The sequence below is a fragment of the Macrosteles quadrilineatus genome, unplaced genomic scaffold (genome assembly GCF_028750875.1).
Source record: "Macrosteles quadrilineatus isolate MER2022 unplaced genomic scaffold, UCM_ALF_1.0 Scaffold_2__2_contigs__length_208266976, whole genome shotgun sequence".
In the NCBI taxonomy this organism is placed as follows: domain Eukaryota; kingdom Metazoa; phylum Arthropoda; class Insecta; order Hemiptera; family Cicadellidae; genus Macrosteles; species Macrosteles quadrilineatus.
The window spans coordinates 123,727,072-123,777,697 of NW_026542595.1; the positions used below are offsets into that span (position 1 = coordinate 123,727,072).

General features: G+C 32.1%; 7 protein-coding genes across 16 annotated transcripts; 6 read left to right on the plus strand and 1 right to left on the minus strand.

The window, feature by feature from the left end:
- The first annotated feature begins 952 nt into the window (after window positions 1-952).
- LOC128987894 (peptidoglycan-recognition protein LF-like) lies at window positions 953-4,335 on the plus strand. 2 transcript variants are annotated; one of them, XM_054408977.1, is made up of 4 exons: window positions 953-1,035; window positions 1,647-1,990; window positions 2,755-2,879; window positions 4,181-4,335. In XM_054408977.1, exons 2-4 carry the CDS (start codon window positions 1,650-1,652, stop codon window positions 4,294-4,296), a joined length of 582 nt encoding a protein of 193 aa, XP_054264952.1. In that variant the 5' UTR covers window positions 953-1,035; window positions 1,647-1,649; the 3' UTR covers window positions 4,297-4,335. The 2 variants fall into 2 exon arrangements, with proteins under 2 accessions (XP_054264952.1, XP_054264951.1); XM_054408976.1 differs by having other exon boundaries at window positions 965-1,075.
- Window positions 4,336-5,679: 1,344 nt separating this feature from the next.
- Window positions 5,680-7,378, plus strand: LOC128985262 (peptidoglycan-recognition protein LF-like). The gene is made up of 3 exons (XM_054404653.1): window positions 5,680-5,982; window positions 6,769-6,893; window positions 7,191-7,378. Exons 1-3 carry the CDS (start codon window positions 5,741-5,743, stop codon window positions 7,376-7,378), a joined length of 555 nt encoding a protein of 184 aa, XP_054260628.1. The 5' UTR covers window positions 5,680-5,740.
- Window positions 7,379-9,247: 1,869 nt separating this feature from the next.
- LOC128984264 (peptidoglycan-recognition protein SB2-like) lies at window positions 9,248-12,479 on the plus strand. The gene is made up of 4 exons (XM_054403567.1): window positions 9,248-9,376; window positions 10,164-10,432; window positions 11,349-11,473; window positions 12,254-12,479. Exons 1-4 carry the CDS (start codon window positions 9,365-9,367, stop codon window positions 12,367-12,369), a joined length of 522 nt encoding a protein of 173 aa, XP_054259542.1. The 5' UTR covers window positions 9,248-9,364; the 3' UTR covers window positions 12,370-12,479.
- A 3,569-nt stretch (window positions 12,480-16,048) lies between these two features.
- Window positions 16,049-16,789, minus strand: LOC128984842 (ADP-ribose glycohydrolase OARD1-like). Its single transcript, XM_054404209.1, has one exon. It carries the CDS (start codon window positions 16,787-16,789, stop codon window positions 16,049-16,051), a length of 741 nt encoding a protein of 246 aa, XP_054260184.1.
- A 3,486-nt stretch (window positions 16,790-20,275) lies between these two features.
- Window positions 20,276-24,320, plus strand: LOC128983901 (peptidoglycan-recognition protein LF-like). The gene is made up of 3 exons (XM_054403161.1): window positions 20,276-20,867; window positions 23,222-23,346; window positions 24,097-24,320. The coding sequence occupies exons 1-3, from the start codon at window positions 20,539-20,541 to the stop codon at window positions 24,207-24,209; spliced, it is 567 nt and encodes a 188-aa protein (XP_054259136.1). The 5' UTR covers window positions 20,276-20,538; the 3' UTR covers window positions 24,210-24,320.
- A 1,027-nt stretch (window positions 24,321-25,347) lies between these two features.
- LOC128986872 (peptidoglycan recognition protein 1-like) lies at window positions 25,348-41,447 on the plus strand. 9 transcript variants are annotated; one of them, XR_008490165.1, is made up of 5 exons: window positions 25,387-25,497; window positions 25,885-26,110; window positions 27,196-27,320; window positions 28,460-28,600; window positions 29,425-29,768. XR_008490165.1 is itself a non-coding variant. In XM_054407451.1 (5 exons), exons 2-4 carry the CDS (start codon window positions 32,344-32,346, stop codon window positions 40,034-40,036), a joined length of 645 nt encoding a protein of 214 aa, XP_054263426.1. In that variant the 5' UTR covers window positions 30,811-30,903; window positions 32,336-32,343; the 3' UTR covers window positions 40,037-40,052; window positions 40,958-41,447. The 9 variants fall into 9 exon arrangements, 8 of the variants coding, with proteins under 8 accessions (XP_054263431.1, XP_054263430.1, XP_054263426.1 ...); XM_054407451.1 differs by lacking the exons at window positions 25,387-25,497; window positions 25,885-26,110; window positions 27,196-27,320; window positions 28,460-28,600; window positions 29,425-29,768 and adding exons at window positions 30,811-30,903; window positions 32,336-32,561; window positions 34,549-34,673; window positions 39,735-40,052; window positions 40,958-41,447; XM_054407454.1 differs by lacking the exons at window positions 25,387-25,497; window positions 25,885-26,110; window positions 27,196-27,320; window positions 28,460-28,600; window positions 29,425-29,768 and adding exons at window positions 30,811-30,903; window positions 32,336-32,561; window positions 34,549-34,673; window positions 39,735-40,052; window positions 40,199-40,554.
- Window positions 41,448-41,566: 119 nt separating this feature from the next.
- LOC128984843 (peptidoglycan-recognition protein 2-like) lies at window positions 41,567-49,943 on the plus strand. Its single transcript, XM_054404210.1, has 4 exons — window positions 41,567-41,642; window positions 43,765-43,983; window positions 45,693-45,817; window positions 49,834-49,943. Coding segments are annotated over exons 1-4 (456 nt in total). The 5' UTR covers window positions 41,567-41,640.
- The last annotated feature ends 683 nt before the right edge of the window (window positions 49,944-50,626 follow it).

Sequence of the window (50,626 nt, forward strand, 5' to 3'; positions counted from 1 at the left end):
CTATGCAGAGAACTCCTTATTTAGTTAGATAGAGCGGGTGAAGTATTCGGTAAGTTAATACGAATTCAAGCCATAGTTTAAGCATGTTTTATCTATGGTTTAAGTTTCCTCTATCCTTTACATTTACATCATGTAGAATCTATTACGAAAGATTCTTTTTACGTAACGTACAAAATAAAATAAAAATATGACATTTCATTAACCATTTTTATAAGTCCCTTGGTTTTATTACTGTATTTCTTATTTTTATTTAATCAAGTCTCGTTGTCCGATCAACTCAACCACGATACTAGTGACAGTGCGTATGCAATTATATATATATATATATATATATATATATATATATGTATATGTATATATTTTTAATGTAGGCTTTAAAATGAGAGATAACAAGCATACTAAGAAGATCTCTGATGATTCCACACAGGCTGGTGAAATGCATACGGGGACACAAATATCTTACTACCTAAGAAGAACAAAGAGAACTTTAACAAAGATAATTTAACACTAAAAGTAGTTTTTTACAATCCACAATTTTTGTATAGTTACTGTTAGCACTTGAAGGGGAGCTCCCCAGTTATTTTACAAATTAATTGATCCAACTGATCAATATTTTAAGTAAAAACATTACCTGGAAGCGTAAATTAGGATCTGTGTTAATCAGAAAATTACCCTATAGGCCTAACTATAATATGAGATTGTAAATCCTAACACATTATGTTAAATATTCGATGAATCTAAACCTTATCCTAGCGTATTAATGTAATTAAAAACCTTTTAAACAACAGTTTAGGTGAAAATTTAATAAAAACCATTGGTTTAATATTCTCAACAAGTTTAAAGTTAACATTGCATTCAGGCGGTTATTTTCTTAGTAATATTCTTATCAGCATAGTTGTAAGATATTTGACCTCTAATTCCGATTAACACTTTTTATTAATGAATTGTGAGAATGCAAGTTTATCAAAATACCATCCGGCATTAGTAAAAATGTGAAACAATTTTCTAATTGACATAGTTTTGTTTGTTCAAAATGTAAGCACCTTTTGGAAGTGATTTTGAAAGCAAGAATTTGGTGAGTAAGGTTAATACAACAGTAATAGTTAATGTAGTTTGTTTTAAAACTGATACATGTATGAAAATAACAGATGAAAGTATAGGTTGTAAATTGTTGTACGTAATCTTTGTAGTAGTGTGGATATTGTGGTATAGATGGATGATACAATATTTTTGAATACACTTTTTTAAATACATTTTAATACAGAAAATAAGAAAAGGTGCAATTTTACCTTTCGCACTTAAGATTGAAGCTTTGGTTCCCAAAGTCCGCCAAATCTTGTCAATCTCCACCTAATTTTATCCATGTGATAATCCATTGGGGAGGACGATATCCGTCATGCTATCCAAATCAAAAGCCTGTAGATCTTAGTATACCTCTTCTAGAAAAAAATAATAGTTAGTTCTCGGTATGCTCCTTTCAAAACAAAATTCTTACACAATTCTCAAAACAATTTACAAAAAGGGCCCAAAGAACAACCTGAAGTAAGAAAATACTTTATACCTCAGCACTTCTCTTCTAAATAAAAACCTTTAGTAAGTTCTTGATAAATCCCTGACATAATATCAATTTTTACACAATTTTCTAGAAAATGAACAAAAAAGGCCTCAGGGAGGACCACTTCATCCCGTCGGAAGTGGAAGAGGGAGACCACTTCAGAGGCGGAAGTGGACCATTTCTCGAGGCTGACCCTTCGAGGTTCAATCCAGATACGCCAACCCCTTACACGTTCAACTGGCGAAAGAGGAATGAATGGGGGTCTCCGCCGGAGTTCGAGGAGGACGAGGGTATCATGGCGAAACACCCCTTGGAGGGAGTCATCATGACGTTTATTGGAAGTAAAGATACCTTCTACGAAGTAGACTGCAAATACTATTTGCTAAATCTGAGGGACGATCTCAAGAAGAAGGGGATGTATGAGATTCCATGGAAGTGAGTAACGGGGTTGTATAATGCAAGGCAAGAAAGTTAAATTTAAAGTGATAGTATATATTTTTTGATGCTGTACAGGAAAAACGTAGGATGGATTTTAATTTGTACTAAATGTCAGAATAGTACTAGCAATAAGTAGAAACGAGAAAACACAATTAATGTAGTCCGAAGTCACCACAATATTTAGGGACGGTAAGATATATTTAATACACAATATTATTGATTATTATGACAGATTTAATTTTACTGGAATAAATAAACTATAAATTTTAATATAAACATTAAACAGACGTTCCAACACTATTCAGAAAAAATATTTGCTTTTGTAGGCCTAGTCTAATATGTTGAGAGTAACTACCTGCCTAAATATTTCCTTACGTATATAATCATCAAAGTATTAAAATAATACACAAGGAGTCTTGAAAATTATTGAAAAAAAAACATAAATATTATTATAAATTATAAACAATAATTTATATATTTTTTACTATTATAAACATACCTAGTAAATTTAATGAGATGCAATAAGTATACTTTTACTTCATTGAGAATGACACTTCTTTAAAAAGGTAATATACCTACTAATCAATTTAACTTTCCTAATGGATTTTCATACTACCAATAAAATACTACATACTGAATTTATACAACGCTTAAAATGTTTGAATTCTTAATTTTTAGAAATATCTTTCCTATGACAAATTGATTTTAGAACACAAATAATGAATATTGTTTCTATAAGTAGTTTTATTATAATTTTTTAGTTTCGTAGTTGGTGGGGATGGTACGGTATACACGGCTAGAGGGTGGGACAGACTGCCCGAGCCTCACCCTGAGGAACCGGAAATGAATGGGAAGAGCATTGAAATCGGACATTTTGGCACCAGAGGTAAGATCTAAAATCCATAGTACTTTCTATACTTACATACTTTAATACTTAAACACTTTTCATTGAAATGGCAACCATACAAAGTAGGTATTTAAGCAAAGTATGAATGGAGATGAGTGTAGGATCAGAGTTACGATCTTGTAGTCTTGTAGGTGACTAAGGCCGACATATTTCTTGGTCACAGCTGTTAATTAATAGCCCATACAGCCAATGACAACTAAGTGACCAAAGTTTATAGTGAAATCCAAACAAAACTTTTGCCTCGGTAACCAACTATAATATAATTAGACTGTATTACCATAAATTTCTCTTATTATCAGGATAGTACTGTGGATAGTCGTAGTACTCACTAGTTTGGACGTTAATCCAAACCAGGGAGTATCGTATCCACAGATCATGCCTGTAAGTATCCACAATTCGTGACCTCCTAGTAGTTGGATTACAGGACGACGCTGCCATCTCAGTCATATTTAATACTGTTTGTTTACTATGTTAGACTAATTTTATTGTGACACATTTTGCTTTCATTAAAATTATAAATTAAAAGAATTAAAGCCGTTTTGCGTATACTAGTGTAGGTCTACGTAGGGCTCGCCGCTTACTGACATCGCTAGTGAACTGAGTTTACCCATTTGCAGCTCAGTAGCTGACGCTTATGTTTTGCTGTATGTTAAAAACATTTTAAATTATTGAATCCCTTACTGCATGAAAGATAAGGCCAGTGATACGTTTTTGACCTTAAGATACATGTTTGATGCTGACATTCAGTGCTAGATGACTGAAGTTTATGACCCTAATGCAATGAGAGAGGGTAAATTGCTGAAATGGGTGAGGGAGTGTAAAATGACCCGTAGCCTTACAGATGAGTAATGTGCTAGTCTTAAATGATTAAATTTGCATTACATTTCTAAATCACTTAACAGTATTTCACTAAAAAGTAAAACATATGATTTTCCTTCAGCACTTCATACTCCATTGCAATAACAAAAAATATTAATAATTAGTTAGTATGAGCTGTATCTTCGTAAGATTTAATTTAAAATTTTTCTGCTTTAATTTGTGTCAATTGTTAATTCATTTCAGCATTTGTTAACTTGCGTTTTATACCATATGTCAAAGAGATCAGACCAACAATTTCAATGCATCTTACCACTTAATCAGGGGCCATTTAAGTGGATCCTTAATTGTCACCGCAGTTTGAAACAGTTGGAAAATGCGGACACATTTTCTTTATTTGATTTAATTTATCGTTTAACTTATAATATTTTTACCTATAAATACAATTATGTATTTGTTGAAAGGTACACTTCCACCCAACGAAGCACAGATTGCCTCAGCTTGGGAAGTGGTCGAATATGGAATAAAAGAAAAGTATCTCATACCCGAACCAGAAAGAAGTTCATTCTTCTACGCATAAAAGTTACAGCAAAATAAATAAATTCTGTCAAATGTGTAATGAAGTGTTCAAATTATGTAATTTGTATAAATATTTTCTGTACAGTATTTACCTGTGTTATATTAGTATATAGACGTTGCATGAAAATTGTATTGAATTTATTTTTCAAATAATTTAATTTGTTAATAGGATATAAAGCTAGCTATTCTAATTCAATGTGAAGCCAGGGAATATTGCATAGCCTATGCACATGACCTACATGTCTATTGTGAAAATGAATAGAGCAACTCCTAGGAAACTACAAATTGACTAACAGAAAAAAAATGTATGGATGAAATCACTACTTCAGAACTGAAGGGAATTAATGAACTACTACTCGAGTTGTTTACTGATTCATGTTTCTATCTATTAATTCTTTTGTTGTGTATATTTATTACTGCAGATCATTCCTACGACTAAAATGAAATACTTTGATAAAAGATAGAGATAGAGATAAAGATATAGATTCATAGCCTGATTCCTAGAACTCATATAAGCAAATAAAGAGTCCCGACGTTAATTTCTGGTTTTATGTAGTTTTAATCTAAATTATGAAGCAAAATGATCTACTGTTTTAGGTGGAAAGTGACATAAATCAAGATTTTTTTGGATGCTTGCCCAACATAAGAAAAATATTTAGACTTTTTTGTTTAGCTTTATACAATGTTTTGTCAATAATATCCCCTACAAAAGTGACGCAACCTCTCCTAGAAGTACATGCTTAGAAGGAAATACTGAAAACAATATTTGCATAACAATGCCTTGCAGACAAAGTTTTGAAACAATTCACAGAGTTGACAAATTCCTGATGCTATCATGGTACCAAATGATGTGGTACGAATAATTATGTATGCTTCTGTGGAAATTTTGACTAGATTACTACCATTCTACTTATATTCTAAATATAAAACATGAGAAGCATGATATTGTTTTACAATTTTAGAATTTCACGTATTTTTTAAGCAAACGTTACTTCTAACTAAACATTTTTGAATGTAAGCTCTGTTCACATGTAAACATCAATATTTTTATGTACCTTAAGTAGTATAAATATTTGTTCTAGCAACTGCATGATGTATGATCCAAACACCATTATTTATATTCAAACAATTCTCTTTAACTTATTTCTTGTATATGGTGAACATTTTTGAGCACTTTTACGAAAACTACGTATCAAATAATATCTCATGGCATAGGAATATGTTACCCTACTACATGCCCGGACTTTATGCCCGGACTTTGTATCCAATATTTTCAACACTTGACAAGACTGTTAATGGTGATAAAAATCTTTCTACATGGTCATTTGAAAACAGATAACGCATTATAACACACTTTCATTATGTAATAAGTGATAGAATCGTTTCAACCTTATGGTGTTTTTACGGACTTGTTAGGAACTCCATAAACTCCTTTAGCCTGTTATATGGTACCAATTCCTACCGCTGTTGCGGACGATAACGAACAAGTTCTAGTGACAAGGAAAGAATGGAGTTCAGCTCCTCCAATCTCAGAAAAAGAAGGAATCCCTCTAAAGTATCCGATACCTGCTGTAATCTTCACTTACACAGAAACTGACGTGTGTAATGAAAGGAAAGATTGTAAGATAGCGTTGAATGAGTTGCAAAGGAAATACAAGAAAGATGGCCTCTATGATCTACCATGGAAGTAAGTCTAAAATTTAAAAATATATTTTTTCGGTAAATGTAGGCCTAATGACTGTAATTTTACTGAATTGTTTATGTTTCAGTATTTTTGTATTGTTAGTTAATAAACTTGCTGTTTGTAAGAAATGGGTATGTATACAAATATTTTAATTATTTTTTGTGTGTGTTCTGAAAAAGTCTCTAAATGAGGATAATATATTTTTGTATATACAGGGTGTTTCCAAATTGTCTGGACATATTTTGTTGACTTGTTCCTTGGGCTAAGACAAACATAAAAAGCCGTATAAGTATGGGTCTTAAATGCCCAGATTTCTGTTTGTCGGTCTGTTAGTGATTTTAAGGAATTATTTTATATCTTGAGCATTTTTCGAGATAGAAATGTCAAAATTGGTATAAATGTGTACTTTATTAGGTAAAAAAGCTTACAAAGTGTCGTTTCAATATGGCGGTCATTTTTAATAAAGCCAAATTCCATGAAAACCGTAAATATTAAAAAAATACGTATTTTAATGCTTAGTTTTAATAACCTTTTAATACTTGTTTAAATCTCTAAAGAAGCTGTGATCACAATAATCTAATTTGCAAAAAAAAATTGTTTGTGAATTAAAAAGCTTTTCTATGCAAAACGCAGTCAAAATAGAAAACAAAGGTACCTTGTTTGAATCAAATGCACACAATTTACTTTGGTCGTCTACTCTTTTTGCTTAAAATTTATGTGTTGTTCTACATAGATTAATACTCTTTAGTTATTTAAATAGTTATCATATACTTTAACATACTTTGGCAGTTTCGTAGTTGGAGGGGACGGTACGGTATATGAGGCTCGAGGTTGGAAGAGACAGCCTGAACCTCATCCTGAATTTCCAGAGTGGGCCGGAAAAAGTTTGGAAATTGCTCATTTTGGATCCACAGGTAAATGAAAGCTTTCAAACTATCCTAAATGAAATATCCTTTCGGATTTGCAGAGCAAAATATTATAAGATTTAACCCTAATCTTTCAACAACGATGAAATTATGTAGTAAAACATCACTTACATTATGTACAACTATTGCATTAGTTTTTATTTTTTCTCTCGTAATTTCAGGTGTTACACCAGAGTTGTCATGTGTTTTAACATAAATCTTTCAAATTTTAGGAAAACGTGGAGTAAAACAAAGGTACTTACAACTTTTACAACAACTTTCTATTCTAACTAATTCCAACCTTAGTTTCAGGTGTTCCACCTAACGATGAACAAATGGTCGCTTCTTGGTACATTGTCAACGATGGAACAAACAAAGATTATATAAAACCTCTTCCGATCAGAAGAACGCTCTTTTACACATTTCCCATGAAAATAACAGTGCTCAAGAGACCGATTGTGCGTCATGATGAAGGTCACCGTTTTGTTGTGTAGGGTTGCGTTTTTTATTTGTTTATGTATTTATTAAGTTTATTATGTATAATAAAACATATTTTATACCATTGTTATAAACTTTTAGAACTCAATTGTTTAAATAGTGCTTAAGCAAGGATAGTATTGTCACGTTTGGTAGTATAACATTATAAGTAGTAAAATGGTAAAACATTTTTAAAGTATTAAAGTTGAGTTGTAATTCAAGAACATAATTCATGCTTAATGGGACAATTGTGCCTAATATTCTATGCAAACTACAAAAAATCTTATTTTAGCGAATTTCCCATATGGGAAATAAGTCAATACTGTAGGCCCCTACGTCTAATTGTAAAACCTGTACTCGGGACTGATTTACTCTTTTGCTTTTATGTCCCCAGAGGTGAAAAAACTCCAATATTTATTTTTGTGTCAACAAGGACAATAAAATGAGCAAAATCTTCCTATTTTGATGATATTTGCAAATAATTTTCGAACGGGTTCACGAAACAGCATGATCGGAATAAGATAACGGGATTTTCATAGGTTGTTGCATAGGGGAAAAATTAGTTTTTTCACTTCTACCCTGAAAAAATTAAATTCCATCCACTTTGGTGAAGGTTTAAAAAGACAATACTTCAATGATACGTTTAACGATACGTTGTTGTTTGCTTAATGGTAACGAAGAAAATGCCAACAACTTTAGGTTTACCGAGTGAGTAAAAACCTTATCCATGATTAAATCATGAATATGTGTTTAGTAAAAACTCTAATTCAAATACAAAAGGGTTTTATATTGTCAATACTCCGCTATGAAAAATCATGTGGTGGTTTAACATTTTTTTGGAGAAGCGTTGTATTCATCAACTAGAGGTTTCCGATTTAAATCGTGAATGCCCTATTAAATGTTTGACGTTTTTACGCTTAAAGAATCTCAAATTTGACTTTAGTCAATTTACAGGCGTCGAGTGAGATTTATAGGTGAAAAAAATTATCACAGAGTTTATGGGGATTTGGCACACGTCGAGGTAACTGAAATGGGATTTGTTCTTCCACAATAGTTCAATTATGAACTTATGTCGCTGAAAAACTTTAAGTAGTCGATGCAATCACAAAAATGAAAGAAGGCTATAATTTCCAAATAATGTTTTTCATATAGGTACATAATGTAATACGGGTTTTCGTTCTCCTATAATGCCAGACAATGCTGGTAAGGTTCTACAATATTTTAGTTGTTCGTACTTCCACTTACTTCTCCTTTGGTCTTACAAGCCCTAGTCGTACCTTAGTTTAATTGGCTTTTGTTTCTTTAAAACAGTTATAAAACACATTTCTAGTACTTTTACAATATCATATACTGCGGGTTAAATTAAAATGTGTATATGCTAGTAGGGTGTTTCTAAAGAAAAAGAAAAGGCCTTCTAGAGAAAAAAAAACTTTGCTAGTGCTTACAATAACCATCACACAAAATAACATCCAATTAAGTAACACATTGTAAAAATACTTAATGTACAAAAAGTTGTTGTAGTTAGTGACAAAAACTACTTTGTCTAAACCTAAACACAACATTTATGTAAAAGTTCGCAAATTTTCTATATTTGTGTGTTGCACATTAAGGACGAAAGTTATATTTTATATGAATTAACTACGTCCCATCATTCATACAGCCTATTTGCTCATTGACTAAAACAAGATTTTTTGCTATGAGAAAAAAAAGTTGTTGTCAAACCCAGATGTGGCAGAGACAACAGGGGAATATTATACGTTTTAGGGAGTTCGTAGGTTCTAAAGATAAGTTTATCTTGAAAACCATAAACGATGCTACTAAACATTGCGTAGCTGGCTTGAATGCAAACGATGTTTTGTCTCGTTTACATAATTAGTCAGTGTGATTGTAACTGTTTGCGAGTGTGTATAAAATGAGAAATTGGCGACTAATTTTAAAGTCTAAGGAAAAGTTTTTCATAAATATTTAGTGTTTTACATGTTTCTTTGGACATATCTGCAATTATGACAGATCCTGTAAGTAATATAAGCTTCACGTAGCGTTAATATTATCATAACATAACACAAAAAAGCTTAATTACTTTTTTCAACCAAGGTTGTAGATATCGAGTAGGGTTTTCCTGTTTATGTAACAAAATTATTTTTACGTACAACTCCTAAAAAACATATTATTTTCAAGCCCACTACTTATTTCCCCTTTATTTCAATTGATAAACAGTTTTGATATTTACTCACGAAATCAATAGTGAGTTTATATTAAATACCAAAGGACTGAAGGCTTTCCTCACATAAATTTAACAAACTATGAAAATACTTTTTATTTTTAAAACCCCCTGATGTAATAAATACGAAGTATTCATGGCAAATTAACTTCAAAGCTAAATTTGTTTCATATAGATACAGTGAACATAATGTATACTATGGTAAAGCAGTTAATTGTTTATTAGTTTTAGTACTTGACATACATAATACATTTTTGATATTTTATACGTCTCTTTAAGATAAGTAACCTGTAATGAGTGCAAGATATGCACTTTAAAGACCTTTCCATGATTGACCTATCCATACTGTTTGGGTGACCTAATGGTTATAGTCCACGCCTTAAATCTGAAGGTCAATAGTACGATTCTAAGCTAGATATAGACCCAGATGTCATTTATCATTAGGCTAACAATTAAAGAACCTGACACGTTGGATCAAGATCAAGGTTAATTTAACATACTAAACACGAATGTCACTGACTTAGATAGACACAGAAAAAAGCTCTCTCAAAATTTGGAATCAAACATTACTGTCATTTTAGGGTCTGACCACCTCTACGGCCCGCACATTTCGCTGGGAGAGGGAGCGAAGACACACAGAGCTGGTGATAGTCCCTAGGGACGAGTGGGGAGGGCCTCCACTCCTGGAGTGTGAATACTTCGAGAAACCGTTCCTCTCGAACCCCGTGCCTCACATCATCTTGTCCTACACGGAGACAGATGTCCTCTTCAGTCCAGAGGAATGTAAGGAGAAGCTGTACCAGATGCATCTGGACGCTGTAGAAAGAGGACTGTGGACTGTTCCTTTCAAGTAAGTTTCGCTAAGAAGTTCACCAGTGGGGATTCAAATGGCTATGTATCCTTGACAATTCTTTTAAAAAGGGGTTTCACTATTCGACCTAATTTACGTCAATTTACCAAACTTACGTTGATGTTCCAGGTTGTAATTCTAAATTTGTAAAAAAAATATATTACCATGTTTTTAATGCCCCTTGGAATTTGTTGTTTCATAATGCAAAGCTAATGAAATCAAACTAAAATAACGACTACATCCTTGGTATTTTATAAACATCCCTTTTAAATAAAATCAAATTATTACAAAATTTCATTAGGATCCAACCGAAGCGTTAGGATTTAACTAAAGAATAAGATAGCTTAACTAAAGAGTACTAAATCATTGTATTTTATATTTTTACGGACAAATTTTAATTAGTTTTATCCGTAAAACATTGACACATTTTCCAAGATATTAATTAGTTTTGATCTTACTCGATTACATTGTTTTGAAATAACCAATGGACCAACATATATGTAATAACATTTGTTATTTTTTTAGCTTACACAAACCAATTTGAATTGAAAATGTGTTTAACACCTGACACGAAAATACAGTGGTGTTGTCTGTTTGTAATACATATACGATTCCTAACAAAATATATTTTGATACATGTTTGGTTTAGTTGAGTACTCTATGTGATTAATACAAATGTTACACATTCTATCGATCTTTCCTAGTTATTGGGAGGTAACGTAAATCTAATTAATCAAAGCTGAAAAGAAAATTAAATGTAATTAATTAACATTTAGGCCTTGTGGTTGCAATTTGGTTAAAATAAATCTGGTTCCACTAATCTTGTTACCATTTATTATGGTTTAAATGAAAAACGATTCCCTTCAATAATGAAAAATAACGACCTACTTTCTTAGCAAATTCTATCATCTTTCAGCTTTGTAGTCGGTGGTGATGGCACCGTGTACGAATGCAGGGGCTGGAAAAGAAAGCCTGAACGAAGCAGAGTTTTCCCAGCTTTGTGGGGAGAAAGTATGGAAATAGCTCACTTTGGGAGAAAGGGTAAGATAAGCCAATCTTTAAACTTGTTGACAAGCTTAGATTATATGACTTCATACCGATATACGTTTACAATGAAGTTATTACATATTTTCGTCGTACTGTAGCAAACTGATGTTTTCATTACGTTCCTGCCGGGGCATAGGATGTTATATTTTCCTGCCGGGGCATAGGATGTTATATTTTCCTGCCGGGGCATAGGATGTTATATTTTCCTGCCGGGCCATAGGATGTTATTGTCAACCTATGGTTAAGTGGACATCACCTATACCTCAATCACATTTCCAACAGGAAAGTATTCCCGATGAAAAAGTAAACTATTAAATAATTCTTTAAATTTATTTATGTTTACCACTGTAAAGAATATTTGACTCTGAATTATTGATATTTAAATTTATTGAAATTTTAAAGTTTTTCAGTAGCACATTTTTCAATTTCTTATTTAATTGGTAGCGTAATATCTTATGCATCTAACAATTTTAAATGGATTCAAATATTTTAAAATTTTTTATACGTATGGATCAGTTGCTTGTTTATGTAGTGAAAAAAGAATGAATAAATTGTATTAATGTTATACAGAGAAACAACAAATAACATTTTATATTCATAAATAGTCACACGAACTTATAGAATAGTACATAATGACAATATAGTTTCTCAAAGGCAAAAGGTGTCTTTTCAACCCTGGTTTTTTATATGTGTAGTAAAAACGTTTTAATTCATTCCTATTTTTTTATTATAAAAATTCATGGGCATTTTTTAATGAATTTTTGTCTGTTCTAGGTAAACCACCATCGATAAATCAAATCAACGGTTCCTGGCTTTTAACTTTGTTTGGAATGTCAAAGAAATATATCACACACAAGTCTATGCCCGACCGACATCCTTTATTTGTATAGTGTATTGCTAGAAAATGTGTGTCAAGTCGTGTAATTATACCCTAAGCTTTATGTATATAATGTTAAACTTGTGTTATTGTAATAAACATTTGAAACTGTTTGCTTTACTATTTAAAGTTGTATTTTATTTATGTATTCTGTACTTAAATACATAGTGAGATGGGAAATTAGTTAATAGTGTTTTAATTTGATTACACAAGACATTAAAATATTTGAAATTCGTGATAGATGAACAGTGGGATTTTTATATTACAGAAAATGTTTTTACCCATACATAAAGCGTAAATTTTTAAATATTCCATTTCATACAACTGTATAACTATGCGTGTTATAATAGTAAATGAACAAAACAAAACTTTCAGAAAAATGAGTAACATAGTTGATCTTAATTTATAATCAGACGATTTTGTTGTATTCTCGATTGAAACGGGCTATTTGTAAGCTTATTGTATCCATTTTTATTGTAAAAAGGCAAATAATTATATATTATAATCAAATCAAATCAAATCAAATTATCCTTTATTCATTTAGTATACAATATACATAAATAGCGTCAATACAATAATCGTGATAAAACAAATATCTTAAAACTAATGTACAAGAGTCAGTGGAAAAAATCTTTTACCTTATAACAGCATTTACTACATAAAAACTTAAATAACTGTTTCTTAAACGACTTAAGGGAAGCTACAGATTTAATCGAATCAGGCAGGTTATTGTAAAACTTAACACCAGAGTAGTGGGGAGAAGATTCTAAAGTTGAGGATTTATGTTTAGGGTATAAAAGGCAGCTTTTGTGTCGGGTATTATAATTATGATTGTCCGAATTAACAGAAAATTTAGAAATATTTTGTTTCATAAAAATTAATAAATTGTAGATATACAGACTGGGAAAAGTAAGGATATTATTGTTTTTAAATGTATTTTTACAAGAACCCCTAGCTTTGATAGAATAAATTGTTCTAATTATTCTTTTTTGCAATTTAAAAACTTTTTTATTTTTGTCGGAATTTCCCCAAAAAATAATTCCGTAATTGAGAATAGGATAAACATAGCCATAGTATACCATCATAAGAGTAGAAATATCAACTGATCTAGAAAGAATGAGAGTTACAAAATATGCTTTATTTAACTTTTTGATGACGTCTGTTATGTGAGTTTTCCAGGTTAATTTATGATCTACTGTTATTCCTAAAAATTTGGTGGAGTTGGCAAGGTTGCAAGATAGAGTGGTGTTTTCGTGAGAAAAATTGTTATTAAAATAATTTGTTTTTAAAGTTCATTAAAAGAGACTTGGATTGATTTAGTAAAAGTCCATTAGCTTGAAACCAACTTTCCAGCTTTTGGAATTCTTGTTTGATAAGCTGTGGAAACATTGATTTATCTGGATGGGTGAAGATAGCAGAAGTATCGTCAGCAAACATAACCAATTTAGAATTTAAGGTCATGGGCAAGTCATTGACATAAACCAGGAAGAGTAAGGGTCCAAGAATGGACCCTTGAGGTACACCATCTGTGATTAATCTATAATCAGATTTAATTCCCAGTGACTGCAAATTTATACACTGTTTTCTGTTGGATAGAAATGAAACCAACCATTTACTGGTCCTGCCCGATATACCATAAAACTGCAACTTCCGAATCAGTATATTATGGTTTACACAGTCGAACGCTCTTGACAGGTCACAGAAGAGACCAGATACATTCTGCGACCTGTCAAGAGCATCCGCAACCTCAGATACAAAACTAAATATGGCATCTACAGTGCTTTTACCCCTTCTAAACCCATACTGATTCATGTTTAAGAGTTGACATTTATCAAGGTAATCATACAGCCTATTAAAAACTATCTTTTCAAAAATTTTTGAGAATGTCGGCAGTAATGAAATGGGCCTATAATTAGTTAGTTCTTTTGGATTGCCTTTTTTTATAACTGGTATCACGTTTGAGAGCTTTAATACATCCGGAAAGACACCTGTATAGAGTGAAGTGTTGATTAAATGAGCAAGTGGGATTGAAATAAAAGATGAACATTGTTTTATGATGAAGGGTGATATTTCATCCCATCCACACGATTTTGAAGGTTTTAATTCGTTAATTATTTGCTGAATTTCTTGAGGATCTGTAGTTTTGAAAGATATTAACATAGAATTAGGTCGGACCCCTTGTTGTAAAAAATTTATTGAGCTTTCAGGATCAGAATTAACATTTAGAAGTTTGCAAGTTTCTGTAAAGAATTTGTTAACATAATTTAACTGATTTTTGATGTTTACGGATTCGGATAAAAATGGAAATTTGTCTATTTTACTGGCGGAAGTATTCGTTTCTGTTTTTACAATTTGCCAAGCAGTTTTAGTCTTGTTGAACGATTGTTTAATTTTATTTTTATTATGTAATATTTTAGCAGTTCTTATACATTTACTGAGCACTTTGCTGTACTTTTTAACATAATTTTTAAAATGCAGATTTGTGGATCGTTTGCTGAGCTCAAAAAGTTCCCGTTTATGTTTACTAGATCTTTTTATCCCACTTGTAAGCCAACCTTTATCTTTATTCCGGTTAAGACTATTTTTAGCCTTAACTAATGGAAAAGACGCATTAAAATGTAGTTTAAAAATATGTAAAAAACACTTATAAATAGTATTTGCATCAGATGTTACATTTAATTTCTGAAAGAAGTAAGACCAATCCTCTGATTTTAAAGAATTGACAAAATTGGAGATATTAACCTTAGAAAAATGTCTTACGTATATTGTTTTTTTATTAACCACAGTTTCTGTATGTTTCTTGGTAAAATATTCACAATTCACTTGAAGATATTGAGTTAAGTGATCAGATAAACCATTTTGTACCACAGAAGGCAAACATAAATTAGGTTTAAAATTTGTTATAATATTATCAATACATGTACTAGAAACATTTGAAACCCGAGTGGGTACCTTTATAGTTGTAAAAAGATTGAATGAATTTAATATTGAAAGAAACTCTTCATATTGAGAACTATTTTTCAAAATATCAATGTTAAAATCTCCTGTAAGTATAAAAAAGGATTTAGGATTCTTAAGAATAGAATATTGTAAAAGTGAACGCAAGCTAGAAAAAAAATATCATATGCAATTTTGGTATACACGGTAGGTCTGTAGACACAAAGCACAATTAAATCAAGAGGGTCCGTGATCTGAGCACCACAACACTCAAAATAAGAGTCAACCGTAAAGTTTCCAAGATCCGCTCTTAATTTAATACTGTAATTATTATTCACCAATACACAAACCCCACCTCTTTTTTGTTTCTCTCTGCAATATGAACCGGCTAATTGATACCCATCGAATTGAAAAAGTGGAATTTGGCATGTAGATGGAACCCAGTGTTCAGAGAAACAAACAATATCAGGTTTTGTTCTAAAAGAATCTATGTAAAGATTTATTTCATCGATTTTATTGCCCTGGGTTATCCCTTGAATATTGCAATGTAAAATGTTTAGTAATTTAAGTGCTTGTGTGTCAGCAGTGCCCACATAAGAGGAATTGGTCTTAGATTGTAGTCTTATGCTTTCTTTTGCATGACCTTTCTGTTCCTTAAAAAATATTTCATGTTAGTCTGCCTAGTATTTACATCAGTAAAACTGTTATCAACTATAATTTCTTCACTTTCTACAGAAATCAAACTCTTGGGTATTTCAGGTTCTTTTTTCATTTGTTGTGTTGAGGTCATTGTGGAGTGAGATGTCAGGAGTTGTAGGTTGTGTGTCTTGACCAGGTGCACTGGACGTCGGAGAAGCAACATCCCGAGTCCCGATCACATCAGTTGGTAGATCTGCCTCTTTGGCCTGTCTAGGTTGTCTCTCGATGGGATCATCCTTTGAATGTTTGTTAACTCGAGTCTTCTGATGATTCACCTGGGTTTGACTCTTGGTTATTGTAGATGGAACTGTCGGTAACTTTGAGGTCTGGAAGTTAGGTTTACCCATCTCCCACTCAGTCAAACCTTCCTCATTGAATTCATAAATGCCGATCCTTATGTCTAGGTTATTAAACGTTTTGGTTACCATCTCCTTAACTCTTCCCCAATGAAGTCCATCCAGCCCACAACCGATACGAGGCATAGCTAACTTGCAGATCTTATATTCGATGCATTTTGCCTTTAGATTGTCGAGTGAGTTTTGGAGAGTTTGGTAAGTTGGCTTCTTGTAACTTAACTCTTTTGTTACTAAGTAAAAAATATACTGACTGTCAACCTTCAGTGCGGCACAACCACCAACACCTACATTCTGGGACTTAAGCTCTTCAATTCTCTTGAATTTACTCCTGAATTTAGCCGCAATGCCTTTTGCCATTCGTAAATCCCTGGCAACACAGTGAGCCAAAGCATGATCCTCAGGGGCAGAAAATAGATCACGCTTTATTTCTTCGATGGACATTGCTATAGACTGAGTTTTATCATTCGGCGTTGAGTGGCAGTTGTCCAGGGGTGAGAGTGTGTCCGTTCTCCTATCTTTAAGCTTGTTGATGACTTTATCGTACTTAAATTGTATGCATCTGCAAAGTTCCTTTTTCCCCCTTTTATTCAAATGAATACCATCCTTTGAATAATATTTCTCAGATAAGGAAGAACCATCGATAATGAAAACATTTGCATTTGAATGTGCTACATCATTTAAAAAAAATGTTATATTCTAAAATATCAAAGTTGACCTTTTGTGAGAGAGATACATCACGGCGGAAGGGTACGGTGATAAGAAATAACGGAGTTTTCATATTTGGCAGTTTAAGGTTGGCGTATAAAGCTTTAAGGTCATTGCTATATATATTATTAGCACCAGCAAGAAATTTTGTCAAATCATTGTCATTCCATGTATTACTGTTCATCATAAGTTTATCGACTTTGGCGTTTGGGCATGTAAAGCCACATACCCTGAACTCTTCAGAAAATAAATCCATTGTCATTTTAGCTAAGCCTCTTGCATGACTGTCTCCAATGATTTGAATTTTTTTCTGGGTCTTCTGGTTGTGTGATTTGATATTTGAATTCATCAGGTGGTTTCCCATATTTTTAAAACGTTTGGGCACATTTTTGGTGGTCACAATTCTCGGGTCTTCTGATGGTAAGTTTTCCGGAGCCCTAATTGACTTTTCCCCTGTAGCAAGTTTAGTAATACTTTTCTCTTCTTCAGATTGATTACTTGCACTAGTGTCATGTATTGATTCAGCGAGAGGTTCATATCTGTTCATTGTTGTTACAGGTGGTAAACACGGCCACTTACTGAGACTTCTCAATCTTAAGTTATTATCTTCATTTGCAGCAGTGGAATAAGTACTATTGTCCGATTCCATGATAAATTTACTAGGGTTTGCCTGCTTTAGGTTGTTAATTTCTTCAAGAATACTCACATCAGTTCTCTTGGTGTCACCTATTAGAGTAGGTTTCTGTGATGTATTGCATATAGAAGGAAATATATTATTGTGTTTAAAAATATTTAGCAAAGCCAGTTTTGCATTCACTAAAACATTCAAGCCGCATTCAAACGAGTTTTTTTGTTGATTGCAAGAAACTTCTTGGATGTGCTGCTCACTAATACCTAGACGGTGGGCAATTCTTGCTGCAGCAGCTTTGTTATAGCCACTTATTGAGTCCCAGTGATAAGCTTTGGAAGATGTACTGTCATATATGAGAAGGCTCCAATGGGATCCGGAGTCAGAAGACTGTAATTCCAAGCTGTCGTTCACACATAAAAAGACAAACTTTTTTGAGCCAAACGACATCAATTCAAGCTGTTTTTGTACGTCGACCGAGGATCCTAGTTTTATCTGTAGCGTTGCTCCTGGTCCAAGAAGAAGAATGTCCTGTCTGTCATTTATATTGTCGTAGAGTGAATCAAAATAGGTTTGTAATATATCATCAGAAAACCACAAGTCATTATTTGTGGATGAAGGCTTACTCTGTTTCGTAATAGCTGTAAGCTGTAACTTATGGTCAGAGATTTCCTTAGTCAGCTTATTGATAATGTCAGTACTTATATGATTTTCCCGTTGGATTTCATTTATGTGACGAGTTAGGCATTCTTTCTCAGAGTTCAACCCACTGATGATTTGTTGCAAGTCCGATATCTTTTGCTGAAGTTCGTGTATTTCATCGTTAGCTGAGTCTTGGATCTTGAACGAGTTGTTAATTTCCTCAGATCTAAGATCTTTCTCATTTTGCGCAATTCTATGCAACATATTTAGTTCTTCTTTAAGTTTTAGATTACTTGTCTCGATATCATATTCCTTTTTATGGATACTGTCAACTTTTATAATAAGTTTTGCGAGGTTTGGCAATAACAGTGAGTTTTGGGATTCGTCATTGTTAGCAATTAAAGTGTTTATTTCATTATAAAGTGAGGAAAAAATATGTTCAGATTCATCGTCTAAGTTAGTCACGTTATACAAAGCAGACTCTACATCCATCAATGTGCTACCTTCCCTCCTAATATATTGCAAACAAAAATTTGAATAGTTTCCCGTCAATTCTGGATACTGTAGTGCCTTCAACAGTTGAAACGCAGTTGCGCAGTACTCAACTATCAAGCGGGAAGCATCGCAAAAGTTGCAGGCGTAGCTAACTTGCAGAATCGCTCATAGGTAGCGTTGTGATGTTCTCAAGAAAGGGGTAGCTGCACGTATCCCGTATAGGTGGCGTCTGGCCTCTGTACAGTGGCGCTTCGTTTAGCAAATGTTGAGATGGAAGTTGGGCAGATTAGCTGCATAGGGTTGCAAAATATTGGCCAAATGTTAATTGAAACAGAACTAGGTTAGGATTTAAAAACTTCTGACATTTAAAACTCACGCAGAAAAATGTCCAGGGAACCACAACAGTAGATGCGGAAAATCATTGACTATACACAACAACAAAAGTTAACTCAAATGGTTTAAGTATATTGATAAAATCGGAAAGAAATTACAGAGCAAAATAGACACGTCTAGCATGAATCCGTCGTCACGTGACTTCCCCTAGGCCTACTTAGTTCAAAAGTTATCAATTTAAACTGTTACTAATGGATGAAAGCGTATTTTTCAGTTAAAATACATTCTTGATAATTAAACATCAAGCATACCAAAAGTATACAAACTTAATAAAAATATCAATTAAACTGAACTATTTAATTAAATCCTTTTTTTTTGTGATGGTTAATATAAATAGAAAACCAAAATCAACAATGTGCCCGCATCATTTCGTCTATATATGGGAGTCAGTGGAGATGAAAACAGTAATGATAACAAAAAACTATACAGAGCCACATTCAACAAATAAATGAATAATTAAAAACTCTATTGTTGAAGTATAACTTTAGTTGTGTGTAGCGAGTGAGCTGGTTTCCTCGGGATTCCGGGTTCAAAGCCGACTTAATCCCCTATATTGATTTTGATCTAAGTGATAATGTTGCAGCCCCTAGATCTAACCTGAGGTAAGGTGAAAAAATTAAATAATTAAATAATTATACAAAATAATAAATTTTCCGGGCATTAAGTTGCCTCATAATATAGTACTTGTGGAAAAACATCAAAACGAAAAATAAAATAAAAATATTAAAAAAATATTTTATATACAACTTAGTGAGTACAGGCTCATCACTTGACTCAAACAAAAATCAACCTCGGGCTTAAGCCTAATGGCCTAGGACGAAAAAATAAGATTATGTTGTTTGCTAACACAAAGGAAATCTGTAAAACCAAGACAGACTTTACATACTATGAACACAATAATTGTTATATTATTAATTCCTAAGCTGCATCAACTTTAAAATTAATTGTTATAACTAAATCTACTTTACACCATAATGTTTAATTGTCGTAATTTTTATGTGAACCTTTTATACCTCGGTTTGAAGCTCACAGCTTCAGCAATAAATCTACAACTTTCTATGTTGGTTCAGCTATCAAAACTAACATAGTTTTATGAATTGTATGGCATAATATCTACTTAACTATCTTCACTATAACTTAGTAAGTAATTAGAAGATAACGGACGGTGCAACATGGTTTCAAACACTTCAATGTTCCAATTTATTTCTAGCGCAAAAATGTAAAACGAATGTTTCCTTAGTTAACTACAAATGGAAGTGACAAAACCTTCACATTAGCTACTTAATTTGTTTCAATATTTAAGCTTTCCACAACATAAACAGTCAACATGGGTGTGAAAATGCATCCCAAAAATGTAGCAATCAACAAAGAACTGCACAAATATCGTGATTTGGAGGAGATTCTGAAACCGTTCAACCTAGTGTACAGGGATGAGTGGGATGATGAGCAACAGCTGGAGACAAGTGGAGCAGATCTTGTGAAAGTTAGCACAGAAGTGTCAACTGTTGTGATTCCTCCATTGAAACATCCCATATCTGCCGTGCTCTTCTCATACACACAAACCCCTATGTGCGGACTGTTCGACGAGTGCCAGAGATTTCTCAAGGCTATGACTAAGGAGAGTTTGAAGAAAGGAATGCCTGACATTCCCTACAGGTAGGTAAAAGTTGGTTTCCAATTTTGTCTAGTATATTTGAAGTATCATCACTGTTTTGGTTAGAAATGGTAGAATTATTTTTTCCAACTTTTATGCAATGTTGAAAATCTTAATATTATCAACCAGCAGTCCCTCTGTTTTCAAAGTTCATAATATTGTGAAAAACATATATTTTAATTTTATTTGATGGAACTTTGGCTACGCAGTGTTTTAGGAGGTAAGAACTTAGACTTGGAAAATACCATACGGTAAAATTAAAAGAGCATTATCTTTTACAAAAAAGATTGGTTGCATGAGCTTTTTATTGTGTGTTTTAAAGTAAATCCATGGACAAAAGTCAGAAAAAGGTGCCTACTTCTCATAGACAGTTTTTTTCTTCGTGATAATTTTTCACATTCTAATTAGGTAGGCTCTATCCCGGAACTGTTTTACACATTACTTGAGGCTATCCATAGAAGATTGTTGCATAATCGCATCGATAAAACCCAGTTTTAATAGGAGGAGTTTAAACCCGGGACCTCGGTTTCCGAAGCCTGGTACTCTACCTCTAGACCAACTCCCTCCCATCAAATATTTATCTCATAGACAGTACTAATATGCATAATGTCCATAGTATACGTACATAAAAACTGTGGTAGTACATTTTTACAGCAGTACATAATGTTGAAACAACCAAATTCGATACTAACGTAAACATGTACATTGCGGACTCTTTATATGGGATGATATCCAAATCATCCTATATAACATCATGCTACGTAACGTACAACGTTCATGTTTTGGCATCATGTTGAAATAAATCTGACTTTTCAGAATACATATGCGATTTTGGAATACATTCAAATATAATGTAACCAAAAAGTGCAATTCTTCTCTAATAAGACGTTTAACTTCGTCAAAATCACTAAATAGAATTTCATCGACGTTGTATTTTAATTTGTTTGTTTAATTTAGTTAAGTTGTTGTTAATTTAGTTTGTTTGTTTGTTTACACTTTCACAAATATTTATTGCAATGTTAACATTTCTTCACTGAGTTTACGTCACCGTTATTATATTATTGTCATGGGTTTTTTTCTGTCTTGTCTGTCAAATATATTCATATTTTTGCTCGTTACTGTTATTATATTAAAATATTTATCAATTGTTATCTAGATTTGGTTACTTGTATCGTTATTTTTCTAAAAATGTTTATGCATGTTTACTTAGCAGGATGAATCTGTATCTGGCTTATATATATTTATCTTGTAACTTGAATCTCATGTATTATTGACTGTAAGAATGGTGTTTACCGTATAAATAAAAAAATAAAAAAAAGTAAATAAATAAATAAATAAATACCGAAAGCCTGTGCTGAGGCATGTCTAAAATATTGATTGCACTAAACTATTAATTACTAAATTAATCAAGGTAGATTAGTTTCTCTAACCAGAGCTTCAGGGTGGGCTTGTGAAAGAGTTTTAGCTACGAAACCTTTGACTTTGCGGGAAAATCAATTTATATGCAGCAGATTAATTACTTTGAAAACTGAAGTCAACGTGTCCTCCTGGAAAAGGAATATGATAACTAAATGAGGTTTTGGAATTATTCGTTTATTTGTTTATTTGTTTACGGTATAACATCATTTTTACAAGGGTTGGCATTACAGGGTTGACATGCTGATACAGATACAATATTGAAAGATTGAGATTAGATAAACGAAAAGTAATAAAAGAGTGAAGGTGAAATGTGAAATAAAATTGCTTAGCCTAATTAAATTTTCTTCTCTTCTGCCTTTTCTCATGCTTTTTTCCTTTTTTTTTGTTGTTTTGCATAATTTATTGACAGGCAGATAAGAGACTAACATTACATGCAATAGAAAAGACTTGGTTGAATAGCAAGCATATGCTATTCAAATAATAAATGCTAAATAAATAAAAAAAATAATGCTTTATTTAATAATATATGTTAAATAATATATGCTATTCGTGATAAATAATATCCAGCATTATGCTCCTTTATCACCGTAAAGACAAGAGTGTATTAAATCTATAAAAGTTACAAATGTATAACAGTATACCAAAATTTCCATTTTTAAACAAATAAATTTGGTAACATTTTATAAACTTGTACAAACATATTTAAGAAAAAGTTTTTTTTTTACGGTTTAGAGAGTTAAAAGTGTAACAACACTATAGTTGTTTTGAATTTTTTTTCATTAGATTTTAGGGAAATTAGATAAACTACATAAACTATTTAATTATAGTTGGTAACAAGGTAACAAATGACTAGCATTTTTATTTCAATCTCGAATAAATACAATAACACATTATTATGAATGTTTGCGAAATCAACCACACTTTTTTGGCGTTTCAGTTTTGCGATTGGCGGAGACGGTACTGTCTACGAGCTACGTGGGTGGACGAAAAAACCTGAAATGAGCGAAAAATATCCACAATTAGATGGAGCTGTGATAGAAATTGCTCATTTTGGACAGCAAGGTAAGTTCTACCTATAATGTAAAACAGTAAACTGATTCATGTTATATTTATTTTTCATGAAAGTATACTAAAACAAATTGTCATTCCAATGAAATATACATAAAAGCGAAATAAATAAAATATTAATTTACAAACAGCAAGTTCTAATAACAATGTATCCCTACAGTAAAAATATAAATCGACGCTACAATGTAAAAAAGGACATGTCATTCACCCAGCCTGTACACTACTTACTGTGCTGCGTAATGAGCAATATTAAATTGACTCAGTATGATTTCAATATAGCATTCAGTTGAGGTACTAAAATAACGATGTATTGTCAAAAAACATAAATAAAAATTTAGTAATCGTAAAGATCATAAGGACTATGTTAACTTTTGTAAGAGATTAAAAATCTATGGTGTTGGTAATGTAATATGGCATTTGTAGGTTGTCAAAATTGTTTACATTGACTATTAACAAATTACAAAAAAATAAGATAAAAGGTAGCTTTACACGGGTTTATGGCAATACAACCATGAGTAAATCCCCTGGATTAGAGAACAACAACCGATTGATTCATGAAGGTATTTAACCCCTCATTATGGTATTTAGACTGTGATTTCCTGGTAGGCTGGGAATCCATGAAGCTAAAATCCTTTGGGGTGATTTTCAAACTTCCATTTACTCTCCATGTTTACTCAAACTGTTGAGGATATATTTTAGAATAAATTGCTTACACTTTTTAATAAAATATATTTTATGTCTTAGGTTCTCCACCACCACTAACTATGGCCAATGCTGCTTGGGAACTTGTCCAATACGGTGTGAAAATAGCGTTCATGAAGAATAAACCTCGATTCTACACGGACTACCATGATTAAACATTAACTGAATATTTTTATAAGTGTAAATAGGGTGTAAATAATTGTGCCTAAATCGTTTATAGTGTATCCATGTTGTTAGTATTTACGTATAAATATTTGTTATTATTATATGGATCTTATACTTTACCTTTACTTTTCGTGTTAAGTTAGGTTGAACCTGATCTAGTCAGTAAGCTCATATGCGATTATTTATTATATAAACAAAAAATGGAAACATAAGAGGCCACAAAGATCTTATCGTCATAAACATGAAACCAAAAAGTATTATTTTAACCATACTATTCTTTAGTCTAAGAATATCGCATGCTCTTCTCGTAGGTGTTTGAAAATGTACATAAAAACAGTTTTAAACATTTAAACACGAATAAGACAAAAGTCAGTAGAGGCCCTCCCTTATTTATTACCAATCAATTAATCAGTTTAAAATGAAAACATAATATTATGATCTGTATAAAAACATTTGCCTACGCTATTACATAAGTATAGTTGACTAAAATGTAACAATAAAATAGTACAGGAAAATATATTGTATATTTTCGTATCGTTCGGAAATAATAGGGCCTATTTATTCATTTTAGGGCCAGCAAAATGTTAACTAAATTTGGAAAACCATTTGGAACAAGACATAACAATTATTTTACAAGAGTGTTTATGACTGCTTTACAATCATTTGTTACACTAAACATTTTAATATGTAGCATTTCACGATTCAATAAGACTTGTGTGGATTTTCACAGGGCTTTAAATAAATGTTAGTAACATCTTTGCGATCTCTAATTTTATAGCAATTAAGTAATTTTATATTTGCTGCGCAAAATAATAGCCATTGTTTAAACAACAAATAAAATACACAAGGAAATAAATTCGAAAGACTTCAGCCAAACGCATTCTACGCAAAAATAACATTTTATACACATATAGCATTTTGTTTGCATTTGTTATATTTCAATTTGTGTAACAAATATTAATTGAGAAACTTGGTTAACAAAATCGCTTTAAAACTTGAAATTGACAAGCTGATTCGTTCAATCCGTTTAGGACAATGTCGCGAGGAAAGTTATAAGCAGCATTACGTACATTCATTCTCATTTAATAACTAAATACGGATTCGATAAGATAAAACATTGTAACATTGTGTAAATATAATTTTCAGATAGTTAGGTAAAGACCGTGCTTTATTTTAGTTATATTTTACTTTTGAAGTGCGAATGTCACGTGTTTTTCAAAATATAAACATGTTTCATAAAAAATATTTGTAATGTTATTGAACTAAAACACACTACAGGTAGGTATTCCTATTATGCTAAGGATACCACTGTTATATTTGTTGAACTAAATAACTCAATTATAAAACTGTTGTTTTCTTCATAACTTTCCATACAAAGAGTGAGAAACGTAGCGCTTCAAAATGAAATTAAAATAAATTTATATATTTTTTTGTACGGTTTTGTCTTAACAAATTTGTTTGATAATTAGTATGAAAATACAAAGCAAGTACCTCTTTTACAGCATTAGTGATAAAATACATAGAGTTTTAGTTATTAGGTTGTTAAGTCTTTAAAGTTATAAGAATTATTTTCAAATTTTTGTATGATTTGTTACATGTTGATATACCTTTGCTGTCAAACAAATGCATATAACTAATAATCTTATACGATTCCTATATTTTCAGATTGAACCATGCCGAAGCTCCTTATCCAACAACGCATTTTAAGGAGGAAGATTTGGGGAGCCAAAGTTTACACGACGCCTTTAACACCCCTACAACATCCTGTTAAAGAAGTCGTACTTAACTATCTAGAAAAAGATCTCTGTAAAACTCGAGCAGAATGTACACAGGCTGTTTTAGAACTCCAGGACGAGTACCACAAGAAAGACTTTAAAGACATCGGACCCAAGTGAGGTTTGTTAGGTAATAGTGTCACTTTAGGTAATATTTACTAAGTTATTGTTTATTTTAATTTCCTAATGTCATGTTTTCGAGTTGACAAACACTACTTTTATATGTTTGGTCATTAAAGATGCATGTCTTTGCAAAAGAATATTATATGGTGAATCTATAAACAACAGAAATCTAAAAATACAAAAAAATCATCATTTATTCGTGTTTATGTTGATAAACAAAATAGTTTTAACAAAATTTTGCTATTCCTGGAGGTTTAACCCCTCTCCAAGACATATTAGTTCCATGTATCGTGTTTTGGTTTTGAAAATCATTTCTTACGACATCCTCAGAAAACACAGTACAACTAAATTAAGCAGGCAAAAGTTTGAACAGTAAAAATATTTAAATGCATAATTATGATCCAACTGGATGAATCATTTGTTTATGATGCATTAGCATTAATTACCAACTGTATAAGTTTTATGATATATTTAAACAATAAGAATATAATATATGAATTCTAGATTTTAGACTTGACTAGGTAACAAACCTTAACATCGTGATAAAGCTGCATTATTGCAACCCATGAACTGTTGAGTTGCAACGAATCTAGTTAACATACTTCAATACCCCGGGGCACACATATGAAACTAGAAACATCAAGAGTTACCTAATATAGTTTTGCTTTCATTAAACGTTAGTTTTCAGATATGTTAAATAAAATTCCAAGCACAGTCTTTACCCGTTACATCGATATTTATATCAGTAAAATGTGGGATTTTTAGCCTACAAAAAGTATTTTGCCACAATCAAAAGTAAGATTTAGTAGGTTTTTAAGTGTCAAATTCACGAATTTCATTATTGACTTAACATCACTGTGTCTGGATAGGTAGCTTGCAGAAACCCAATCTCGAATAACCAATATATCTTTCCGTGAACCTTATTATAATAACGTGGATGTTTAATTTTTTTCACTTGGTGTATGATGTTACATTACGACCCTTAAGATTATATTCTGTGACGAAAATCATATTGTCATCTTAAGTGTCTGATTGCCACAAAACCCTTACAACCAGTGACAATGTACATCATTTTCAGTTTTATAATTGGTGGAGATGGTTACGTATACGAAGGAAGAGGGTGGCATTTAGCTCCTGAACAACTACCTTCTGCTACGAAGCTTAATGAAAGTATTATTGAAATATCGTATTTTGGATTCAAAGGTATTTTATTTTGGTATTGGTTGTTAAGAATATAGGTGGAATTGGTAATAGTTAAGTAGGCAGTTATGTTTCTGCATAAGCAGTCCTCTCCTAGAGTATTTCCGAACCATGAGGGACCTACCTATGCATTTAAATAAGGAATATAAAACCAAAATATGATTTATAAAAAAGTACATTCACTTTCTTAAATAATCATAAATTATTCTTTAAATTATCGAAAAACAAGAGATTAATATTTTGTTTACTAAAAATCTGTATTTACATCAAATTGATCAGCATTGACACCTTTATAATGTTTACTATAGATAATAATCTACTTATATATGCCAGTATAGGTGTCAATTGTGGTTAATTATGCTGTACATGTTTCAAGCCTAATACGGCTCGTAGTAAACTGCATTCTTGGCTGTTATTAAATTCGAACACACAGACATAATTTTCAATCACCATAACCTCCAAAACTTCTAGATATCGTAAAAATACACTCTTATAATCTAATTAAATTGTAGCAATAATTATAATTAAGAAACATTCAAAGTGTAAGAAGTCTTTTAAAATAAGTAGAATGGTTTTTGCTCTATGCAACATTAAAAACTTAGTTTAGCAGTTTACAATCTACCCCAAAAACTTAATTGGTTTGTTGGAATTTACGTAAACAGCAACAAAAAAAAATAAAACATAAATTTAAACAGTTTGTCATGGTTGAGAAATTTCAGATCAATTAGCCAATATATTACTATAAAACTAGACTTGTAATGGGAAATTTGAAACCACTATTTGTAAAATAAATAGCTTAATCAGAAAACCAAAAATTTCTACTAATGAAATAAAAAATAATCCCCTTTCAACCACCTCCTTACGATATAACAATTAAGAAAATAAGGGATATTTAATAATGTAAGTAGTTTTTGTGATTATCTATAAAGGTAATATGTTTATTACTATGTAAAAAATAATAATAAACTGGCCCTATTCATAATAGTTTGCATAACAATTGTTATAATACATCTAATTTATATAAAAACCTAATTTAATATTTTTCAAACCTTCATACTAGTTACTAAGGTATATACTACTAAGGTATATCTTTTGGTTCTTCTTCATTCTGTTTCACTAATTCTTTCAAAACTGTTTTGTAGGAAAGGAGCCTCCTGAATATATGATGGAAATCGGATGGAACTTGCTCGGCGTAGGAATCCGAAAAACATTTATAGATCATGATCATGTCCTACATAGACAATATACGTAATAAATTAAGGTTTTAAATGCATTCCAGAAAGGTAATATATGACGGTATTTTCGTTGATCGATTATCTTTTAAACAGTTTACAAACTCAATTTTAAAAAACCTTTGATGCTTTTAGTTTGTTAGAAGAATTTTTTATCAAAAAAAGTTGTAAATCTAAAAACTTAAAAAATTCTGAAAGATGTAACAAAAATAAAACAAACTCATTGACTCTCTGACTTTCACTACTGTTAAATGTTTAATACGTACAGGCCAAGTAATTAATCATCGATTAATCAGAACCAAACCTTCTGAAGCATCCAATAGACTCATAAAATGGTGTCAGAACTTTCAATGTTTTCAAAGTCCATGTTTTTTAATATTTTTTCATATGTTTCCTGTAAAAAATTAGAGGGTTACTAAGCAAGGTAAAAAATATTGTTAATTAATTAAAATAAATTAGAGGCATTTAAATGCATAATTCACTATTAACACACAATAAAACACAAATACTGCCATAAGGAAAAATAAATACTTTAGGAAAGCTAAAACAGTATACTAAAAGTTATATTAGTTCTCTTTTTTGATAACGTAACCGCGGTAAAAAAAGTATATCTCCAAAATTAAGAGAATGCACATACACTGGTCTATTAGGTACTTATTTGTAAGTTATTTCATGTTAACATGCATTTCAATTTCTGGTGGTGTTTAACAGATAAGTTGTACATGTAGCTTAGCAGGTTGTTGAGGTATTTCGAACATTCATTGTAGGTTTTGAACCTTGGTGATTGAGTGTCAAATTTTTTATTACCTAAATGTAAAGAAAGGCAATTAAAAAGTTTGTAATTACAATTATAGTTTTGTGATTTGTAATTTCAGGTCTTCGTCCATTCCCAGTATGGCTAATGATGCATGGTCCTGCTCAACATGATGTGATATAGGATTCTCATATCAAAAACTTAGGAATACGTGACTAACATGAAAAATCTTCCTATATGAATAGATGATCACATTTATTAATGTAAATATTTAAATACTAACAGGGCTTGCTTTCTAGTCCTTTAAATCCAGTAAAATTAAAGCATAAAGTATCTGTAGAGTCTTATTATAAACCATGGGAAATTAATTACTTTAATATTTTGTTAAAGTAAGGTTTGTAAACTAGTTCCTCGCATTAAACACGACCTAACAATTCTTTTAATATGAAATTCGTGACGCAAAAATTGTAGCCTATTTCTTTTATAGTAATAATCAATATATGTATTTACAGTAATAAATGTAATACTATAATCAATAATATTGTAATCATTTATGTTCTGTACAGATCCCGCACATATATTACACTCAACAAAATTATAAAGTAAAGATTTTGAAAGAAACATTTGTTTAATAATAAATAATTGAAACAATTTTGACGCTGGGGCAAATTATTTTCTCCATAATTTAGGTAAAATAGTGGAATACTTGAAAAATATGAAAACATATTTTGTTCTGATACAGTTAGAACAGCGTATTTGAATATTTTTAAAATAAATCCAAGATAATCCACCTTAAATTTTTTTTCTTGAGACCAATATTGTATTTATTTACCTAATACAAAGGTTAAAATAGTTCCAGTTGATAATAAAAACCATGGTATACAAATAGTAAAATAACCATTAAATTGTAAATAACTTAAAGTGAAAACGTTTAATTAAATTGTTTGAACGAAACCAAAATCAAGAATTCGACGTTCCCTTCTTTTAACAACTTTATTTCGGCAGAAGAATCATACAAATCAATCAGTAGTTGACATAGAATATTTGGGTGAAACCCCTAACGTTTTAGGAATAATTTATAGAATAATTTACTACCGTAGTCATGTTAAACTTAAGTAGGCCTAACATAGGACGTGCTAAAAAAACGGAGAATTTCAGCTACATTTGTTAACGTTTTTACTGATGTGTAATATGTTATTCTTAATAATAGTTGTAATCATCTCACTTTCCTTAAAACGTGCAACAAAACTATAACTAAATATATAACTCAATCGGTATGGCAAATCTTGATTGGCAGACCATGCTAACTATTTGAAACTTGAATTTGCATGTTAATTATATCAGTCCGATTGGAGACAATATGATTATAAAAGTTTAGCGCAACTTTTGGTGTTTCTCATCTCAGCTACAATCTAAATGGATATTTGATTTGACGAAACATTGTAATACACCATTTTTATATTTAGAAGATAAAATAGATAAGTTGTTAGTTTAACTTCATCATTTTTGTAAAGCGAGTGTGTCCAATATTGTTATAATACATCCAATAGATCTTATAAATACATTATAGGTGTTACAATGGACTAAGTTTTTTTAAAAGGTAGGTAACTATTAACGATTAGACTTACCAATGTTGCATTTGATCTAACGTATTGGGCCTACTTTTTTATTGTATTTTCAGTATACTAGTATATTTACGATTTCAATATCAATTTATCATAACATTAGATATTTGTGTTTAAATAGAGTTTTAACATACGTTTTGAAAATAAAGAAAGAAAAAAAATTTAAAAAATCATACGGTTTAAGATAAAAGTATTTATCCTTAGTGTTTACTTTTTAATGACTATTACTTTTACAGCTTATAGTGCATCTTTACTTCCGATTTATCAGTGGTAGTAAATAAAGGTAAATACATAATTCCAACATTTATTTAGAATTAAGTAGTAAATATACAAGTAGGCATACACTTAAAGTCAAGCAGATACAATCAAATACAAACTGCAAGGTACAGAATAACACTGTAAAACATTTCACTCATCAGCTTAACCCCTTCCAAACTTCGTCACTTCACATATAAACGATCACGTAATATTTATTTTGATTTTAGCGAATTTCCCTTATTGGGAATAAGCTATTACCGGCCGTTTTACTCATGGTGAGACCTGGAGCTGGGACCGATTTATTTATTTCGTTTTGATGCCCCTAGAGCCCAAAAAACCATACGTTCAAATTCATATATACTAAGGCTGTTAAGGTATAAAGGAGTAAACCTACATTTATGCAAACAAGTCCGCGAACCAGCATGATCGGACTATAGGGCGGGGGTTTATAGGAAAAAAATTGGTTTTCCCATCTTTGACAAAAAAAAAAAAAAAAAACAAAAACATTAGCAATTTCTTTACAAACCATTTGGTAGAGCTTAAAAGACAAATAATTTAGTGTATCGATGCGTTGTTATGCGCCTAATGGTTACGGGGAAAATCACAAAACAATTTAAATGTAATATTACCATGTTATCCTTATGAAGAGTAAGTAAACTGTTATAGTTTGCTTGTTAATGAACAGATCTAATTTAGAAAATTCGTTTATTTCATACTAGATTATTAACATAAAAAAACAAAGAAATACTTTTACCCTACTGTTGCAGCAAACCTAAGTATTTGTTAAAATAATTCTATGAAAATAGGGAATAAATGTGTTATTTTCAAGGAGACATTTTATTGCAAGTCCAATCAGGCTAATGGAAATTCAATTAGTCTGCAGGTTCGCTGTGGCTGAGGTATTTTGCCATCCCTGGCTACACCCAAATAACACACTACTACTACAAAATGACAAAGACCACAAAACATTTTACAACTTTAACATAGCACAAGATCATGGTATTGACGATAACTATTTTTTAACAAATTTAGAAAAAATTGTAAATTTTGTAAATAATTTTGTAGATATTTTTGTACAGAGATCATGATATGGAATATGTCTGTTTTTTGCGAAATAAATAATATTTTTACTTTGACTTTGATTTTAAGGTCGAACCATGGTGCTGCATTTTACCGAGGAATGTATAGTGAAGAGGTCAGAGTGGGGGGCGAAGGACGCCACAGGACCTTTGGATGTTCTGCAACATCCAGTCAAGGAAGTCCTGCTGACCTACACGGGCACCAACATCTGCACGACTGCTGAAGAGTGTAGACAGTTCGCCAGAGAACTGCAGGAGGAGTACCAGAAACACAACTTGAAAGACATTGGACCCAAGTGAGGCCTGTTAGGTGATTACTTACCTTAGTTAAAATAGTTGTATTAACTATCGTATGATATTTAAGGGAGTTAAACATGAAGAATAAGCGTTTTTCTGATGAGGGACCTAGTAAAGGGATAGCTGAGTGAATACAGTATTTATCTTATGATCAGAAGGTAACCGATTTGATCTTAAATACCCTCGCCACAGCAAACCTGCCTACTAAGCAAATTTATATTTGTCTGAATTGATTTTCAAATTAAATCTATATAAATAACATTAGGTCTAACGAGTACCTAGGTTTACTGCTGCAAGAAATTTAATAAAGTGTATTTTTTTTTTTAATATTAATAGCTTAGTACAGAATAAATATATTTGCCAAGTTTGATCAAAATATATCAATAAACAAGCAAACTACAACATTTTAAAATATTTTCTATAATAATAACATGGGAATTTTAGATTTAAAATTTGTAGATTTTTTCCGTTACCAATAACCGTACAAAACACTTTGATATACTTAATTATTTGTTTTTTAAGCCCTTTTTAAAAGGTTTAAGAGAAAATAAGAAATATTGGAAAATTTGGTTTTTTGAGGGTCAAAAATGAGAAAACCTATTATTTACCCCATAAAACCCTCCGTAAAACCCCGTTTCCATAGTCCGATCATGCTGGTTCGCGAACTCATTCAAGTGTATCTTGTCTTACACCTTTAAACCAAATTTCATCAAAATCGGAAAAAATACTTCCCTACAGGGTAATTTGCTAAAAGTCAGTAGCTTTTTGATGGTTTCTGACTGGAACCTTTTTTAACTTAGGATACTTGGCTTTAGCCCGGGATCGTTTTCACATCGATTCAGATTAGACCTAGGGGTTTCGGAATGATTGATGGATTGGATTGTGGGGTTGGATTGATCCATTCGTGATTTGACTGGATTTGAACCTGAGATCTCAAGGGAATGAAGTACTACGCTCTACCAATAGACCAGTTACCCTTGCTCGTTGGACAGCTGTCATTCATGATAAAATGATCATGGTTACGAAACATATATTTATAGTCAGTAAGTGTACAATAGGAACCTCACTTCTTTATACTCGAACTTTACATTTTACATTCGGCTTGAAATGCACATCTGCGTAAACTACTATCCAAGTAATGTGATAAAGTTATTTTATGTCTGAAATAAATTAACGTACATCTTAAGGTGGCTACAAACTATCAATTGATTTGAAAACTGTATAGTTGAATCGCAGTTTTATGGTAATTAGTAGTCTATTTTTTTGTTTTATGTTTATCAAATATTCTTATAATTTCTACGTTTTTTCACATCTTGCCACGGAGCCAATCCAAATAAATATGTAGCCGCTTGTATTATGAACTGTCTGTTAATAATAAAAGCAATTCACAATTCATGTAAACATTAACCTCTGACATGACTATCTAAAAAACATTTGTAAAAACACTTTTAAGGTCCGTTTTATGACGCCAAAACTTTAAATGGATACTTAATTAGTTAACATATTTCAACGTCTCGAGGCATACATATTCTCCTGACGTTGATGGATGTTACCTAATGCAGTTCACTGTTTGTTGAAAGTTAGTTTGGTTCATGACCTAACTCAAACAACACTAGCACAGACGTGGTTACTAACAGTTAGCTAATATACAATAGTTTGTATTCCTTGATAATGTATTGGATTTTATTTGGTTATAAAGTATAATTATTGAGTGTGTTTTTGTGCTGTATACGTTGATATAATAGTAAACATTTGTTTTTCAATGAACGTCACTTCTCCTGGTACATGAATTTTCAAATAGTCTCCATTAAAGATGAGCTAAATGAAAAAAAAAATCATACTCATTTAGAACTTTATATTTTGACAAACCATAAACTGAAAAATGTATATATATTGTTGCAAATTAAATTGCGTTTGCAGATCACTACTTGTAATAATGCATGTCTAACAGCTGAACAATATTTGCATTTAAATCATAAATTCCAGTTTCATGATTGGTGGTGATGGTTTCGTATACGAAGGAAGAGGGTGGAATTTTGCCCCTGAACAACATCCGTGTGCGCCACAGCTTCATGGAAAAGCACTGGAAATAGCACATTTTGGATGCAAAGGTATTATAAGTAAAATTTCGTCTTTATAACTTCTCATAACTTCATAACTTTATAACTCAAACCTTCATAACTTCTAAACCAAGCTTATAAACTATTCGTTACTAGTTAACAGCCCGTGCTTCGCCACGGGAATAATGTCAGCAATATAAAAGATAATAATTTTAACAACTTCTGTTTATCTTTGTATTTTATTTAGGGGCTGCTTTATTTTTGTACATAAAGTAGAACTTCCAACAGCATCGTCCTGAAGACCCACTTCCTTTGTGCACAAAGTCAGCCATATTCAGATAAAGATCAGCACGTAGGCTTTTTTGGTTGAAACAAATATAGTTTAGACGTGTGCTCTCAATCCTACAATACATGCCCACTGTCCATTGCAGGTAGATTTTTTGTGATCTATGCAATAGGCTGAAATCTGGACGAATCGCAAGCCGATAGGATGCGTACTGCAGTAATGTAGTGTTTTACGTTGATTTACACTACAACGGTCATGTTCTGTTTGGGGTTTCCATCCAAAGACACAACATGGGAACAACAGAGGATAGGCCAATGGGTCTAAAGATGGCTCAATCACAGAGATTTTACGAACACCATTAGATCTTGAATATACTCTTAAGTTTCTCTCGCCAGGGGGTGCACCATCTTCTGACCGGAATATAACAGCCACATCTGTTTGAACGTCATCATTGTAGCGTCTCCTGTCACACAGTTTGTCTTCCACTATATGCATAAGAATTTCTGAGTCATATTTTCAACACATATCTGCAATAGTTCTATATGAAGACATGAAGGGATTGATGAAATAAGGATATTCACTTAAATCATGCATCAGCAGTTGGTCGCATTTCACATTGGACCTTTGACCCATTCTGTGAGTAACAGCGGTGTTTACGTCGTATATATAGAGTTGGGCATACTTTGGTTCAATGTTAGAGGGTATTAACGGTCCAATCCGATTGACACACCTAAGTGTCTTAAATTTAAAATCAAGTATAACGTGCTGTGAAAGGAGGCAAGAAGGGCATGCTGAAATAAGAAGTCGTATTATTCCAGTAAAAATCCAATATAATGAAATAAACTCTTAAAACTAACAATTGTTCAGTATGATAAAACACCTTAGAAAACTTTACAACCATTACTAACCCCCCCCCCCTTTTATTTTGCCCTCCCCTTTCATTGATCGATCAAACCTTATATAAAAACCCCCTAAAACTTCTTGTCCTCTCCAAAGTCCATACTTTCCTACTTTTCAACTCAAATATAGGCCTAATCATAAAATTTGAAAATATTGATGTGTAACATGGTGAAGGGTACTCATCACTTCACGAACGCTGTCTTCAATCCTTGGTGGAGCTTCAGTGAGATGATCTGAGCCGGAGACAGTCTACTGGTGAGAAGACGTCCATGGTTTGCAAACAGATTGTCCCAGACGGTTGTTAGGCCTCCAAGAAGGTGATACTCGTCCAGACTCCTCCAGACAGCAGATAGACGATGGTGTACTCTCCGACGATGTTTGACTCTGGGACTTGAACCCTAGGACATGTTCCAAATTCATACTATGGATCCATTCTATGATATCTTTATTTTAGTCTAGTCACACATCTATCCAGCAAAGTTAATTTCCCCAAATTGTTCCTAAAGCCTAGTTTCTCCACAATAAATTTAAACACAGAATACCAATAATTCTCATTCTGTTCTCATTGATAAACATTTGAAATAACCCCCCTAAATAAAATCATTTGTAAGTACAAAATATAAAATATTTAAACATATTACCTCTTACTGAATTTACATAATAATAAAATTGACCACAAAGTAATTTTAAATCAGCTGTCTCAAACATGTGTTTATACATCTTTATTCTTTAACGAATTACTAAATTTGTATACTGTGACATTTTAATAAAACACAAATAACCTCAATTAAACATATCCTTCTTCCATGTTGAAATAAATAACTGTTTAGACAAATCCTTAATAACTACCCCAAATTAAAACAATATTAAAATCCTGTCGGTTCAACTAGAACATGACTCTGAAACCAACCTAATTTTACCTTAAAAAATCAAATTTAATCGAAATATTCTCTCTGAACAGTTACTGACAGTTATAAATTCTCATTTAGATTGACACAATGCTCATTAAATTTAACCCTTTTAAGATACAAAGCTAAAACAATGTTTTAACACTCGTTGAAACCTGAGCCCAAAAACACGTGGTGTTCAATCTTCATGTCTATCAAAATTTAAGTAAAAATTATTTATTGGTATACAAAAATGCTTAACTACATATTTACAAATTGAAGTTGTACTGATTTTTCCTGGAATAACCTAGAAACATAAATTGCTTAATTATTTGCACTACATACCTCCAAATCGAGGGAACAAGTTGACTGTCGGCCACAACTACGCAAAATGAGATTGAAACAACGTGGTTCTCCTCCAAATTATGAATCATCGCTACCCTAAGCCTAGTCTCGAACACTTGCCACCAGACTGCGCGCTTGCAGTTATCAATGCTGGTATCGACTTGAACTAAGAAAACCGGTTTCTTCTAGTTTTCCAGGATTTGTATTCACATTCAATTCTATTTCCTTATAACCTATGAAAATAAAATATAATTTCTGTCACAATCGTGACACGATGGTAAAAGGAGTCATGGATCTTAAAGTTATATATACCACCGATTCATCTAATTGAGACTCAGAACTCACCATAGCAAAAGCTGAGTTGTATGATCTTATATTATTCAAATAGTTTCTTGATAGTTTTTTTGTTTCTTTTACATTTGATGTAGTCCCGTTGATAAGATTCTCCATAAACTCCGAATGTTGATAAGGGGCTACTTTTACCTTCCCCTTGTGACGACATAAGGAGAATGAATTTGTGTTAGTCTGTTCTGACTCGAAATTCAAAGATTCGCAGTAGTGACAAATCCAATTTAATGATCCCAGCAAATTCAAAAGAGTCGGTGTTTTTTTAGGAACTTCCAGTGCACATTTTACACTATCGCTGCTCTTTACTTTTTCAGTTCGATGTTTTTCTACGCGTATTTTTGTTCTGTTTGTCTCTTTACGCCCAGTTAATGACTTTTTACCTTTTCTTTTTCATTTTGTACTTTTTTCATCCTGGGTATTATGAGAAAGTTTTATAACACTTTAATGACCCGAGTCAACATTACCACTAAACATCAAATCACACACTTCTTCGCCAGAACCAATGTCATAAGTCACAGTTTCTTCAGCAACTTCCCTATGTAGGTACTCGAAATACATTAAGTAAATAATTGTAAATAGTTAGGGTACAGCTCACTGATACATTGTAGTTCCACGTATCCAGCGTACTCGCCATCTCGGGAAAGTAAAGTTTGGTATTGGTGACGGTCAAACACTGACGTTGAGTAAGACTCATCGCCTACGATAAAATTGTTGTATTTTTCCCACTCTTTAACAATTTTCTGCACAACTTTCAAACGGATTTTCCTATGATTGTTCTGGTGGCCGTATAGAATAAATGATATTGATCGAAACAAACAGTTTCCGTCCCCTACTATGGGTATAATTTCATGTTCCATACTCAAACATAAGCTTAATCAACACTTTCCTTTAGAAACACTTTCAGCAACACTTTCGCAGGAAAACTAACACATTATTCGAAAATACAAAATTGACACTAAAAAATACAAATAGTGTTCAATACATTTACAAATAATACATCGTGGTATACAACTTTAACAAATACACTTTTCCTTGAAAACTCAATCAACACATTCCTTCAGAAACACTTTCAGCAACATTTTTGCAGGAAAACTAACACATTATTCGAAAATACAAAATTGACACTAAAAAATACAAATAATGTTCATATACATTTACAAATAATACATTGTGGTATACAACTTTAACAAATACACTTTTCCTTGAAAACTCAATCAACACATTCCTTCAGAAACACTTTCAGCAACATTTTTGCAGGAAAACTAACACATTATTCGAAAATACAAAATTGACACTAAAAAATACAAATAATGTTCATATACATTTACAAATAATACATTGTGGTATACAACTTTAACAAATTTTCCTTTCCTTGTTTGAAATCGTGTGTACAGGAACTCCTAGATTAATAATTACATACTGAAATTAAGGTTATAAAAATAATAACAAATCTAACAAACATTAAACAGCTGACATATGATTTTCAATTATTAAATAAGCTGTAAATTATATTCTTCAATAAGAATTGTATTGACTCAACCTTTGAAGGGCTGTAGGTTTTAGCCCCTAGAAAAAACGTGAATTCTAATGAAGTTCGGCAAATCTATGCATTATCCCCTTTAATTTGACACATAGATCTTGTGGATCGGTCCAGTAATTACTGAGAAAACAGTGTTACAACCGTGTATTAAATATATAGATAACCTTATTGTTGAAAACTTGACATATTCGAATCACAAACTATAGTAAATAAGTTATACAAAGAAGAAGTGAGTGGTTGAGGATATTATTTAACTAATAAACAATTGTTTTAATTTGAAAACAGTATTAGTCTGTATTTACAGTTATCTCGTATTATAAAGATAGTTTTGATGAAAACAGAAACGAGGGTTAAGGAGAGGGAAAAGAAGGTTTGATATTAGAACAGAATAGGTATGGATGATAAAAATAAACAAATTACTTTACCAGCCCGAATCTTATACTTGTAACCTTAAAAGCTGGATGGTAGTTTTTGAAATGTGTTATTACATGATAATACAACTACCCTTACTTTCGGGTCAGTCACGTGATTTGTTTCGGTTTATGATCCATACAGGTTTTGTTCTAGTATCGTAGTTCAATATAACGTCGTCATGTTAGCTGATAAATATAAGACCTGCACAATCTATTTTCATCACTGAGTCTATAATACTGGTAGATATAGTTAACAAATAAAATAATTAGATTGAAATAGTGATTGAATATCGATAAAAAGACACAATAAAGGTGTAAAATTGTACAACGATTGAACACATTAAATATATTACGTTTAATTCGAAACTCACAATTGGTTTCTTCCTGTTTCAGGTGACTATCCCCCTAAAGAAAATGTGTTTTTGTCCTGGGATTTAATTACCTTGGGAGTTAAAAAACGCAAAATTGAACAAGTGCCAGACTATACAGCCTGTTATGATTGGGAATCCTTGGATCCCGTTATATACCACAAGAAAACAAAATCGGAAAGTGAGGCTCCCCAAGTAACAACTGAAAGCAGACAAAGAATAACTCAATCGGAAAATGAGAAAAGTCTTGATAGTCAATCTGAGGCAGAGAGTCAAGTTGAAACAGCCTCTGCAACTGATGATAGTTGTGTTGAACAAACTGACTAAACCTAACGATGTATAGGTATCTGATTTAATATTTAATACTATACCAAAACCAAATTATTGTAGAATAACATTTACGGAAACCATGTAAATACTTATGCAACACTGGTTTGATTTAGTTTAATTGAGTTCTTAAAAGTTTTTTCCAAAATTTTTATTTTTCAGGGAAACGGGCCCCTCAATTTATGATAGAGGTTGCATGGGATCTGATCGAATTTGGACTTAGAAAAGGCTTCGTGGATTTAGATCATGACTTAGAGTCACATTATGTGTGATATATGTTTGAATTGTAATAAAATGGTATTACTCAGGACCGTACTTTTGACTTTGCTTACTACACAGTTAATTAGCTGTTTGGTTCGAGTACTTAAAGTTTTCGCTAATTTAATTTATCATTTGTTGATGGCTATTCCGGTAAAAGACAAAACTAATTTTCAATCACCCTAAGTTTAATGTATGTATACAAGTTCTGTTCTATTTGCTACTATTTTCAAATAAATATAGCGTAAACACAATTGCCTATGGACTGTTTGTTAAATTTGTTTTTATAGTTATTTTTTAGGGTCAAAGAAAGATAAAAGTTGATTTTTATATTAGAAAAATGTTTCGTTTAATCAAATTCCTTTATCCATATCTTGTTTGCATTTGTCATAGTTATTTACTGCATATAAAAATATTTTACTGCATACAAAAGGTTTAATAACTGATAAATATTAATCAAGTGTATTAGGAGTAATTTGACTTAAAGCAACAATATTGAACAACGTTGAAAAGATATTTATTTATTGGGGAGTTCACGATTTATATAGTGTTTTTGGAAGCTTTGAATATTTGTTACGTATAACTCTGTTTAGATTCGTCAAATTATAATTATTGCAATAAAGTACCAAAAAAGTGACAATATTTTTCATAATACTGTTTCAGGAGTTCTTCCTCCTTTGCTAATGGAAGAATGTGCTTGGCGGTTTATTAAGTATTGTGTTGACCAAGGAGACATTGGTTCAGATTACAGATTTTACAGACTTTATAACATTGTACCAATCAAAAAGAGGGCCATTGAATGTGTACCATAGGGAACAAGCTGTGGGAGTAAAAACAAACTTTACATTCTCAGAATTTGAATATTGTTATTTTATAGTTTATAATAGCTCTAGTAATAATCGTATCATTCTTTTACAGTACTAAAAGGGTCTAAATGATAATTTAACATTTAGGAATACTAAGTTTAACTTTGATTTACTGACTTAAATTATAATTAATCGTCACAGTTGGGATGTATTTTTACAATTGTACTTGTTTATGATTGTTAATAAGCCACAATGTAAAAGAAAGTAAAACAGGAATATGATTAAAACATTGGCTACAAAACTGATTTAGTTTGCGTAAGATACATAGATATACTGACATCTATTGTAACTTTTGAATGAATGATATAGATTAAAATGATGTTATCTTTAATGCAGTTCTTATTTACATGTTAGTGACCTATCAACATTGTAATTTTAACAAGTACAAGTTTATTTATAATTAGGTTGAATTTTAAGCTATTGTGGTGCTTAGGAAGAGTTTCAATATAGTGCAGAAAATCTTGGATATTTTCAATAAAAATGTAGGTATTTTGTTAAACATTATTTTCTATCCGTAAATAGGCTACTCAAAAATGTATAGCTTTGAATTTTGAATTATATTTTTTACTATACAGGGTGACCGTTAAGTCTTAGGACGACTTTATAACTTTTAAACGACAAACGATATCACAACCACATTTGGTATACCGTTACTGGAAATTGTAAGCTACTTTTCTGTGTACATGGTGGTCGGATATCACCTTTGGGGGACGGCCCGTCAGGGGTCAGAAGAAAATCTTTAATGACAGCCTATGTTGAGTTGTACATCGTTTTAAAGGTCTACTTCAACTGAAAACAATGCCGCAACCCGCACTTCAAAATGTTGATCCTGCGCAAAATGGCAGATGTTCAAAGATTTTCAAAATTAGCCAATTTCTTTAAATTAAAACACTTTTTTAAATCTTTAAACAACTGTCATTTTTTAACGGATGGTCCTTTTGAAGTACGGTTTGCGGCATTGTATTCTACTAATAAATACCTGTAATTTGATTTACATATCAACCTTTGCTTCCATTCAAGATTTACTTCCGACTCCTTGTGGGCCGTCACCCTGAAGAGTTATTTGGATCACTGAATGTGAAGTTATGGGGATCATTTAAAAGGGAATTTTAAGCAAAGAAGAATGCCGCAAACCGTACTTCAAAAGGACTATCCGTTAAAAAATGACAGTTGTTTAAAGATTTAAAAAAGCGTTTTAATTCAAAGAAATTGGCTAATTTTTAAAATCTTTGAACATCTGCCATTTTGCGCAGGATCAACCTTTTGAAGTGCGGTTTGTGGCATTGTTTTCAGTTGAAGTAGACCTTTAAAATGATGTACAACTCAACATAGGCTGTCATTAAAGATTTTCTTCTGACCCCCGACGGGCCGTCCCCCAAAGGTGATATCCGACCACCATGTACACATAAAAGTAGCTTACAATTTCCAGTAACAGCATACCAAATGTGGTTGTGATATCGTTTGTCGTTTAAAAGTTATAAAGTCGTCCTAAGACTTAACGGTCACCCTGTATAATTTTTGAATTGACAGTAATTTTCAAACCACCCCTAATATATGATACTTCAGCAATTTCTTTAGATGATTATAATAATTATATAACATAATCTAGAAACACTCAAGACTATAATATGCTTTCTAATATCGATTGTTTGATGAATGTATTTATGTAATATTATGTTACCTTTCAACAAAAGAATCCACATGTGAAACTGAGTAGATTTTTATTATATGCTATATTTTGTAGAATTACTGTAAGAATACAAAAGTCTACAGTTCCCATAGGGCATCGTGAGACTAGCTTTCACATGATCATCGAATACAGAATTTATTTTAATGTTTATTATTTTAACTTAGTTGTTAGACTGATTGATTTCTGACTCACTATAGTCTTGCGAAGAAGTCCCTTAACCAACAGATTATCTGTGTTTTGAAATAATTAATAATCAATGGTTATAAACATTACTTAACTCAACAAAAGTAATATTTTTAGCAGTGAGCTGGCTCTGTAAAAATGGCTTCAATCATTGAGGGTCTCGGGTTCAAATCATGTAAATCACAACAGATTTTAGCTATTTATTGATGCCTTGATATTCTAGAGATTGCCTGAAGTAATGTGCAGAAGGGTCCCTTGGGGATAAATAACATAACAACATCTATGAAAATGTGTAACTATGATATTTTATGGGCAAAATCTCAAAGATTTAAATAAATCACCAATAGTAATTTTTATTCCACCGGCTGTTTTAGTATTTTGTTTAGAGCTTGAAGGGCCATAACATACTTATTTTAAATCCAAATCGTTTAAACCATGTTGATGAAAATTCGTAAAAAGAAAAAAAAGAAAAATCTTCTTAGAGATATTATATAATAATACTCAAATTTCATTAAATCGGACAACAGGGGGGCAATAACCTTTTTTTTGTGGTTCAGTGGGGCCCAAACGGATACGTCCACATAAAAGTCAATCTTGAAGAGTGTGACAAAAACAAGACTTTCCTTTTAAAAATTGTATGGGAGAAAAGAATATATTAATGCGTCGTTGTTCTATTGTGTCTAATTTACCAATTACTACCCTACATTCAAATAAGTTTCTCTATACTCCAGGCCGTCCATTCCACACATGTACCCGATGAAGTTCGTCCACCGCGAAGCGTGGGGAGCCTTGGAGGCTAAGGATGAGAATTTCCTCCCTCATCCTATAGAAGGGATCATCCTAACCTACACTGACACTCCAAGGTGTTTAAACAAACGGGATTGCTACGAAACTTTGAGAACTATCCAGCTTAGGGATATGAACAGAGGATATCATGACATCAAGTACAAGTAAGTTGTCAGAGAGCAGTTATTTCAATAGTTCAAAAATATCCAACAGCCATTTTAAGATTTTGTAACGATCTTATATAGGCAATTCACTCACATTTCTTGAATGTTGATGTGTTTTTCACTGCACAAAAACCACGTAGTAAATATTAAATTCATACCCACCTTGACATATTTTAAATTCATTTGGTCTTATGTTATAGTTTTGAGCATCGAAGTATAAAGTCTTACCAATAAGACTACGTACAGATGGTTTTAAGCTCCTCGGTCAATAATTCAAGGACTAATGCGTTGAACCTTAGCAGTCAATTTAAGTTATTAACAATATAATAAAAACTCATTTCATTTGTGTCGAGCGTATGAGAATAAGCCGTAGAAGTTATTTTTTGTATGTACAGCTTGAGAAATGACCTTAGCTACCTAGGAAGATAGTGAGATGTTTCTATAGATTTTAAATTCAAAATTTTCATGATTCCCTGTAAGAAATTAATTCAAGCTAGATCAGAACACGTTAATTTATAGTAATAAGTAATTTAAAGCATAATTTAAAGTAGTACTTAATGTGTGTTATTTTCTGAAAATGAACGAGTAAATCTTTTTTTTATCGTTACGAATAAATAATATAGTCCACAGTAAAGTATGTGTGATTTTAAATAACTATAAACAATGTTGATTAATAAATAGTAATTAATAGTTCGGACTTAAGGGAAGTTTTACGTCTTTTGGTTGGTTTCACCATTAAACTTAATTCAATTTTGTTACAACCAGTATATGTATACAAGTATACCATCTAGATACCATGCTCTAACTCATATATTATCACAAATAAATAAGTAACAAAAATTTGATCGCTGATCATTTGGTGACAGCAAGCTTAAAACCTGTTAATCAAAATTAACTGACTCGTAAAAAGATATCAATCCAATTAAAATTGACAAAAATGTCAATCGTACTTATCAGTTAAAACCTGGATGTTTTTTACTTTACAATTCAAAACCTTCAGATTTTATTGTAAAAAGTCAAACGTCCAAATAAATACCTTTCAACGCCAACATGAATATTTCAAACCTCTCCTCTCTGGTTTGAATATTTGAATGAATACCTGAAATATTTAAATACATTTTCAGTCTAGATGGATTTTATCTGCGAAATCCATGCAATATTCCAAAATAAAATCACATTTTATGGGGCATGTAGTTTTTTGAACACGGAATTTAGGATCTATTTTTTTATTACAATGATAAATTAAAGCGATGTCCACAAAAGTTGTTTGATTAGGTATTAAAAGTGGTTATATGCGCAAAGATCGAATTAAAATTGTAAAACTTTTTTCTGCTATACCATTATCTTTACCACGTAAAATTTTAAGTTAAGTGGAGTTGCTTACCACTTTAAGCCTTTTTAACGCAATGATCCTTTCTACTTAGACAAGCTAATCATGTCTTAACTATTTGCACTTTCTTTTACTTGCCAGAGTTAACAGGTCAATGTAGACGCTCTTCTTTTATTCACACGGGACGCCATACCTATTTTTTTTTTATTATTTAACCTAGGCCTAATTACATTTTATGTCCAGCTCCCTCCAAATAAAAAGAACAAAAAACCGCAGTCATCTTGATCGTCCCATGATGGTTCAAATCCTCTATCATGTGTTACTAGGTCCAATTATAGGATTAATGTTATTCATCTTTTCTTCATTATTTAAGTATCAGTTATTTGATAGGTGGTGATGGTTACTCCTACGAAGGCCGGGGATGGACTCTACTGCCTCCTAGATCCAAGCTTTACCCCTATCTTCACGGAAGGGTTGCCATCTTTGCATTCATTGGATTCAGAGGTAAATTAAATTTACGTTTTGATTAAGTTAAACTAAGTAGCATATATTTTTTAATGTTTTTTAAACACAGTTTTTTTGTTTCCAAAGTAAGTATTTAACCCCATAGAAATGTATAAAGATGCAATATATACTGTTATTAGATTTTAGTATTTAGTGTTAACAACTCAACTAAACCGCCGTTAAGTTCAGTATTACAGGAAGTATTAGATTTCAAAAGAACATTAAACGGGTAACTCCAATTATTTTCTTCTGACATAAGCAATAGAAATTCCACTAGACTAAAATGGGCCCAATTTTCCAATATGGCGGGTAATTTAAAACTACTCATGGGGCACCTTTTATTTCTTGTTGTTTAAGAATGAACAATTAAAAAACTCTTCAATGATAAACTGTACTTAGAAAGAAAGATTTAATTGCAAAACATTTCTATTCTTCACATTTTATCTAAAGCTACTCGTTAGGGAGCTGTAGCGTGTTACACCTTGAAAAACATGGATTACTGTGTACATTCTGAATCATGTAGATCCTAAGGGATACTTTTGGAGAGAATATGCAAAGAATAAATAAGTAAAATTGCATCCACATTCTAATCATATAATAAAAACCAGAGTGTTCCATAATACATGTTTAGCACTCTATTTTGGAAAAAGTGGAATTCTTTTTTTTATGTCATGAGAAAAAAGTTTAATGTAATATATTGGAATCAGCTGATAATTTGGTTTTATGTTTATTATGAACATGTAAACAAATAATGTTATGTTTTGTTCTATGATTAAATGAGTTTAACTTAGTTCTTGATTTTATTTCACTGGCGACGATGAATGAAAAACGAACCCAAAGATGTGAAGATATTGGTTGGAACAATAAAGAAGAGGTGCGAAAGAGAATGGAAAAGTTTTCAATAGAACCCTATGATGAAAAATTGAACTGGGAGGATTATGAAGCTCACTTCCAATTGATGTGCAAGGTAAAGGGATTGGGTGATGACAGTAATGAAACTGAGGAGGCAAGAAGGGATCTTCTTCTAGCATATGTTGGACCTGTACCCCTCAAAAAGGTATCTAACTTCGTTTTACCTAGGCAAATTTATGACATACCAATGACTGAACTGATTGATACATTTCGGTGTGTTTATAAACCTAGTAAAACAATCTTTGCAGCGAGACTAGACTTTGAAAAATGTGTGAGAGGAAATGATGAGAGTTTTTCAAATTTCGTCTTGCGTTTAAAAGAGTTAGCCTCCTACTGTAAATACGACAGGTATTTTGAGGAAAGAGTAAGGGATAGATTTGCTGGTGGCGTTAACTTTCCACAGTTTGAAGTTGAAATCAGGCAAAGGTGGCCAGAAGGCATAAATAAAGATGGTTCACGTCTAACTTTAAATGAGTTGGTAGATTTAGCTGAAGCGATGGATAGAGCTAAGCGGGAAATGAATATTTTAGAAGAAGCTATGCCTGTAATTAACAAGGTGTAACTATGATAAGAAAAATATATCTTTGGCAAAAGAAACATACAGCCATTCTACAGAAGATTGTAATCAGTGTGGACTAGTACACAGTGAAGAATTTTGTCCAGCTCAAAAGTCTAAGTGTTTTTCATGTGGAAAGCAAGGTCATTTCTCACGACAATGTGGAACCAAAAAGACAAAACAATGTCACTTCTGTGGAAAGATGGGTCATTTTCCGCGACATTGTCGTTCAAAAAAGGCACCTAAACCTACAAATGTCAAACAGCTTAGGTCTTTTTTAGGATCCATAAACTATTATGAAAGGTTTATCCCTAGGTTGCATGCGCTGTGCTCAAGGTTACATCGACTTACCAGCAACAGATCGAAATGGATCTGGACAGAGAAAGAAGATGAAGTATTTACAAAGGTCAAAAGGATTCTTTCGGAAGAAGACACAGTTGTTCCATATGATGAATCCAAACCTCTAGTGTTGGTGTGTGATGCGTCAGAAGACGGTCTTGGGAGTGTCCTAATGCACAAGTGTGAAGATGGTCTGGAAAAACCAATCGCGTATGCTAGCAGAACTCTTTCAGATGCTGAGAAAAGATACTCGAATATTGATCGAGAAGCACTTGCAATTTTATTTGCTGTAAGAAAGTTTCACCAATATGTATATGGACGAAGCTTCACACTTGTCACCGATCATAAACCCCTTCAAAGAATATTTGGAGAAAACCGGAATCTTCCAAAGGTAATGCAACAATAATGTAATGTAACAATAAGTAATGTAAGTAATGTAAGTAATGTAACAATAGGTTGGTGAGATGGGCCCTAGAACTTAATCAGTACAATTTTCAAATCAAGTACAGGAAAGGAGATGAAAACGTTTGTGCTGATGCACTATCCCGTCTTCCCATCAGAATCAGAGAAGAAGCTACCGATGTAAGGGACATAAAGTTTTTAAACATGGATAAAGTTGAGACATTGGTGTCCTATAAGGAACTCAAACATAACAGCAGTTTGGACAAGGAGATAAAATTAGTACAAAGTTATGTGCTAAATGCATGGCCAGAGAAGGTACCAGATAACATTAAAACATTTAAACAAAGGAAAGAAGAATTATCAGTTGAAGATGGTGTTTTGATGTGGTTTGGTAGAGTTGTTGTGCCAACAAATATGAGAAAGAAAATCTTGAGAATTTTGCACTGTGGCCATCCTGGAATTTCAGCTATGAGATCAATTACCAGATACTATGTATGGTGGCCTGACATTGACAAAGACGTTGAAATGCATGTTAAGACTTGTGAAGCATGTCAAGAAAACAGAGGAAACATTGAAGAAGTCCCGGTCTATCCATGGAACATTCCTGAAAAAGTGTGGGAAAGAGTTCATTTGGATTTAGCTGGACCAGTTGATGGAGTAATGTGGTTAGTAGGGATTGACGCGCTATCTAAGTGGGCAGAAGTTGAATGTTTAAGAACAACGACTTCAACTGCCATAATTCAAAGATTAAGATCGTGGATGAGCAGGTATGGGATACCATCACAAGTAGTAACTGACAACGGGCCACAGTTTGTCTCTACTGAAATGGAAGCATTTTTCAAGAGACATTCAATTCGACATATAAGAACTACTCCTTATCATCCTAGAAGTAATGGCTTAGTTGAACGTCTAATAGGGACTTTGAAAAGGCGTTACAGAACAACAAAACAAGAAATTAATGATTCTTCATGGGCATTGCAAAATGTGTTGTTCAGTTACAGAAATGCCCCACAAAAAACAACAGGACGAACCCCTGCAGAGTTGTTTCTTGGTCGAAGAATGCCAACTATGTTGGACAACATGAAACCAAACCTTAGACAACAATTAGATCTGAAAATTTGGAAGGAACAACAAAATCCAACTCAAAAGAAAACCTTAAGATCATTCAGTGAAGGGGAAGAAGTATGGATTAAAAAAGAGAATAACCTTGGTTGGATAGCAGGAACCATAGTCAAACGCAATGGCTTATACTCGTATGAAGTCATGTGTGGTGGAGTGATAAAAAGAAAACATTCGGATCAACTGCGAAGAAGAGAAGGTGCGGTAGACGATGAGGAGGGAAAAGTGTAATATATTGGAATCAGCTGATAATTTGGTTTTATGTTTATTATGAACATGTAAACAAATAATGTTATGTTTTGTTCTATGATTAAATGAGTTTAACTTAGTTCTTGATTTTATTTCATTTAAGTTCTCCATTTAACGCTTTTTTAAAATCTCATAGTTTCTGAGATACCAATAGTGAAACTTTTAGGCTGCTCACTCTGTATAGTGGAGTGTTCGTTCTAGATTAGAGTGTTGAATTGCACTTTAAATAACATACTGGAAAATGTATTCAGCTATTGTAGTAAAGGTCACGGTTATATGAGCCTGGGTGTGCAATCGACTAAACATTACTATCTATATCAAGTTAGTTTCTCGAAATTGTAAACGGACACAACGAACGTTTTTAAAATAAGCTATAATTTGACACCCCACGTTCCTGTTCCAAATTCACCTTGTTAACAATTATGTCAATTTTTTTAAGGCAAACGACCGCCAGTATACGAAGAGAAGGCCTCGTGGAAGCTGATCAAAAGGGGAATGCGACAGATGTTTACCAACTTTCGTCCAACGTTTTACAACGATATGAATTAGTTTATTTGCACATGAATACGATTTAAAGTCGTTGATAAGACACGATAAACTAATTCGGTTTGTATATTTTTTTTACATGTACATATTTTCCTTATCTGTTTGATGGTTAATTTCTTAAAGTTATCATTGAGTGTTCAAATTTGAATTATATAAGTACACTTTTAGTATTTGATTGTGTACATTATTTATTTTCCTACGTCCCATCCCAATTTTGTTTCAACATTTATTTTTTTAGCGAATTCTTATTATGGGCAAATCTTTTTAGAAAATACTAAACCATAAGTTCATATGCTATAGGATTTAATTAACAGACCCTTTAAAGGTTAGAACTCGAGTATATACCCACTAAATGCCACTTATCGTTTGTAAAACCCTAATAGATTTAGGTAATAGCTTATAGCCTACATAGAGACTCTGAACTGTAAACCAAATTAACACACTAGGTACGTGAATTCTAAAAAAAATTACTGCAACTTAAAAATTACGCAAATATTTCTATAAAAAAAAACTTTTTGTTTTTAAAGTTTTATCACTTAAGATCTTTATCGAGAATGTACTAAAATCACAAGCACTATAAGCGTAGGGAAGTTCACAAATAACATGAAATCTAGGTGACCATACACTATTATATTTTATTACATCTTGGAACTTGGTTGCATTAAAACGAATTTGGTATAAGACTG

Coding starts and splice junctions, on each gene's coding strand:
- LOC128987894 (XM_054408977.1), top strand. CDS start 1,650: ATGAACAAAAAAGGCCTCAGGGAGGACCACTTCATCCCGTCGGAAGTG. Junction 1,991..2,754: donor ATGTATGAGATTCCATGGAA/GTGAGTAACGGG, acceptor ATAATTTTTTAG/TTTCGTAGTTGGTGGGGATG. Junction 2,880..4,180: donor CGGACATTTTGGCACCAGAG/GTAAGATCTAAA, acceptor ATTTGTTGAAAG/GTACACTTCCACCCAACGAA.
- LOC128985262 (XM_054404653.1), top strand. CDS start 5,741: ATGGTACCAATTCCTACCGCTGTTGCGGACGATAACGAACAAGTTCTA. Junction 5,983..6,768: donor CTCTATGATCTACCATGGAA/GTAAGTCTAAAA, acceptor ATACTTTGGCAG/TTTCGTAGTTGGAGGGGACG. Junction 6,894..7,190: donor TGCTCATTTTGGATCCACAG/GTAAATGAAAGC, acceptor TTCCAACCTTAG/TTTCAGGTGTTCCACCTAAC.
- LOC128984264 (XM_054403567.1), top strand. Junction 10,433..11,348: donor CTGTGGACTGTTCCTTTCAA/GTAAGTTTCGCT, acceptor ATCATCTTTCAG/CTTTGTAGTCGGTGGTGATG. Junction 11,474..12,253: donor AGCTCACTTTGGGAGAAAGG/GTAAGATAAGCC, acceptor TGTCTGTTCTAG/GTAAACCACCATCGATAAAT.
- LOC128984842 (XM_054404209.1), bottom strand. CDS start 16,789: ATGTCCATCGAAGAAATAAAGCGTGATCTATTTTCTGCCCCTGAGGAT.
- LOC128983901 (XM_054403161.1), top strand. CDS start 20,539: ATGGGTGTGAAAATGCATCCCAAAAATGTAGCAATCAACAAAGAACTG. Junction 20,868..23,221: donor ATGCCTGACATTCCCTACAG/GTAGGTAAAAGT, acceptor TTGGCGTTTCAG/TTTTGCGATTGGCGGAGACG. Junction 23,347..24,096: donor TGCTCATTTTGGACAGCAAG/GTAAGTTCTACC, acceptor TTTATGTCTTAG/GTTCTCCACCACCACTAACT.
- LOC128986872 (XM_054407456.1), top strand. CDS start 25,893: ATGCCGAAGCTCCTTATCCAACAACGCATTTTAAGGAGGAAGATTTGG. Junction 26,111..34,548: donor TTTAAAGACATCGGACCCAA/GTGAGGTTTGTT, acceptor CATAAATTCCAG/TTTCATGATTGGTGGTGATG. Junction 34,674..39,734: donor AGCACATTTTGGATGCAAAG/GTATTATAAGTA, acceptor TTCCTGTTTCAG/GTGACTATCCCCCTAAAGAA.
- LOC128984843 (XM_054404210.1), top strand. Junction 43,984..45,692: donor TATCATGACATCAAGTACAA/GTAAGTTGTCAG, acceptor TTTAAGTATCAG/TTATTTGATAGGTGGTGATG. Junction 45,818..49,833: donor TGCATTCATTGGATTCAGAG/GTAAATTAAATT, acceptor AATTTTTTTAAG/GCAAACGACCGCCAGTATAC.